The 72089-nt window shown below is 43.0% G+C and overlaps 4 long non-coding RNA genes across 5 annotated transcripts; all 4 read left to right on the top strand.

Annotated features, from left to right (window-relative positions):
• Nucleotides 1-3003: 3003 nt before the first annotated feature.
• Nucleotides 3004-8041, top strand: LOC142486588 (uncharacterized). Its single transcript, XR_012799047.1, has 4 exons — nt 3004-3101; nt 4337-4447; nt 6839-6960; nt 7979-8041. It is a non-coding gene; the product is annotated as an uncharacterized LOC142486588 (long non-coding RNA).
• Nucleotides 8042-9524: 1483 nt separating this feature from the next.
• On the top strand, nt 9525-21085 carry LOC142486586 (uncharacterized). Of its 2 annotated transcripts, XR_012799044.1 has the most exons (7): nt 9525-9622; nt 10864-10974; nt 13366-13487; nt 14506-14601; nt 16046-16139; nt 19856-19975; nt 20996-21085. It is a non-coding gene; the product is annotated as an uncharacterized LOC142486586 (long non-coding RNA). The 2 variants fall into 2 exon arrangements; XR_012799045.1 differs by lacking the exons at nt 19856-19975; nt 20996-21085 and adding an exon at nt 17368-17478.
• Nucleotides 21086-22534: 1449 nt separating this feature from the next.
• LOC142486587 (uncharacterized) lies at nt 22535-27591 on the top strand. The gene is made up of 4 exons (XR_012799046.1): nt 22535-22632; nt 23860-23970; nt 26362-26483; nt 27502-27591. It is a non-coding gene; the product is annotated as an uncharacterized LOC142486587 (long non-coding RNA).
• A 1446-nt stretch (nt 27592-29037) lies between these two features.
• LOC142486589 (uncharacterized) lies at nt 29038-34067 on the top strand. Its single transcript, XR_012799048.1, has 4 exons — nt 29038-29135; nt 30363-30473; nt 32865-32986; nt 34005-34067. It is a non-coding gene; the product is annotated as an uncharacterized LOC142486589 (long non-coding RNA).
• The last annotated feature ends 38022 nt before the right edge of the window (nt 34068-72089 follow it).

Consider the following 72089-nt stretch of genomic DNA (forward strand, 5'->3'; position numbering starts at 1 on the left):
TCATTGATTCAGTAGATTGTGTGCAGACCAGGACTGCAGTACAGTGTCACTCACATGGATGACTTGCGTGGTAGAAGCTCAAGAACAAGGATGTCAAACTCCAGTCCTCGAGGGCAGCAAACAGGCCAGGTTTTCAGGATATCCCTACTGAAAACCTGGCCTGTTTGGGACCCTCGAGGACTGGAGTTTGACATGCATGCTCTAGAAGGAGCACAGCTGTGGGTGGGAGGTGGATTTGCTTTGCATCAAATGGTTTGGAGCAAGGTTTATTGTATGTATTATCATAATAACAATGCAATGCTTAACTTTTATTTCAGGAGGGATGACTGCAGAACAGAAGTGAATATTGAAGCCATGTGTTCCTTTTCTTGCAAAAGAGAAAATTTGAAGGACAGTTGAAGAGAAGGAAAATTACTACACAGAGACAGATAAGCAATGTGTATATTTCTCATTTACCATTTAGTATTTGTCGTTTTATTGACTCCACACAATCCGGCTGCTACGGGTTTCACATTGAATATTTTCATCTCTACTCTACCCCTTCCTGTGATCTGAACCATGCAAGTTTTCGTTGATTCAATACATCATGAGTAGAGTGTGGCTACAGTATGAAGTAAAGACCCAAGGACCACATCTACTACCATTCATAACAAGAACATGTGCAGTAGCGCACAGCTGCAGTTCTATGTGATTGTTATGAAAGGTTGAGGTGGTTCAATTCTATGAATCTGGAGTGGGATGGATCCTGTTTGCATCATATGGTTTCATCTAGGCCAGTAGATTATATAACTCTCAGTACAGGTTACACATGGCATCAGTATTAGTGATTTAAAGAGGAGGAAAGCTTCAATGTGGAGAACAAAGCCAAGTAATGTTGAAGTTACTCCTTTTACCATTTACTTGGTCAGTCTGTACTGTCTACTCTCCACACAGCTGCTAAGGATCTTCCATTTTAAATACTTTCACCTCCTATTCTGCACTGCTTTGCTGCCCATTATTCAGAGATGCGTTCCAGTCATGTTTAGCACTCTGAATCTCTCTGCAGTCATTGGTTCAGCACATCATGGGTAGAGCATGGCTACAGATACAGCAAGCTATTATTATTTTACCGGCTGATCACCCATAATATTGCATTAAAACATAGAATATCACTTAATTTCCAAAAGATTCAGTGATGCTGATAATGCAGAATCTCACAACATTTCCCATCATAATGCCATAATGCACAAGTGGGAGAAATAATCCTTGCTATATCTGTACATTGTGTGACATATTACCTCAATGACCAATGAGAGCAAGTACATCTTCTGTATAGAGCGGCTGTGTTATGATGCAGTTATTGATCATCATTGACATAATCACAAGAATCTTATGCAAAGGGAAATTGTCCGCAGCGAAGTGAGATTTCAGCCCCCAAACGTCTGTAATATTAATGCAATGTCTTACTTTTGTTGCAGTGAACACTGAAGAGACGGATCTACTACAACACTGTACAGGATGAGCATACGCTACAAGCAGCAAAATGATCTTGCAGTTGACAGTATGTTGTTCTGGTAATGTGCACAATTATTATTTATGGGCTACACACCACAGTGCTGGACATATTCTGTTAACTTCAACTCTACTCCTAACATGGAGATGTCTTCCTGGTGTTACTGATTCAGTACATCATATGCACAGTGTGGTTATGATATGATGGATTGATTTAATGAACCCACCAACCAATGATGACATCTGCATCATCTTCTGTAAAGTGCAGCTACAGCATGATATTATCAGCATTTGGTGCGGTATAATCAGAGGTATCTATGTGCTTTTGTGCCTGTTTTAAGTCCTCCAGCTTAACGCCCCTACACCTCCCACTACACAGGCATACTTACTTATGCATACACTGACATCTGGCATACCTACACACACCCCAGGGCCACTTCCTTCCCCTGATGTCAGGGAGAGGATGGGCATGCAGAGTGCAGTAAGTCTCCACGTTACTCTGGCCAACAGTCTTGGCCTACCTCCAGCATCTGTCACCCACAACATCTGTTCCCTCCTTGTAAAGTGCTGAACTATCTCACCTGGGTCAGTGCTATAGCTGATCACAGTGCCCGATCAGGATGTCACTGTGACAGGCAGCAGTGCAGATTGACCGGTCAATCAATGCAGTGCCGCAACATATGCACTAAATGAGATTTCCGTGCCCCCAGTCAGGTTACTCCCTGGGCAGTGACCCTGCTCACACCCTCCCCTAGTTCCACCTCTGATCACAATTATCTCTCTTGGAGAGTGTAGCAAATTGGAGTTGGGGGAATCTCACCTCTGCCATGCATGGTCACAATCTGGGCACAGGACCCAAATAGTGGGCAATGTGGCACTTCTTACAGTAGAGAATAAGTAACTTTATTCTTTACTTGTGTATTAAGGACCTTATTTGCATTAAATTCAGTCCACATGGGACCAAGACTTTCTGGCTTACTGAACAAAGTGGAATTGTTTCGTAGAGGGTGGAGAATTGTATTTTATCTGAAATTACCCCCTCTGCACAAAATACAAACAATTATACCCATACAAGTACCTTGTGGAAGTTGTTGCCCTCTATCTTCCTGTGGTCTCTCCCTGTTTCTCACCGTGCCTCCTCCCATTTCCTTGCACCTCTGCGTCTCCGCATATATCCCTATACTCAGAGCCGGCTCCGGTCAGTGACATGGGATGCCCAAATATGAGCATACCCATATATGGGCATCCATGCCACTGACCGGAGCCCGCTCTGTTGCGGATATGGAGAGAGACTGGGAGATTTACATCCCCTTATAATTCATATGGTGCATAGTACCGGCACGTATTGTTTTACCGGTACTGTGTACCTTCCTACTTTCACACTGGTACAGTATATGCTGCAGTGGGACTGAGAGGGATATATTGGTAACACATAGTCATTGTTGGGGGAATTCAATCCATTTTGAAAATAGTAATGAAATGTTTTTTACTTTTCTTTTTTTTCAGTAATGAAGAATGAAACATTTCTGTTAAAATTGAATTGGAGGTGAACTGGATTCATCATCAACTCTGCACCAGTGTGAATTGATGTTCTTTAATGTTCTGATAAGGTACATGCAACATCTCTTCCTCAACCCCTGCACCACTCTCTGCCTCTTGCCTCTCTCTCTCCACCTCCCTGCTAAGCGTATTAACCCATCTAATGTAATCCACATTCCATGTCTCACTTTACTCTTCACTTCTCACGTGCCCTCTGGAATGACTGCTCTCTGACTAACAAGGTCTATTTGTACATGACCTCTTCTGCTCTCATCCACCACCTCTCATTCCCCTCACCCCTGTCCTACTCGATACCTCAGCTTAATTGAACTCTCTCCTCTGACATCTACCCTTATCTCTAACCTCTCCTCACTTTCTGCTTAAACTAACTATCTTGTTAACTTTTACAATGCTATCATCTCCTCCTCCTCCCTCCTCCTCCTTCCTCCTCCCTCCTCCATCATATATATGCCCCTTCTAGGCTCTGACACACTCATCCCTCTAAGGCCATGATTATCATGGGCACATGCTTGGTCATCCACAGTGTGTGCGAGCGATGCAGAGCCGCCTCGGACCTCAGTGCAGGGATTGCTGCATACCCCCAGCATCTGTCACCCACAAACAATACACACACTAATACTCCCCACAATACACACTATAATACCTCCTCAATACTAATCTCCCCAATAATATTATAGCTCCAAACACAATATACACAACACCCTTACACAAGATACACAATCTAGTACTCTCCTCTGCACCTCTACACACAATATAATACTCCCACACACACAATATACACACTACCCTCCTACCCCCATAAAATACAACCAATAATACACACACACTTTGTGGATGTTGGGACCAGCTCCCGGCATGCACCAGTGAAAGAGAGAGGCCGGCAGAAGCTCGGAAGAACTCCCTCCATCCGTGCCTTCCTCCGTTTCACATCTTCTCCCTGTCTCTCTCCCTCCCTTTCCTTGCATCTCCCTGCGTCTTTACGTATACCCAGTCAGTGACGGCTCTGGTCACGTGATGCCTTAATATGGGCTTATCCATATATGTTCATCCACGTCACTAATGTGATGCCCGCACTGTTGCGGAGCTGGTACTTACGACGGGCACTTATTGTTTTATCAGTACTGCGTACCTGACTCTACCGGCCTACTTTCAACACTAGTACAATATGTGCTTCACTACGAGTGAGTGGGGAATATTGGCATCACACAGTCACTGTTGAATATGCCATTCAATCCATTTTGAAAATAGTAATGCAATGTGGTTTTGTTTTGTTTGCTTTTTGCAGTAATGAAGAATGGAAAAGTTATATTAAAATTAAATTGGAGGGGGACTAGATTCAGCATTTCATCATGAACTCTGCACTTGTGAGAATTTAACTTCTTGAATACCCTGACAGGTACACGCAACATTAAGACTATAATCTGCTGTGCAAGCTTTCGTGCTATACCTCCCCCTCAGGTTTTGATTTATACATTTGCTCCCTCAATTCATGTCCTCTAATATTTGAAAGCTCTCTCCTAGCATTTTCTCTTTACCACAGAACGTCATCCCAATGTAACCTCTCTCTTGTTCTTTCTGCTTGCTGTTTCCTCACTCCTCTGTTAAACTTTTCTAATTTCTCTAACTTCCACACTCCTGCTTTTATCCACATGTTCTCCTCTTTCCTTCCCCTACCTTTGCATGTGTCTACACACTGCACCATTTGTACAGACCTCTATTGCAGCTATTTCTGCACTGCTCAATGAAAAGCACTCTTTAATATCCTATTCTCTGTGCCCCCTCTCTCTGCGCCCCCTCTTTTGGCGCCTCCTCTCTCTGCGCCCCCTCTCTCTGCGCCTATCTGTCTCATTCTCTCTACGTCCCTCTCTCTCTACATAGAGCTATCTCTGTCTCTCTCTACACCTATCTCTGTGTCTCCTTCTATGTTTGCTGATGTGTGGGATATCTCTTATAATCTTGAACCTGCTCATATACACATCGGGCCTCCCTGCCTCTGCCTCCCTGCTAAGAGTGTTAACCTATCTAATGTAATCCACATTCCTTTCCTTACTTTTCTCTTCCCTTCTCCTATGCCATCTGGAATGCCCGTTCTCTGACTAACAAGGCTCTAGTTGTACATGACCTCTTCTGCTCTCATCATTCACAATCAGTCATTCCCCTCACCCCATCTTACCTGTCCCACTGATTTGCCTCTGCTTAATTAAACTCTCCTCTGACATCTACTCTAACCTCTCTCTCTCTTTCCGCTTAAACTAACAATCTTATTAACTCTTACAATGCTATCCTCCTATCTATATGCCCCCTCTAGGCTCTGACACACTTGTCCCTCTAGCCCACACCCTTGGCTAAATTCCCAAACATGTTCATCACACTTCCACTCGCTGTTCTTAATGCCTATGAAGGAAATCACACAATTGATATTTGATTTTTCTACAGTAAAAATGTCTCCAGTCCTGTATAAAGCTGCTCTCTGGGGCCAAACCACACTACTTTTTTTTCACATTCATCAACACTCAAATTTAATTTACGCTGTCTTTTTTTCCCTGTATTTGACTCCCTCCACTAACCTTCTCCTCACACTTGCCATCCTTCCTTCACTTCTCCTCAAGCATTTGACTACTTCAGAGGCAAGGTGGATGCCACCCACAAGGAGATTCCTTCTGTCCCTTCCCCCTTCTCTCCTTCTACCTAATTCTCCTTCTGCATTTGACTCCTTTTCTTCTCTTACAGAGCTGGAAGCTAATCATCTTCTCTTCTCCCTCTACCACATGCCCTCTAGATCGTATCCCCTCACACCTTACTGCATCTCTTAGTCCCCACTCTCACCCACATCTTCAATTCCTCCCTATTCTCTGGCTCTTTACCCTCTTACTTTAAGCCTGTAGTGGTCACCCTTTTCTCAGAAACAACCTACACCCTATGTGCCTTACTAACTACCGCCCTGTATCCCTCCTGCTGTTTGTCTCCTAATTGCTAGAATGTCAACATTCTTAAATCACATTCCCTCCTGGATCCTTTACAACCTGCCTTTCGTACAGCTCGTTCTACAGACTGTGCTTAAAGCAAATTCCCAAGGTCACTTTTCCCTACTAATCCTACTTGATCTATCTGCTGCGTTTGATGCTCTCAATCACTCTCCTCCTTCATATTCTAAACTCTCTCTTGGTATCCGTAACACAGTTCTATCCTGGTTTTCATCATAACTTTCCTGTCACACATTCTCCATCTCTGTTGCTAACATGTCTTCGTCTTCTATTGATCTGTCTGTGGGTATACATCAGGGCTCTGTTCTGAGATCTCTCTTTCTCTCTACATACTATCATTTGGTGACCTCATCAACTCTTTGTGACAATCCTATAAATAACAAATACAAATATCAGGTCATGGGAATAAGTGATTTGGACATAAAAGTAACATTTCGGAAGTGTGGACAACTAATACATCTTGTAGATTGCCTTTACAGTGTAATGTCATTGATTCAGTAGATTGTGTGCAGACCAGGACTGCAGTACAGTGTCACTCACATGGATGACTTGCGTGGTAGAAGCTCAAGAACAAGGATGTCAAACTCCAGTCCTCGAGGGCAGCAAACAGGCCAGGTTTTCAGGATATCCCTACTGAAAACCTGGCCTGTTTGGGACCCTCGAGGACTGGAGTTTGACATGCATGCTCTAGAAGGAGCACCGCTGTGGGTGGGAGGTGGATTTGCTTTGCATCAAATGGTTTGGAGCAAGGTTTATTGTATGTATTATCATAATAACAATGCAATGCTTAACTTTTATTTCAGGAGGGATGACTGCAGAACAGAAGTGAATATTGAAGCCATGTGTTCCTTTTCTTGCAAAAGAGAAAATTTGAAGGACAGTTGAAGAGAAGGAAAATTACTACACAGAGACAGATAAGCAATGTGTATATTTCTCATTTACCATTTAGTATTTGTCGTTTTATTGACTCCACACAATCCGGCTGCTACGGGTTTCACATTGAATATTTTCATCTCTACTCTACCCCTTCCTGTGATCTGAACCATGCAAGTTTTCGTTGATTCAATACATCATGAGTAGAGTGTGGCTACAGTATGAAGTAAAGACCCAAGGACCACATCTACTACCATTCATAACAAGAACATGTGCAGTAGCGCACAGCTGCAGTTCTATGTGATTGTTATGAAAGGTTGAGGTGGTTCAATTCTATGAATCTGGAGTGGGATGGATCCTGTTTGCATCATATGGTTTCATCTAGGCCAGTAGATTATATAACTCTCAGTACAGGTTACACATGGCATCAGTATTAGTGATTTAAAGAGGAGGAAAGCTTCAATGTGGAGAACAAAGCCAAGTAATGTTGAAGTTACTCCTTTTACCATTTACTTGGTCAGTCTGTACTGTCTACTCTCCACACAGCTGCTAAGGATCTTCCATTTTAAATACTTTCACCTCCTATTCTGCACTGCTTTGCTGCCCATTATTCAGAGATGCGTTCCAGTCATGTTTAGCACTCTGAATCTCTCTGCAGTCATTGGTTCAGCACATCATGGGTAGAGCATGGCTACAGATGCAGCAAGCTATTATTATTTTACCGGCTGATCATCCATAATATTGCATTAAAACATAGAATATCACTTAATTTCCAAAAGATTCAGTGATGCTGATAATGCAGAATCTCACAACATTTCCCATCATAATGCCATAATGCACAAGTGGGAGAAATAATCCTTGCTATATCTGTACATTGTGTGACGTATTACCTCCATGACCAATGAGAGCAAGTACATCTTCTGTATAGAGCGGCTGTGTTATGATGCAGTTATTGATCATCATTGACATAATCACAAGAATCTTATGCAAAGGGAAATTGTCCGCAGCGAAGTGAGATTTCAGCCCCCAAACGTCTGTAATATTAATGCAATGTCTTACTTTTGTTGCAGTGAACACTGAAGAGACGGATCTACTACAACACTGTACAGGATGAGCATACGCTACAAGCAGCAAAATGATCTTGCAGTTGACAGTATGTTGTTCTGGTAATGTGCACAATTATTATTTATGGGCTACACACCACAGTGCTGGACATATTCTGTTAACTTCAACTCTACTCCTAACATGGAGATGTCTTCCTGGTGTTACTGATTCAGTACATCATATGCACAGTGTGGTTATGATATGATGGATTGATTTAATGAACCCACCAACCAATGATGACATCTGCATCATCTTCTGTAAAGTGCAGCTACAGCATGATATTATCAGCATTTGGTGCGGTATAATCAGAGGTATCTATGTGCTTTTGTGCCTGTTTTAAGTCCTCCAGCTTAACGCCCCTACACCTCCCACTACACAGGCATACTTACTTATGCATACACTGACATCTGGCATACCTACACACACCCCAGGGCCACTTCCTTCCCCTGATGTCAGGGAGAGGATGGGCATGCAGAGTGCAGTAAGTCTCCACGTTACTCTGGCCAACAGTCTTGGCCTACCTCCAGCATCTGTCACCCACAACATCTGTTCCCTCCTTGTAAAGTGCTGAACTATCTCACCTGGGTCAGTGCTATAGCTGATCACAGTGCCCGATCAGGATGTCACTGTGACAGGCAGCAGTGCAGATTGACCGGTCAATCAATGCAGTGCCGCAACATATGCACTAAATGAGATTTCCGTGCCCCCAGTCAGGTTACTCCCTGGGCAGTGACCCTGCTCACACCCTCCCCTAGTTCCACCTCTGATCACAATTATCTCTCTTGGAGAGTGTAGCAAATTGGAGTTGGGGGAATCTCACCTCTGCCATGCATGGTCACAATCTGGGCACAGGACCCAAATAGTGGGCAATGTGGCACTTCTTACAGTAGAGAATAAGTAACTTTATTCTTTACTTGTGTATTAAGGACCTTATTTGCATTAAATTCAGTCCACATGGGACCAAGACTTTCTGGCTTACTGAACAAAGTGGAATTGTTTCGTAGAGGGTGGAGAATTGTATTTTATCTGAAATTACCCCCTCTGCACAAAATACAAACAATTATACCCATACAAGTACCTTGTGGAAGTTGTTGCCCTCTATCTTCCTGTGGTCTCTCCCTGTTTCTCACCGTGCCTCCTCCCATTTCCTTGCACCTGTGCGTCTCCGCATATATCCCTATACTCAGAGCCGGCTCCGGTCAGTGACATGGGATGCCCAAATATGAGCATACCCATATATGGGCATCCATGCCACTGACCGGAGCCCGCTCTGTTGCGGATATGGAGAGAGACTGGGAGATTTACATCCCCTTATAATTCATATGGTGCATAGTACCGGCACGTATTGTTTTACCGGTACTGTGTACCTTCCTACTTTCACACTGGTACAGTATATGCTGCAGTGGGACTGAGAGGGATATATTGGTAACACATAGTCATTGTTGGGGGAATTCAATCCATTTTGAAAATAGTAATGAAATGTTTTTTACTTTTCTTTTTTTTCAGTAATGAAGAATGAAACATTTCTGTTAAAATTGAATTGGAGGTGAACTGGATTCATCATCAACTCTGCACCAGTGTGAATTGATGTTCTTTAATGTTCTGATAAGGTACATGCAACATCTCTTCCTCAACCCCTGCACCACTCTCTGCCTCTTGCCTCTCTCTCTCCACCTCCCTGCTAAGCGTATTAACCCATCTAATGTAATCCACATTCCATGTCTCACTTTACTCTTCACTTCTCACGTGCCCTCTGGAATGACTGCTCTCTGACTAACAAGGTCTATTTGTACATGACCTCTTCTGCTCTCATCCACCACCTCTCATTCCCCTCACCCCTGTCCTACTCGATACCTCAGCTTAATTGAACTCTCTCCTCTGACATCTACCCTTATCTCTAACCTCTCCTCACTTTCTGCTTAAACTAACTATCTTGTTAACTTTTACAATGCTATCATCTCCTCCTCCTCCCTCCTCCTCCTCCCTCCTCCTCCTCCCTCCTCCATCATATATATGCCCCTTCTAGGCTCTGACACACTCATCCCTCTAAGGCCATGATTATCATGGGCACATGCTTGGTCATCCACAGTGTGTGCGAGCGATGCAGAGCCGCCTCGGACCTCAGTGCAGGGATTGCTGCATACCCCCAGCATCTGTCACCCACAAACAATACACACACTAATACTCCCCACAATACACACTATAATACCTCCTCAATACTAATCTCCCCAATAATATTATAGCTCCAAACACAATATACACAACACCCTTACACAAGATACACAATCTAGTACTCTCCTCTGCACCTCTACACACAATATAATACTCCCACACACACAATATACACACTACCCTCCTACCCCCATAAAATACAACCAATAATACACACACACTTTGTGGATGTTGGGACCAGCTCCCGGCATGCACCAGTGAAAGAGAGAGGCCCGCAGAAGCTCGGAAGAACTCCCTCCATCCGTGCCTTCCTCCGTTTCACATCTTCTCCCTGTCTCTCTCCCTCCCTTTCCTTGCATCTCCCTGCGTCTTTACGTATACCCAGTCAGTGACGGCTCTGGTCACGTGATGCCTTAATATGGGCTTATCCATATATGTTCATCCACGTCACTAATGTGATGCCCGCACTGTTGCGGAGCTGGTACTTACGACGGGCACTTATTGTTTTATCAGTACTGCGTACCTGACTCTACCGGCCTACTTTCAACACTAGTACAATATGTGCTTCACTACGAGTGAGTGGGGAATATTGGCATCACACAGTCACTGTTGAATATGCCATTCAATCCATTTTGAAAATAGTAATGCAATGTGGTTTTGTTTTGTTTGCTTTTTGCAGTAATGAAGAATGGAAAAGTTATATTAAAATTAAATTGGAGGGGGACTAGATTCAGCATTTCATCATGAACTCTGCACTTGTGAGAATTTAACTTCTTGAATACCCTGACAGGTACACGCAACATTAAGACTATAATCTGCTGTGCAAGCTTTCGTGCTATACCTCCCCCTCAGGTTTTGATTTATACATTTGCTCCCTCAATTCATGTCCTCTAATATTTGAAAGCTCTCTCCTAGCATTTTCTCTTTACCACAGAACGTCATCCCAATGTAACCTCTCTCTTGTTCTTTCTGCTTGCTGTTTCCTCACTCCTCTGTTAAACTTTTCTAATTTCTCTAACTTCCACACTCCTGCTTTTATCCACATGTTCTCCTCTTTCCTTCCCCTACCTTTGCATGTGTCTACACACTGCACCATTTGTACAGACCTCTATTGCAGCTATTTCTGCACTGCTCAATGAAAAGCACTCTTTAATATCCTATTCTCTGTGCCCCCTCTCTCTGCGCCCCCTCTTTTGGCGCCTCCTCTCTCTGCGCCCCCTCTCTCTGCGCCTATCTGTCTCATTCTCTCTACGTCCCTCTCTCTCTACATAGAGCTATCTCTGTCTCTCTCTACACCTATCTCTGTGTCTCCTTCTATGTTTGCTGATGTGTGGGATATCTCTTATAATCTTGAACCTGCTCATATACACATCGGGCCTCCCTGCCTCTGCCTCCCTGCTAAGAGTGTTAACCTATCTAATGTAATCCACATTCCTTTCCTTACTTTTCTCTTCCCTTCTCCTATGCCATCTGGAATGCCCGTTCTCTGACTAACAAGGCTCTAGTTGTACATGACCTCTTCTGCTCTCATCATTCACAATCAGTCATTCCCCTCACCCCATCTTACCTGTCCCACTGATTTTCCTCTGCTTAATTAAACTCTCCTCTGACATCTACTCTAACCTCTCTCTCTCTTTCCGCTTAAACTAACAATCTTATTAACTCTTACAATGCTATCCTCCTATCTATATGCCCCCTCTAGGCTCTGACACACTTGTCCCTCTAGCCCACACCCTTGGCTAAATTCCCAAACATGTTCATCACACTTCCACTCGCTGTTCTTAATGCCTATGAAGGAAATCACACAATTGATATTTGATTTTTCTACAGTAAAAATGTCTCCAGTCCTGTATAAAGCTGCTCTCTGGGGCCAAACCACACTACTTTTTTTTCACATTCATCAACACTCAAATTTAATTTACGCTGTCTTTTTTTCCCTGTATTTGACTCCCTCCACTAACCTTCTCCTCACACTTGCCATCCTTCCTTCACTTCTCCTCAAGCATTTGACTACTTCAGAGGCAAGGTGGATGCCACCCACAAGGAGATTCCTTCTGTCCCTTCCCCCTTCTCTCCTTCTACCTAATTCTCCTTCTGCATTTGACTCCTTTTCTTCTCTTACAGAGCTGGAAGCTAATCATCTTCTCTTCTCCCTCTACCACATGCCCTCTAGATCGTATCCCCTCACACCTTACTGCATCTCTTAGTCCCCACTCTCACCCACATCTTCAATTCCTCCCTATTCTCTGGCTCTTTACCCTCTTACTTTAAGCCTGTAGTGGTCACCCTTTTCTCAGAAACAACCTACACCCTATGTGCCTTACTAACTACCGCCCTGTATCCCTCCTGCTGTTTGTCTCCTAATTGCTAGAATGTCAACATTCTTAAATCACATTCCCTCCTGGATCCTTTACAACCTGCCTTTCGTACAGCTCGTTCTACAGACTGTGCTTAAAGCAAATTCCCAAGGTCACTTTTCCCTACTAATCCTACTTGATCTATCTGCTGCGTTTGATGCTCTCAATCACTCTCCTCCTTCATATTCTAAACTCTCTCTTGGTATCCGTAACACAGTTCTATCCTGGTTTTCATCATAACTTTCCTGTCACACATTCTCCATCTCTGTTGCTAACATGTCTTCGTCTTCTATTGATCTGTCTGTGGGTATACATCAGGGCTCTGTTCTGAGATCTCTCTTTCTCTCTACATACTATCATTTGGTGACCTCATCAACTCTTTGTGACAATCCTATAAATAACAAATACAAATATCAGGTCATGGGAATAAGTGATTTGGACATAAAAGTAACATTTCGGAAGTGTGGACAACTAATACATCTTGTAGATTGCCTTTACAGTGTGATGTCATTGATTCAGTAGATTGTGTGCAGACCAGGACTGCAGTACAGTGTCACTCACATGGATGACTAGCGTGGTAGAAGCTCAAGAACAAGGATGTCAAACTCCAATCCTCGAGGGCAGCAAACAGGCCAGGTTTTCAGGATATCCCTACTGAAAACCTGGCCTGTTTGGGACCCTCGAGGACTGGAGTTTGACATGCATGCTCTAGAAGGAGCACCGCTGTGGGTGGGAGGTGGATTTGCTTTGCATCAAATGGTTTGGAGCAAGGTTTATTGTATGTATTATCATAATAACAATGCAATGCTTAACTTTTATTTCAGGAGGGATGACTGCAGAACAGAAGTGAATATTGAAGCCATGTGTTCCTTTTCTTGCAAAAGAGAAAATTTGAAGGACAGTTGAAGAGAAGGAAAATTACTACACAGAGACAGATAAGCAATGTGTATATTTCTCATTTACCATTTAGTATTTGTCGTTTTATTGACTCCACACAATCCGGCTGCTACGGGTTTCACATTGAATATTTTCATCTCTACTCTACCCCTTCCTGTGATCTGAACCATGCAAGTTTTCGTTGATTCAATACATCATGAGTAGAGGGTGGCTACAGTATGAAGTAAAGACCCAAGGACCACATCTACTACCATTCATAACAAGAACATGTGCAGTAGCGCACAGCTGCAGTTCTATGTGATTGTTATGAAAGGTTGAGGTGGTTCAATTCTATGAATCTGGAGTGGGATGGATCCTGTTTGCATCATATGGTTTCATCTAGGCCAGTAGATTATATAACTCTCAGTACAGGTTACACATGGCATCAGTATTAGTGATTTAAAGAGGAGGAAAGCTTCAATGTGGAGAACAAAGCCAAGTAATGTTGAAGTTACTCCTTTTACCATTTACTTGGTCAGTCTGTACTGTCTACTCTCCACACAGCTGCTAAGGATCTTCCATTTTAAATACTTTCACCTCCTATTCTGCACTGCTTTGCTGCCCATTATTCAGAGATGCGTTCCAGTCATGTTTACCACTCTGAATCTCTCTGCAGTCATTGGTTCAGCACATCATGGGTAGAGCATGGCTACAGATACAGCAAGCTATTATTATTTTACCGGCTGATCATCCATAATATTGCATTAAAACATAGAATATCACTTAATTTCCAAAAGATTCAGTGATGCTGATAATGCAGAATCTCACAACATTTCCCATCATAATGCCATAATGCACCAGTGGGAGAAATAATCCTTGCTATATCTGTACATTGTGTGACGTATTACCTCCATGACCATTGAGAGCAAGTACATCTTCTGTATAGAGCGGCTGTGTTATGATGCAGTTATTGATCATCATTGACATAATCACAAGAATCTTATGCAAAGTGAAATTGTCCGCAGCGAAGTGAGATTTCAGCCCCCAAACGTCTGTAATATTAATGCAATGTCTTACTTTTGTTGCAGTGAACACTGAAGAGACGGATCTACTACAACACTGTACAGGATGAGCATACGCTACAAGCAGCAAAATGATCTTGCAGTTGACAGTATGTTGTTCTGGTAATGTGCACAATTATTATTTATGGGCTACACACCACAGTGCTGGACATATTCTGTTAACTTCAACTCTACTCCTAACATGGAGATGTCTTCCTGGTGTTACTGATTCAGTACATCATATGCACAGTGTGGTTATGATATGATGGATTGATTTAATGAACCCACCAACCAATGATGACATCTGCATCATCTTCTGTAAAGTGCAGCTACAGCATGATATTATCAGCATTTGGTGCGGTATAATCAGAGGTATCTATGTGCTTTTGTGCCTGTTTTAAGTCCTCCAGCTTAACGCCCCTACACCTCCCACTACACAGGCATACTTGCTTATGCATACACTGACATCTGGCATACCTACACACACCCCAGGGCCACTTCCTTCCCCTGATGTCAGGGAGAGGATGGGCATGCAGAGTGCAGTAAGTCTCCACGTTACTCTGGCCAACAGTCTTGGCCTACCTCCAGCATCTGTCACCCACAACATCTGTTCCCTCCTTGTAAAGTGCTGAACTATCTCACCTGGGTCAGTGCTATAGCTGATCACAGTGCCCGATCAGGATGTCACTGTGACAGGCAGCAGTGCAGATTGACCGGTCAATCAATGCAGTGCCGCAACATATGCACTAAATGAGATTTCCGTGCCCCCAGTCAGGTTACTCCCTGGGCAGTGACCCTGCTCACACCCTCCCCTAGTTCCACCTCTGATCACAATTATCTCTCTTGGAGAGTGTAGCAAATTGGAGTTGGGGGAATCTCACCTCTGCCATGCATGGTCACAATCTGGGCACAGGACCCAAATAGTGGGCAATGTGGCACTTCTTACAGTAGAGAATAAGTAACTTTATTCTTTACTTGTGTATTAAGGACCTTATTTGCATTAAATTCAGTCCACATGGGACCAAGACTTTCTGGCTTACTGAACAAAGTGGAATTGTTTCGTAGAGGGTGGAGAATTGTATTTTATCTGAAATTACCCCCTCTGCACAAAATACAAACAATTATACCCATACAAGTACCTTGTGGAAGTTGTTGCCCTCTATCTTCCTGTGGTCTCTCCCTGTTTCTCACCGTGCCTCCTCCCATTTCCTTGCACCTCTGCGTCTCCGCATATATCCCTATACTCAGAGCCGGCTCCGGTCAGTGACATGGGATGCCCAAATATGAGCATACCCATATATGGGCATCCATGCCACTGACCGGAGCCCGCTCTGTTGCGGATATGGAGAGAGACTGGGAGATTTACATCCCCTTATAATTCATATGGTGCATAGTACCGGCACGTATTGTTTTACCGGTACTGTGTACCTTCCTACTTTCACACTGGTACAGTATATGCTGCAGTGGGACTGAGAGGGATATATTGGTAACACATAGTCATTGTTGGGGGAATTCAATCCATTTTGAAAATAGTAATGAAATGTTTTTTACTTTTCTTTTTTTTCAGTAATGAAGAATGAAACATTTCTGTTAAAATTGAATTGGAGGTGAACTGGATTCATCATCAACTCTGCACCAGTGTGAATTGATGTTCTGATAAGGTACATGCAACATCTCTTCCTCAACCCCTGCACCACTCTCTGCCTCTTGCCTCTCTCTCTCCACCTCCCTGCTAAGCGTATTAACCCATCTAATGTAATCCACATTCCATGTCTCACTTTACTCTTCACTTCTCACGTGCCCTCTGGAATGACTGCTCTCTGACTAACAAGGTCTATTTGTACATGACCTCTTCTGCTCTCATCCACCACCTCTCATTCCCCTCACCCCTGTCCTACTCGATACCTCAGCTTAATTGAACTCTCTCCTCTGACATCTACCCTTATCTCTAACCTCTCCTCACTTTCTGCTTAAACTAACTATCTTGTTAACTTTTACAATGCTATCATCTCCTCCTCCTCCCTCCTCCTCCTCCCTCCTCCATCATATATATGCCCCTTCTAGGCTCTGACACACTCATCCCTCTAAGGCCATGATTATCATGGGCACATGCTTGGTCATCCACAGTGTGTGCGAGCGATGCAGAGCCGCCTCGGACCTCAGTGCAGGGATTGCTGCATACCCCCAGCATCTGTCACCCACAAACAATACACACACTAATACTCCCCACAATACACACTATAATACCTCCTCAATACTAATCTCCCCAATAATATTATAGCTCCAAACACAATATACACAACACCCTTACACAAGATACACAATCTAGTACTCTCCTCTGCACCTCTACACACAATATAATACTCCCACACACACAATATACACACTACCCTCCTACCCCCATAAAATACAACCAATAATACACACACACTTTGTGGATGTTGGGACCAGCTCCCGGCATGCACCAGTGAAAGAGAGAGGCCCGCAGAAGCTCGGAAGAACTCCCTCCATCCGTGCCTTCCTCCGTTTCACATCTTCTCCCTGTCTCTCTCCCTCCCTTTCCTTGCATCTCCCTGCGTCTTTACGTATACCCAGTCAGTGACGGCTCTGGTCACGTGATGCCTTAATATGGGCTTATCCATATATGTTCATCCACGTCACTAATGTGATGCCCGCACTGTTGCGGAGCTGGTACTTACGACGGGCACTTATTGTTTTATCAGTACTGCGTACCTGACTCTACCGGCCTACTTTCAACACTAGTACAATATGTGCTTCACTACGAGTGAGTGGGGAATATTGGCATCACACAGTCACTGTTGAATATGCCATTCAATCCATTTTGAAAATAGTAATGCAATGTGGTTTTGTTTTGTTTGCTTTTTGCAGTAATGAAGAATGGAAAAGTTATATTAAAATTAAATTGGAGGGGGACTAGATTCAGCATTTCATCATGAACTCTGCACTTGTGAGAATTTAACTTCTTGAATACCCTGACAGGTACACGCAACATTAAGACTATAATCTGCTGTGCAAGCTTTCGTGCTATACCTCCCCCTCAGGTTTTGATTTATACATTTGCTCCCTCAATTCATGTCCTCTAATATTTGAAAGCTCTCTCCTAGCATTTTCTCTTTACCACAGAACGTCATCCCAATGTAACCTCTCTCTTGTTCTTTCTGCTTGCTGTTTCCTCACTCCTCTGTTAAACTTTTCTAATTTCTCTAACTTCCACACTCCTGCTTTTATCCACATGTTCTCCTCTTTCCTTCCCCTACCTTTGCATGTGTCTACACACTGCACCATTTGTACAGACCTCTATTGCAGCTATTTCTGCACTGCTCAATGAAAAGCACTCTTTAATATCCTATTCTCTGTGCCCCCTCTCTCTGCGCCCCCTCTTTTGGCGCCTCCTCTCTCTGCGCCCCCTCTCTCTGCGCCTATCTGTCTCATTCTCTCTACGTCCCTCTCTCTCTACATAGAGCTATCTCTGTCTCTCTCTACACCTATCTCTGTGTCTCCTTCTATGTTTGCTGATGTGTGGGATATCTCTTATAATCTTGAACCTGCTCATATACACATCGGGCCTCCCTGCCTCTGCCTCCCTGCTAAGAGTGTTAACCTATCTAATGTAATCCACATTCCTTTCCTTACTTTTCTCTTCCCTTCTCCTATGCCATCTGGAATGCCCGTTCTCTGACTAACAAGGCTCTAGTTGTACATGACCTCTTCTGCTCTCATCATTCCCCTCACCCCATCTTACCTGTCCCACTGATTTTCCTCTGCTTAATTAAACTCTCCTCTGACATCTACTCTAACCTCTCTCTCTCTTTCCGCTTAAACTAACAATCTTATTAACTCTTACAATGCTATCCTCCTATCTATATGCCCCCTCTAGGCTCTGACACACTTGTCCCTCTAGCCCACACCCTTGGCTAAATTCCCAAACATGTTCATCACACTTCCACTCGCTGTTCTTAATGCCTATGAAGGAAATCACACAATTGATATTTGATTTTTCTACAGTAAAAATGTCTCCAGTCCTGTATAAAGCTGCTCTCTGGGGCCAAACCACACTACTTTTTTTTCACATTCATCAACACTCAAATTTAATTTACGCTGTCTTTTTTTCCCTGTATTTGACTCCCTCCACTAACCTTCTCCTCACACTTGCCATCCTTCCTTCACTTCTCCTCAAGCATTTGACTACTTCAGAGGCAAGGTGGATGCCACCCACAAGGAGATTCCTTCTGTCCCTTCCCCCTTCTCTCCTTCTACCTAATTCTCCTTCTGCATTTGACTCCTTTTCTTCTCTTACAGAGCTGGAAGCTAATCATCTTCTCTTCTCCCTCTACCACATGCCCTCTAGATCGTATCCCCTCACACCTTACTGCATCTCTTAGTCCCCACTCTCACCCACATCTTCAATTCCTCCCTATTCTCTGGCTCTTTACCCTCTTACTTTAAGCCTGTAGTGGTCACCCTTTTCTCAGAAACAACCTACACCCTATGTGCCTTACTAACTACCGCCCTGTATCCCTCCTGCTGTTTGTCTCCTAATTGCTAGAATGTCAACATTCTTAAATCACATTCCCTCCTGGATCCTTTACAACCTGCCTTTCGTACAGCTCGTTCTACAGACTGTGCTTAAAGCAAATTCCCAAGGTCACTTTTCCCTACTAATCCTACTTGATCTATCTGCTGCGTTTGATGCTCTCAATCACTCTCCTCCTTCATATTCTAAACTCTCTCTTGGTATCCGTAACACAGTTCTATCCTGGTTTTCATCATAACTTTCCTGTCACACATTCTCCATCTCTGTTGCTAACATGTCTTCGTCTTCTATTGATCTGTCTGTGGGTATACATCAGGGCTCTGTTCTGAGATCTCTCTTTCTCTCTACATACTATCATTTGGTGACCTCATCAACTCTTTGTGACAATCCTATAAATAACAAATACAAATATCAGGTCATGGGAATAAGTGATTTGGACATAAAAGTAACATTTCGGAAGTGTGGACAACTAATACATCTTGTAGATTGCCTTTACAGTGTAATGTCATTGATTCAGTAGATTGTGTGCAGACCAGGACTGCAGTACAGTGTCACTCACATGGATGACTTGCGTGGTAGAAGCTCAAGAACAAGGATGTCAAACTCCAGTCCTCGAGGGCAGCAAACAGGCCAGGTTTTCAGGATATCCCTACTGAAAACCTGGCCTGTTTGGGACCCTCGAGGACTGGAGTTTGACATGCATGCTCTAGAAGGAGCACCGCTGTGGGTGGGAGGTGGATTTGCTTTGCATCAAATGGTTTGGAGCAAGGTTTATTGTATGTATTATCATAATAACAATGCAATGCTTAACTTTTATTTCAGGAGGGATGACTGCAGAACAGAAGTGAATATTGAAGCCATGTGTTCCTTTTCTTGCAAAAGAGAAAATTTGAAGGACAGTTGAAGAGAAGGAAAATTACTACACAGAGACAGATAAGCAATGTGTATATTTCTCATTTACCATTTAGTATTTGTCGTTTTATTGACTCCACACAATCCGGCTGCTACGGGTTTCACATTGAATATTTTCATCTCTACTCTACCCCTTCCTGTGATCTGAACCATGCAAGTTTTCGTTGATTCAATACATCATGAGTAGAGGGTGGCTACAGTATGAAGTAAAGACCCAAGGACCACATCTACTACCATTCATAACAAGAACATGTGCAGTAGCGCACAGCTGCAGTTCTATGTGATTGTTATGAAAGGTTGAGGTGGTTCAATTCTATGAATCTGGAGTGGGATGGATCCTGTTTGCATCATATGGTTTCATCTAGGCCAGTAGATTATATAACTCTCAGTACAGGTTACACATGGCATCAGTATTAGTGATTTAAAGAGGAGGAAAGCTTCAATGTGGAGAACAAAGCCAAGTAATGTTGAAGTTACTCCTTTTACCATTTACTTGGTCAGTCTGTACTGTCTACTCTCCACACAGCTGCTAAGGATCTTCCATTTTAAATACTTTCACCTCCTATTCTGCACTGCTTTGCTGCCCATTATTCAGAGATGCGTTCCAGTCATGTTTACCACTCTGAATCTCTCTGCAGTCATTGGTTCAGCACATCATGGGTAGAGCATGGCTACAGATACAGCAAGCTATTATTATTTTACCGGCTGATCATCCATAATATTGCATTAAAACATAGAATATCACTTAATTTCCAAAAGATTCAGTGATGCTGATAATGCAGAATCTCACAACATTTCCCATCATAATGCCATAATGCACCAGTGGGAGAAATAATCCTTGCTATATCTGTACATTGTGTGACGTATTACCTCCATGACCATTGAGAGCAAGTACATCTTCTGTATAGAGCGGCTGTGTTATGATGCAGTTATTGATCATCATTGACATAATCACAAGAATCTTATGCAAAGTGAAATTGTCCGCAGCGAAGTGAGATTTCAGCCCCCAAACGTCTGTAATATTAATGCAATGTCTTACTTTTGTTGCAGTGAACACTGAAGAGACGGATCTACTACAACACTGTACAGGATGAGCATACGCTACAAGCAGCAAAATGATCTTGCAGTTGACAGTATGTTGTTCTGGTAATGTGCACAATTATTATTTATGGGCTACACACCACAGTGCTGGACATATTCTGTTAACTTCAACTCTACTCCTAACATGGAGATGTCTTCCTGGTGTTACTGATTCAGTACATCATATGCACAGTGTGGTTATGATATGATGGATTGATTTAATGAACCCACCAACCAATGATGACATCTGCATCATCTTCTGTAAAGTGCAGCTACAGCATGATATTATCAGCATTTGGTGCGGTATAATCAGAGGTATCTATGTGCTTTTGTGCCTGTTTTAAGTCCTCCAGCTTAACGCCCCTACACCTCCCACTACACAGGCATACTTGCTTATGCATACACTGACATCTGGCATACCTACACACACCCCAGGGCCACTTCCTTCCCCTGATGTCAGGGAGAGGATGGGCATGCAGAGTGCAGTAAGTCTCCACGTTACTCTGGCCAACAGTCTTGGCCTACCTCCAGCATCTGTCACCCACAACATCTGTTCCCTCCTTGTAAAGTGCTGAACTATCTCACCTGGGTCAGTGCTATAGCTGATCACAGTGCCCGATCAGGATGTCACTGTGACAGGCAGCAGTGCAGATTGACCGGTCAATCAATGCAGTGCCGCAACATATGCACTAAATGAGATTTCCGTGCCCCCAGTCAGGTTACTCCCTGGGCAGTGACCCTGCTCACACCCTCCCCTAGTTCCACCTCTGATCACAATTATCTCTCTTGGAGAGTGTAGCAAATTGGAGTTGGGGGAATCTCACCTCTGCCATGCATGGTCACAATCTGGGCACAGGACCCAAATAGTGGGCAATGTGGCACTTCTTACAGTAGAGAATAAGTAACTTTATTCTTTACTTGTGTATTAAGGACCTTATTTGCATTAAATTCAGTCCACATGGGACCAAGACTTTCTGGCTTACTGAACAAAGTGGAATTGTTTCGTAGAGGGTGGAGAATTGTATTTTATCTGAAATTACCCCCTCTGCACAAAATACAAACAATTATACCCATACAAGTACCTTGTGGAAGTTGTTGCCCTCTATCTTCCTGTGGTCTCTCCCTGTTTCTCACCGTGCCTCCTCCCATTTCCTTGCACCTCTGCGTCTCCGCATATATCCCTATACTCAGAGCCGGCTCCGGTCAGTGACATGGGATGCCCAAATATGAGCATACCCATATATGGGCATCCATGCCACTGACCGGAGCCCGCTCTGTTGCGGATATGGAGAGAGACTGGGAGATTTACATCCCCTTATAATTCATATGGTGCATAGTACCGGCACGTATTGTTTTACCGGTACCTTCCTACTTTCACACTGGTACAGTATATGCTGCAGTGGGACTGAGAGGGATATATTGGTAACACATAGTCATTGTTGGGGGAATTCAATCCATTTTGAAAATAGTAATGAAATGTTTTTTACTTTTCTTTTTTTTCAGTAATGAAGAATGAAACATTTCTGTTAAAATTGAATTGGAGGTGAACTGGATTCATCATCAACTCTGCACCAGTGTGAATTGATGTTCTTTAATGTTCTGATAAGGTACATGCAACATCTCTTCCTCAACCCCTGCACCACTCTCTGCCTCTTGCCTCTCTCTCTCCACCTCCCTGCTAAGCGTATTAACCCATCTAATGTAATCCACATTCCATGTCTCACTTTACTCTTCACTTCTCACGTGCCCTCTGGAATGACTGCTCTCTGACTAACAAGGTCTATTTGTACATGACCTCTTCTGCTCTCATCCACCACCTCTCATTCCCCTCACCCCTGTCCTACTCGATACCTCAGCTTAATTGAACTCTCTCCTCTGACATCTACCCTTATCTCTAACCTCTCCTCACTTTCTGCTTAAACTAACTATCTTGTTAACTTTTACAATGCTATCATCTCCTCCTCCTCCCTCCTCCTCCTCCCTCCTCCATCATATATATGCCCCTTCTAGGCTCTGACACACTCATCCCTTAAGGCCATGATTATCATGGGCACATGCTTGGTCATCCACAGTGTGTGCGAGCGATGCAGAGCCGCCTCGGACCTCAGTGCAGGGATTGCTGCATACCCCCAGCATCTGTCACCCACAAACAATACACACACTAATACTCCCCACAATACACACTATAATACCTCCTCAATACTAATCTCCCCAATAATATTATAGCTCCAAACACAATATACACAACACCCTTACACAAGATACACAATCTAGTACTCTCCTCTGCACCTCTACACACAATATAATACTCCCACACACACAATATACACACTACCCTCCTACCCCCATAAAATACAACCAATAATACACACACACTTTGTGGATGTTGGGACCAGCTCCCGGCATGCACCAGTGAAAGAGAGAGGCCCGCAGAAGCTCGGAAGAACTCCCTCCATCCGTGCCTTCCTCCGTTTCACATCTTCTCCCTGTCTCTCTCCCTCCCTTTCCTTGCATCTCCCTGCGTCTTTACGTATACCCAGTCAGTGACGGCTCTGGTCACGTGATGCCTTAATATGGGCTTATCCATATATGTTCATCCACGTCACTAATGTGATGCCCGCACTGTTGCGGAGCTGGTACTTACGACGGGCACTTATTGTTTTATCAGTACTGCGTACCTGACTCTACCGGCCTACTTTCAACACTAGTACAATATGTGCTTCACTACGAGTGAGTGGGGAATATTGGCATCACACAGTCACTGTTGAATATGCCATTCAATCCATTTTGAAAATAGTAATGCAATGTGGTTTTGTTTTGTTTGCTTTTTGCAGTAATGAAGAATGGAAAAGTTATATTAAAATTAAATTGGAGGGGGACTAGATTCAGCATTTCATCATGAACTCTGCACTTGTGAGAATTTAACTTCTTGAATACCCTGACAGGTACACGCAACATTAAGACTATAATCTGCTGTGCAAGCTTTCGTGCTATACCTCCCCCTCAGGTTTTGATTTATACATTTGCTCCCTCAATTCATGTCCTCTAATATTTGAAAGCTCTCTCCTAGCATTTTCTCTTTACCACAGAACGTCATCCCAATGTAACCTCTCTCTTGTTCTTTCTGCTTGCTGTTTCCTCACTCCTCTGTTAAACTTTTCTAATTTCTCTAACTTCCACACTCCTGCTTTTATCCACATGTTCTCCTCTTTCCTTCCCCTACCTTTGCATGTGTCTACACACTGCACCATTTGTACAGACCTCTATTGCAGCTATTTCTGCACTGCTCAATGAAAAGCACTCTTTAATATCCTATTCTCTGTGCCCCCTCTCTCTGCGCCCCCTCTTTTGGCGCCTCCTCTCTCTGCGCCCCCTCTCTCTGCGCCTATCTGTCTCATTCTCTCTACGTCCCTCTCTCTCTACATAGAGCTATCTCTGTCTCTCTCTACACCTATCTCTGTGTCTCCTTCTATGTTTGCTGATGTGTGGGATATCTCTTATAATCTTGAACCTGCTCATATACACATCGGGCCTCCCTGCCTCTGCCTCCCTGCTAAGAGTGTTAACCTATCTAATGTAATCCACATTCCTTTCCTTACTTTTCTCTTCCCTTCTCCTATGCCATCTGGAATGCCCGTTCTCTGACTAACAAGGCTCTAGTTGTACATGACCTCTTCTGCTCTCATCATTCACAATCAGTCATTCCCCTCACCCCATCTTACCTGTCCCACTGATTTTCCTCTGCTTAATTAAACTCTCCTCTGACATCTACTCTAACCTCTCTCTCTCTTTCCGCTTAAACTAACAATCTTATTAACTCTTACAATGCTATCCTCCTATCTATATGCCCCCTCTAGGCTCTGACACACTTGTCCCTCTAGCCCACACCCTTGGCTAAATTCCCAAACATGTTCATCACACTTCCACTCGCTGTTCTTAATGCCTATGAAGGAAATCACACAATTGATATTTGATTTTTCTACAGTAAAAATGTCTCCAGTCCTGTATAAAGCTGCTCTCTGGGGCCAAACCACACTACTTTTTTTTCACATTCATCAACACTCAAATTTAATTTACGCTGTCTTTTTTTCCCTGTATTTGACTCCCTCCACTAACCTTCTCCTCACACTTGCCATCCTTCCTTCACTTCTCCTCAAGCATTTGACTACTTCAGAGGCAAGGTGGATGCCACCCACAAGGAGATTCCTTCTGTCCCTTCCCCCTTCTCTCCTTCTACCTAATTCTCCTTCTGCATTTGACTCCTTTTCTTCTCTTACAGAGCTGGAAGCTAATCATCTTCTCTTCTCCCTCTACCACATGCCCTCTAGATCGTATCCCCTCACACCTTACTGCATCTCTTAGTCCCCACTCTCACCCACATCTTCAATTCCTCCCTATTCTCTGGCTCTTTACCCTCTTACTTTAAGCCTGTAGTGGTCACCCTTTTCTCAGAAACAACCTACACCCTATGTGCCTTACTAACTACCGCCCTGTATCCCTCCTGCTGTTTGTCTCCTAATTGCTAGAATGTCAACATTCTTAAATCACATTCCCTCCTGGATCCTTTACAACCTGCCTTTCGTACAGCTCGTTCTACAGACTGTGCTTAAAGCAAATTCCCAAGGTCACTTTTCCCTACTAATCCTACTTGATCTATCTGCTGCGTTTGATGCTCTCAATCACTCTCCTCCTTCATATTCTAAACTCTCTCTTGGTATCCGTAACACAGTTCTATCCTGGTTTTCATCATAACTTTCCTGTCACACATTCTCCATCTCTGTTGCTAACATGTCTTCGTCTTCTATTGATCTGTCTGTGGGTATACATCAGGGCTCTGTTCTGAGATCTCTCTTTCTCTCTACATACTATCATTTGGTGACCTCATCAACTCTTTGTGACAATCCTATAAATAACAAATACAAATATCAGGTCATGGGAATAAGTGATTTGGACATAAAAGTAACATTTCGGAAGTGTGGACAACTAATACATCTTGTAGATTGCCTTTACAGTGTGATGTCATTGATTCAGTAGATTGTGTGCAGACCAGGACTGCAGTACAGTGTCACTCACATGGATGACTAGCGTGGTAGAAGCTCAAGAACAAGGATGTCAAACTCCAATCCTCGAGGGCAGCAAACAGGCCAGGTTTTCAGGATATCCCTACTGAAAACCTGGCCTGTTTGGGACCCTCGAGGACTGGAGTTTGACATGCATGCTCTAGAAGGAGCACCGCTGTGGGTGGGAGGTGGATTTGCTTTGCATCAAATGGTTTGGAGCAAGGTTTATTGTATGTATTATCATAATAACAATGCAATGCTTAACTTTTATTTCAGGAGGGATGACTGCAGAACAGAAGTGAATATTGAAGCCATGTGTTCCTTTTCTTGCAAAAGAGAAAATTTGAAGGACAGTTGAAGAGAAGGAAAATTACTACACAGAGACAGATAAGCAATGTGTATATTTCTCATTTACCATTTAGTATTTGTCGTTTTATTGACTCCACACAATCCGGCTGCTACGGGTTTCACATTGAATATTTTCATCTCTACTCTACCCCTTCCTGTGATCTGAACCATGCAAGTTTTCGTTGATTCAATACATCATGAGTAGAGGGTGGCTACAGTATGAAGTAAAGACCCAAGGACCACATCTACTACCATTCATAACAAGAACATGTGCAGTAGCGCACAGCTGCAGTTCTATGTGATTGTTATGAAAGGTTGAGGTGGTTCAATTCTATGAATCTGGAGTGGGATGGATCCTGTTTGCATCATATGGTTTCATCTAGGCCAGTAGATTATATAACTCTCAGTACAGGTTACACATGGCATCAGTATTAGTGATTTAAAGAGGAGGAAAGCTTCAATGTGGAGAACAAAGCCAAGTAATGTTGAAGTTACTCCTTTTACCATTTACTTGGTCAGTCTGTACTGTCTACTCTCCACACAGCTGCTAAGGATCTTCCATTTTAAATACTTTCACCTCCTATTCTGCACTGCTTTGCTGCCCATTATTCAGAGATGCGTTCCAGTCATGTTTACCACTCTGAATCTCTCTGCAGTCATTGGTTCAGCACATCATGGGTAGAGCATGGCTACAGATACAGCAAGCTATTATTATTTTACCGGCTGATCATCCATAATATTGCATTAAAACATAGAATATCACTTAATTTCCAAAAGATTCAGTGATGCTGATAATGCAGAATCTCACAACATTTCCCATCATAATGCCATAATGCACCAGTGGGAGAAATAATCCTTGCTATATCTGTACATTGTGTGACGTATTACCTCCATGACCATTGAGAGCAAGTACATCTTCTGTATAGAGCGGCTGTGTTATGATGCAGTTATTGATCATCATTGACATAATCACAAGAATCTTATGCAAAGTGAAATTGTCCGCAGCGAAGTGAGATTTCAGCCCCCAAACGTCTGTAATATTAATGCAATGTCTTACTTTTGTTGCAGTGAACACTGAAGAGACGGATCTACTACAACACTGTACAGGATGAGCATACGCTACAAGCAGCAAAATGATCTTGCAGTTGACAGTATGTTGTTCTGGTAATGTGCACAATTATTATTTATGGGCTACACACCACAGTGCTGGACATATTCTGTTAACTTCAACTCTACTCCTAACATGGAGATGTCTTCCTGGTGTTACTGATTCAGTACATCATATGCACAGTGTGGTTATGATATGATGGATTGATTTAATGAACCCACCAACCAATGATGACATCTGCATCATCTTCTGTAAAGTGCAGCTACAGCATGATATCAGCATTTGGTGCGGTATAATCAGAGGTATCTATGTGCTTTTGTGCCTGTTTTAAGTCCTCCAGCTTAACGCCCCTACACCTCCCACTACACAGGCATACTTGCTTATGCATACACTGACATCTGGCATACCTACACACACCCCAGGGCCACTTCCTTCCCCTGATGTCAGGGAGAGGATGGGCATGCAGAGTGCAGTAAGTCTCCACGTTACTCTGGCCAACAGTCTTGGCCTACCTCCAGCATCTGTCACCCACAACATCTGTTCCCTCCTTGTAAAGTGCTGAACTATCTCACCTGGGTCAGTGCTATAGCTGATCACAGTGCCCGATCAGGATGTCACTGTGACAGGCAGCAGTGCAGATTGACCGGTCAATCAATGCAGTGCCGCAACATATGCACTAAATGAGATTTCCGTGCCCCCAGTCAGGTTACTCCCTGGGCAGTGACCCTGCTCACACCCTCCCCTAGTTCCACCTCTGATCACAATTATCTCTCTTGGAGAGTGTAGCAAATTGGAGTTGGGGGAATCTCACCTCTGCCATGCATGGTCACAATCTGGGCACAGGACCCAAATAGTGGGCAATGTGGCACTTCTTACAGTAGAGAATAAGTAACTTTATTCTTTACTTGTGTATTAAGGACCTTATTTGCATTAAATTCAGTCCACATGGGACCAAGACTTTCTGGCTTACTGAACAAAGTGGAATTGTTTCGTAGAGGGTGGAGAATTGTATTTTATCTGAAATTACCCCCTCTGCACAAAATACAAACAATTATACCCATACAAGTACCTTGTGGAAGTTGTTGCCCTCTATCTTCCTGTGGTCTCTCCCTGTTTCTCACCGTGCCTCCTCCCATTTCCTTGCACCTCTGCGTCTCCGCATATATCCCTATACTCAGAGCCGGCTCCGGTCAGTGACATGGGATGCCCAAATATGAGCATACCCATATATGGGCATCCATGCCACTGACCGGAGCCCGCTCTGTTGCGGATATGGAGAGAGACTGGGAGATTTACATCCCCTTATAATTCATATGGTGCATAGTACCGGCACGTATTGTTTTACCGGTACCTTCCTACTTTCACACTGGTACAGTATATGCTGCAGTGGGACTGAGAGGGATATATTGGTAACACATAGTCATTGTTGGGGGAATTCAATCCATTTTGAAAATAGTAATGAAATGTTTTTTACTTTTCTTTTTTTTCAGTAATGAAGAATGAAACATTTCTGTTAAAATTGAATTGGAGGTGAACTGGATTCATCATCAACTCTGCACCAGTGTGAATTGATGTTCTTTAATGTTCTGATAAGGTACATGCAACATCTCTTCCTCAACCCCTGCACCACTCTCTGCCTCTTGCCTCTCTCTCTCCACCTCCCTGCTAAGCGTATTAACCCATCTAATGTAATCCACATTCCATGTCTCACTTTACTCTTCACTTCTCACGTGCCCTCTGGAATGACTGCTCTCTGACTAACAAGGTCTATTTGTACATGACCTCTTCTGCTCTCATCCACCACCTCTCATTCCCCTCACCCCTGTCCTACTCGATACCTCAGCTTAATTGAACTCTCTCCTCTGACATCTACCCTTATCTCTAACCTCTCCTCACTTTCTGCTTAAACTAACTATCTTGTTAACTTTTACAATGCTATCATCTCCTCCTCCTCCCTCCTCCTCCTCCCTCCTCCATCATATATATGCCCCTTCTAGGCTCTGACACACTCATCCCTTAAGGCCATGATTATCATGGGCACATGCTTGGTCATCCACAGTGTGTGCGAGCGATGCAGAGCCGCCTCGGACCTCAGTGCAGGGATTGCTGCATACCCCCAGCATCTGTCACCCACAAACAATACACACACTAATACTCCCCACAATACACACTATAATACCTCCTCAATACTAATCTCCCCAATAATATTATAGCTCCAAACACAATATACACAACACCCTTACACAAGATACACAATCTAGTACTCTCCTCTGCACCTCTACACACAATATAATACTCCCACACACACAATATACACACTACCCTCCTACCCCCATAAAATACAACCAATAATACACACACACTTTGTGGATGTTGGGACCAGCTCCCGGCATGCACCAGTGAAAGAGAGAGGCCCGCAGAAGCTCGGAAGAACTCCCTCCATCCGTGCCTTCCTCCGTTTCACATCTTCTCCCTGTCTCTCTCCCTCCCTTTCCTTGCATCTCCCTGCGTCTTTACGTATACCCAGTCAGTGACGGCTCTGGTCACGTGATGCCTTAATATGGGCTTATCCATATATGTTCATCCACGTCACTAATGTGATGCCCGCACTGTTGCGGAGCTGGTACTTACGACGGGCACTTATTGTTTTATCAGTACTGCGTACCTGACTCTACCGGCCTACTTTCAACACTAGTACAATATGTGCTTCACTACGAGTGAGTGGGGAATATTGGCATCACACAGTCACTGTTGAATATGCCATTCAATCCATTTTGAAAATAGTAATGCAATGTGGTTTTGTTTTGTTTGCTTTTTGCAGTAATGAAGAATGGAAAAGTTATATTAAAATTAAATTGGAGGGGGACTAGATTCAGCATTTCATCATGAACTCTGCACTTGTGAGAATTTAACTTCTTGAATACCCTGACAGGTACACGCAACATTAAGACTATAATCTGCTGTGCAAGCTTTCGTGCTATACCTCCCCCTCAGGTTTTGATTTATACATTTGCTCCCTCAATTCATGTCCTCTAATATTTGAAAGCTCTCTCCTAGCATTTTCTCTTTACCACAGAACGTCATCCCAATGTAACCTCTCTCTTGTTCTTTCTGCTTGCTGTTTCCTCACTCCTCTGTTAAACTTTTCTAATTTCTCTAACTTCCACACTCCTGCTTTTATCCACATGTTCTCCTCTTTCCTTCCCCTACCTTTGCATGTGTCTACACACTGCACCATTTGTACAGACCTCTATTGCAGCTATTTCTGCACTGCTCAATGAAAAGCACTCTTTAATATCCTATTCTCTGTGCCCCCTCTCTCTGCGCCCCCTCTTTTGGCGCCTCCTCTCTCTGCGCCCCCTCTCTCTGCGCCTATCTGTCTCATTCTCTCTACGTCCCTCTCTCTCTACATAGAGCTATCTCTGTCTCTCTCTACACCTATCTCTGTGTCTCCTTCTATGTTTGCTGATGTGTGGGATATCTCTTATAATCTTGAACCTGCTCATATACACATCGGGCCTCCCTGCCTCTGCCTCCCTGCTAAGAGTGTTAACCTATCTAATGTAATCCACATTCCTTTCCTTACTTTTCTCTTCCCTTCTCCTATGCCATCTGGAATGCCCGTTCTCTGACTAACAAGGCTCTAGTTGTACATGACCTCTTCTGCTCTCATCATTCACAATCAGTCATTCCCCTCACCCCATCTTACCTGTCCCACTGATTTTCCTCTGCTTAATTAAACTCTCCTCTGACATCTACTCTAACCTCTCTCTCTCTTTCCGCTTAAACTAACAATCTTATTAACTCTTACAATGCTATCCTCCTATCTATATGCCCCCTCTAGGCTCTGACACACTTGTCCCTCTAGCCCACACCCTTGGCTAAATTCCCAAACATGTTCATCACACTTCCACTCGCTGTTCTTAATGCCTATGAAGGAAATCACACAATTGATATTTGATTTTTCTACAGTAAAAATGTCTCCAGTCCTGTATAAAGCTGCTCTCTGGGGCCAAACCACACTACTTTTTTTTCACATTCATCAACACTCAAATTTAATTTACGCTGTCTTTTTTTCCCTGTATTTGACTCCCTCCACTAACCTTCTCCTCACACTTGCCATCCTTCCTTCACTTCTCCTCAAGCATTTGACTACTTCAGAGGCAAGGTGGATGCCACCCACAAGGAGATTCCTTCTGTCCCTTCCCCCTTCTCTCCTTCTACCTAATTCTCCTTCTGCATTTGACTCCTTTTCTTCTCTTACAGAGCTGGAAGCTAATCATCTTCTCTTCTCCCTCTACCACATGCCCTCTAGATCGTATCCCCTCACACCTTACTGCATCTCTTAGTCCCCACTCTCACCCACATCTTCAATTCCTCCCTATTCTCTGGCTCTTTACCCTCTTACTTTAAGCCTGTAGTGGTCACCCTTTTCTCAGAAACAACCTACACCCTATGTGCCTTACTAACTACCGCCCTGTATCCCTCCTGCTGTTTGTCTCCTAATTGCTAGAATGTCAACATTCTTAAATCACATTCCCTCCTGGATCCTTTACAACCGGCCTTTCGTACAGCTCGTTCTACAGACTGTGCTTAAAGCAAATTCCCAAGGTCACTTTTCCCTACTAATCCTACTTGATCTATCTGCTGCGTTTGATGCTCTCAATCACTCTCCTCCTTCATATTCTAAACTCTCTCTTGGTATCCGTAACACAGTTCTATCCTGGTTTTCATCATAACTTTCCTGTCACACATTCTCCATCTCTGTTGCTAACATGTCTTCGTCTTCTATTGATCTGTCTGTGGGTATACATCAGGGCTCTGTTCTGAGATCTCTCTTTCTCTCTACATACTATCATTTGGTGACCTCATCAACTCTTTGTGACAATCCTATAAATAACAAATACAAATATCAGGTCATGGGAATAAGTGATTTGGACATAAAAGTAACATTTCGGAAGTGTGGACAACTAATACATCTTGTAGATTGCCTTTACAGTGTGATGTCATTGATTCAGTAGATTGTGTGCAGACCAGGACTGCAGTACAGTGTCACTCACATGGATGACTTGCGTGGTAGAAGCTCAAGAACAAGGATGTCAAACTCCAGTCCTCGAGGGCAGCAAACAGGCCAGGTTTTCAGGATATCCCTACTGAAAACCTGGCCTGTTTGGGACCCTCGAGGACTGGAGTTTGACATGCATGCTCTAGAAGGAGCACCGCTGTGGGTGGGAGGTGGATTTGCTTTGCATCAAATGGTTTGGAGCAAGGTTTATTGTATGTATTATCATAATAACAATGCAATGCTTAACTTTTATTTCAGGAGGGATGACTGCAGAACAGAAGTGAATATTGAAGCCATGTGTTCCTTTTCTTGCAAAAGAGAAAATTTGAAGGACAGTTGAAGAGAAGGAAAATTACTACACAGAGACAGATAAGCAATGTGTATATTTCTCATTTACCATTTAGTATTTGTCGTTTTATTGACTCCACACAATCCGGCTGCTACGGGTTTCACATTGAATATTTTCATCTCTACTCTACCCCTTCCTGTGATCTGAACCATGCAGGTTTTCGTTGATTCAATACATCATGAGTAGAGGGTGGCTACAGTATGAATTAAAGACCCAAGGACCACATCTACTACCATTCATAACAAGAACATGTGCAGTAGCGCACAGCTGCAGTTCTATGTGATTGTTATGAAAGGTTGAGGTGGTTCAATTCTATGAATCTGGAGTGGGATGGATCCTGTTTGCATCATATGGTTTCATCTAGGCCAGTAGATTATATAACTTTCAGTACAGGTTACACATGGCATCAGTATTAGTGATTTAAAGAGGAGGAAAGCTTCAATGTGGAGAACAAAGCCAAGTAATGTTGAAGTTACTCCTTTTACCATTTACTTGGTCAGTCTGTACTGTCTACTCCCCACACAGCTGCTAAGGATCTTCCATTTTAAATACTTTCACCTCCTATTCTGCACTGCTTTGCTGCCCATTATTCAGAGATGCGTTCCAGTCATGTTTAGCACTCTGAATCTCTCTGCAGTCATTGGTTCAGCACATCATGGGTAGAGCATGGCTACAGATGCAGCAAGCTATTATTATTTTACCGGCTGATCATCCATAATATTGCATTAAAACATAGAATATCACTTAATTTCCAAAAGATTCAGTGATGCTGATAATGCAGAATCTCACAACATTTCCCATCATAATGCCATAATGCACCAGTGGGAGAAATAATCCTTGCTATATCTGTACATTGTGTGACGTATTACCTCCATGACCATTGAGAGCAAGTACATCTTCTGTATAGAGCGGCTGTGTTATGATGCAGTTATTGATCATCATTGACATAATCACAAGAATCTTATGCAAAGGGAAATTGTCCGCAGCGAAGTGAGATTTCAGCCCCCAAACGTCTGTAATATTAATGCAATGTCTTACTTTTGTTGCAGTGAACACTGAAGAGACGGATCTACTACAACACTGTACAGGATGAGCATACGCTACAAGCAGCAAAATGATCTTGCAGTTGACAGTATGTTGTTCTGGTAATGTGCACAATTATTATTTATGGGCTACACACCACAGTGCTGGACATATTCTGTTAACTTCAACTCTACTCCTAACATGGAGATGTCTTCCTGGTGTTACTGATTCAGTACATCATATGCACAGTGTGGTTATGATATGATGGATTGATTTAATGAACCCACCAACCAATGATGACATCTGCATCATCTTCTGTAAAGTGCAGCTACAGCATGATATTATCAGCATTTGGTGCGGTATAATCAGAGGTATCTATGTGCTTTTGTGCCTGTTTTAAGTCCTCCAGCTTAACGCCCCTACACCTCCCACTACACAGGCATACTTGCTTATGCATACACTGACATCTGGCATACCTACACACACCCCAGGGCCACTTCCTTCCCCTGATGTCAGGGAGAGGATGGGCATGCAGAGTGCAGTAAGTCTCCACGTTACTCTGGCCAACAGTCTTGGCCTACCTCCAGCATCTGTCACCCACAACATCTGTTCCCTCCTTGTAAAGTGCTGAACTATCTCACCTGGGTCAGTGCTATAGCTGATCACAGTGCCCGATCAGGATGTCACTGTGACAGGCAGCAGTGCAGATTGACCGGTCAATCAATGCAGTGCCGCAACATATGCACTAAATGAGATTTCCGTGCCCCCAGTCAGGTTACTCCCTGGGCAGTGACCCTGCTCACACCCTCCCCTAGTTCCACCTCTGATCACAATTATCTCTCTTGGAGAGTGTAGCAAATTGGAGTTGGGGGAATCTCACCTCTGCCATGCATGGTCACAATCTGGGCACAGGACCCAAATAGTGGGCAATGTGGCACTTCTTACAGTAGAGAATAAGTAACTTTATTCTTTACTTGTGTATTAAGGACCTTATTTGCATTAAATTCAGTCCACATGGGACCAAGACTTTCTGGCTTACTGAACAAAGTGGAATTGTTTCGTAGAGGGTGGAGAATTGTATTTTATCTGAAATTACCCCCTCTGCACAAAATACAAACAATTATACCCATACAAGTACCTTGTGGAAGTTGTTGCCCTCTATCTTCCTGTGGTCTCTCCCTGTTTCTCACCGTGCCTCCTCCCATTTCCTTGCACCTCTGCGTCTCCGCATATATCCCTATACTCAGAGCCGGCTCCGGTCAGTGACATGGGATGCCCAAATATGAGCATACCCATATATGGGCATCCATGCCACTGACCGGAGCCCGCTCTGTTGCGGATATGGAGAGAGACTGGGAGATTTACATCCCCTTATAATTCATATGGTGCATAGTACCGGCACGTATTGTTTTACCGGTACTGTGTACCTTCTTACTTTCACACTGGTACAGTATGTGCTGCAGTGGGACTGAGAGGGATATATTGGTAACACATAGTCATTGGTGGGGGAATTCAATCCATTTTGAAAATAGTAATGCATTGTTTTTTACTTTTTTTTTTTGCAGTAATGAAGAATGAAAAAGTTCTGTTAAAATTGAATTGGACGTGAACTGGATTCAGCATTTCATCATCAACTCTGCACCAGTGTGAATTGACGTTCTTTAATGTTCTGACAAGGTACATGCAACATCTCTTCCTCTACCCCTACACCACCCTCTGCCTCTTGCCTCTCTCTCCACCTCCCTGCTAAGCGTATTAACCCATCTAATGTAATCCACATTCCTTGTCTCACTTTACTCTTCCCTTCTCACGTGCCCTCTGGAATGTCCACCACTTCTCATTCCCCTCACCCCTGTCCAACTCGATACCTCAGCTTAATTGAACTCTCTCCTCTGACATCTACCCTTATCTCTAACCTCTCCTCACTTTCTGCTTAAACTAACTATCTTGTTAACTCTTACAATGCTATCATCTCCTCCTCCCTCCTCCTCCATCATCTATATGCCCCTTCTAGGCTCTGACACACTCATCCCTCTAAGGCCGTGATTATCATGGGCACACGCTTGGTCGTCCACAGTGCGTGCGAGCGATGCAGGGCCTCCCCGTCGCCTCGGACCTCAGTGCAGGGATTGCTGGAGCGACAGGCATGCGCTAACTTTGCCTTCTGTTGCGTGCTTACTATAGACGCAGCCTAACCCATGCATTGGTTTAATTCACAAGCACGCTCTCATCACACTTCATCACATCACACTGCTGCTCTTAACACCTATGGAGGAAATCTCACAGTCTGATTTTCTACACTAAACCTTTGTCCTGTTCTGTAAAACTCTGCTCCTTTTTTTAAGGTCAAACACTACTTTTTCCTCACTCATCAACACTCCAATTTCATTCACACTGTCTTCTATGTATTTGAGTCCCACCACTGACTTTCTCCTCCCACTTAAAGGATGGATGTTATTTCTCCTCAAGCCTTTGCTCACTTGAGGCAAGGTGGATGCCATCCACAAGTAGATTCGTTCTCTCCCTTCCCCCTCTCTCTTTTTCTATCTAGATCTCATTGCACTCTTGACTCCTTTTCTCCTGTCACAAAGCTGGAACCTGATCTTCTCTTCTCCCTCTACCACATGCCCTCTCAATCCTATATTCTCACTCTCACCCACATCTTCAATTCCTCCATATCCTTTGGCTCTTTCAACTCTTCCTTTTAAGCATGCAGTGGTCACCCCTATTCTCAAAAATAACCTTGACCTTGTGTGAATTTCTAACTATCGCCCTGTATCCGTCCTACCATTTGCCTCCTAATTGCTAGAACGTCTTGTGATCTCCCGTTTCATCAACATTCTTAAATCACATGCTCCTCTGGGCCCTTCACAATCTGCCTTTCCCAATGTAACCAATTATGTACATAAAGAAAATTCCCAAGGTCCATTTTACTTACTAATCCTGCTTGATCTCTCTTCTGCTTTTGATACTGTCAATCACTCTTCTCATTCATATTCTAAACTCTTTCTTCGTATCCGCAGCAAACTTATATCCTGGTTTTCATCATACTTCTCCATCACACATTCTCCATCTCTGTTGCTAACGTGTCTTTGTCTCCTGTTGTTTTGTCTGTTGGTATACCTCAGGACTCTGTTCTGGGACCTCTCTCACTACATACTATCACTAGTTGACCTTATCAACTATTTTGGCCCTTGATATCATCTCTATGCAGATGATACACACACCTATCCACCCTACCGTCACTCCTGCAATTTAGTTCCTAGTTTCGGGTCGCCTCCTGGCTATATCCTCCATGGATGACACTCTTCTGCCTTAAACCTAATGTCTAAAACTGAGCTCCTCATATTTCCCCCTAAATCTTGCCTAATATCACCTTTCTCCATCGCAGTAAACAGTACTACCATCATCCTGTCATGAAAGCACATTGCCTAGGAGTAACATTTGACTCTTCCCTTTCCATCTTCATTCACGACACTGGCTAAAGTTTGTCGATTCTTTCTCTGTAATATTTCCAAGATTTGCCCTTTTCTCTGTCAATCTATTGCTAAAACGCCAATGCATGCCCTTATCGTATGGGTTAACATACTGCTAACAGGGCTCCCTGCTTCACAACTTTCTCATTTGCAATCTATCCAAAACTCTGCTGCTTGAATAATTTCCCTTTCTCCCACAACAGTATCTGCTCATCTCCTCCTCCTCCTTAAATCCCTCTCCTTGCTTCCCATCAAGTTTCAGATCACCTACAAAGTTCTCCTCCTTACCTTTTTGTTAAGGTTCTCTATTAGTGGTGTACCGAGTACCCGGCGTTACCCAACACATTTCCAGCTACCCGGACATTACTCGAAACCGGCCACTGAGAAGTGGACTTGGCCGGGTAATACCCGGCGTCGGGTAATGTCAGGGCAGCTGGAAATAATCTTTTATACTTACCTTTCCTAAGACATCTAGGATCAGCAGCAGCAGTCCTCTGATGTTGGCAGCATCAGAGGTGTCTTCACCTGGCGGGGGGAGCTGCAGGAATCACTTCCACAGCACCGAAGCAGGTAAGCTGTGTCTGTGAGCCTGCAGCTCCCCCGCCGGCTGAAGACACCACAGATGCTGCCACCGTCACAGGACTGCTGCTGATCCTAGATGTCACCGCCACCCGGAAGGTAAGTGCCAAACCGTGTACCCGACCGGGTAGAACCTTTCATTTTGGCCGGGTACCCGTTACCCATTTTTTTATAGTTGAGGACCCAGTCCAACACTATTCTCTATTCATCTGCTCCTTCCTACATATCATCTTTGGTCTCGTTATGCCCTTCCTCGTCTCCTAAGCTCTACTAATAACTGTCTCCATTATACTTCTTACACCTCTACTGCGCACTCGCTCTCTTGCCTGAAACCCTTTCCTATCAATTTACCTGTGAAACTCACACACACTCAGTATATGCCAACATACCCTCTTCCACCCACATTTAAGATCAACCTTAAAATTCACAACTTAAATGAAGCATTTCAATAGCTTTTACTCGTTGCTACTGTCACTCATTCAGTCACTAACTATTGTTCCCAAGAAGTGCTTTATACTACAAGTACCCACCATTAAGGACAAGCATTGTCATCTACTGCACTTGTTCCCCCACCTGTTGTCTCTCTGTAAGTCTCCTTACATTTCTCTTAGATTGTAAACTACCCAGGACAGGGATTTACTTTCCTATTGTCTGTTTTTGTTTGTTGAACTTATTGTATAATAATTTCCTGTACTTTTTGGTCTCTCTTGTAAAGCGCTGAGTACACAATGGGTGGTATATAAATAGAGATATTTGCAGAGTCTAGAGACAAGGCACACGTGTATAGGTAGCTACAGTTTATCCGGGACCGTATGCATCCTTGAAGTGCCTGTCCCAGTTATTTTCTATTGATTGCAATGTAGGAGTGTCTGTCCTGTCTTATTTTTTTTATTATTATTATTATTATTATTATTATTATATATACAAAGATATATACAAAGATTGTTTCCTGTCGTTAGCATGACATTGTGTGACACAGTGTGATGTCATTGATTCAGTAGATTGTGTGCAGACCGGGACTGCAGTACAGTTTCACTGACATGAATAACTTGTGTGGTAGAAGCTCTAGAAGGAGCACAGCTGTGGGAGGGAGGTGGATTTGCTTTGTATCACATGGTTTGGAGCAAGGTTCATTGTATGTATCGTCAATAATAATTATAATAATAATAATGCAATGCTTAACTTTTTTATTTCAAGAGGAAAGACTGCAGAACAGAAGTGAATATTGAAGCCATGTGTTCATTTTCTTGCAAAATAGAAAATTGAAGGACAGTTGAAGAGGAGGAAAATGACTACACAGAGACAGATAAGCAATGTGTATATTTCTCATTTAGTATTTGTCGTTTTATTGACTCCAAAAAATCCGGCTGCTAAGGGTTTCGCATTGGACATATTCACCTCTACTCCACCCCTTCCTGTGATCTGTACCATGCAGATTTTTGTTGATTCAATACATCATGAATAGAGTGTGGCTACAGTATGAAGTACTGACCCAAGGACCACATCTACTACCATTCATAACAAGAACATGTGCAGTAGCGCACTGCTGCAGTTCTATGTTATTGCTATGAAAGGTTGAGGTGGTGCAATCATATGAATCTTGAGTGGGAGGGATCCTGTTTGCATCATTTAATTTGATCTAGGCCAGTAGAGTATATAACTCTCAGTACAGGTTACATATGGCATCAGTATTAGTGATTTAAAGAACAGAAAAACAGGAGTGGAGAACAAAACCAAGTAATGTTGAAGTTACTACTTTTTACTATTTACTTGGTCAGTCTGTACTGTCTACTCCCCACACAGCTGCTAAGGGTTTCCATTTGAGATACATTCACCTTCTACTCTGCACTACTGTGCTACCCTCTATTCAGAGATGAGTTCAAGTCATGTTTACCACTCTAAATCGCTCTGCAGTCATTGATTCAGCACATCATGGGTAGAGCATGGCTATAGATACAGCAAGCTTTATTTTACCCTAATATTGCATTAAAAAATAGAATATCACTCAGTTTCCTACAGATTTACTGATGCTGATAATGCAGAATCTCACCCTCCCATCATAATACACCAGAGGAAGAAATAATCCTTGCTATATATGTACATTGTGTGACATATTGCCTCCATGACCATTGATGGCAAATACATATTCTGTATAGAGCAGCTGTGTTATGATGTAGTTGTTATTGATCATCATTGAGATATAATCACAAGAATCTTATGCAAAGGGAAACTGTCATTAGCATAGTGGGATTTCAGCCCCCAAACTTCTGTAATATTAATGCAATGTCTTACTTTTATTGCAGTGAACACCGAAGAGACGGATCTACTACAACACTGCACAGGACAAGAGTATACACTACAAGCAGCAAAATGATCATGCAGTTGACAATATGTTGTTCTGGTAATGTGCACAATTATTATTTATGGGCTCCACACCACAGTGCTGGACATATTTTGTTAACTTCAACACTACCCCTACCATGGAGATGTCTTCCTGTGATTGGTGTTACTGATTCAGTACATCATATGCACAGTGTGGCTATTATATGATGGATTGATTTAATGAACCCACCAAACACTGATGACATCTGTATCATCTTCTGTAAAGGGCATCTACAGCAGGATATTATCAGCATTTGGGGTGATATAATCAGAGGCATCTATGTGCTTTTGTGCTGGGTAAAGCCCTCCAGCTGAACCGCCCCCCGCCCCCCACCCCCCTACACCTCCTGCACACAGGCAAACTTACTTACACACACAGCACACTTACTTATGCACACTGACACTTGGCATACCTACACACACACACCCCACAGCCACTGGCATGCATGCAGAGTCCTGGGCATGCAGGATGGGCATGCAGAGTACAGAATATCTCCACCTTGCTCTGGCCCGTACTCTTGGCCTACCCCCAGCATCTGTCACCCACAACCTCTGTTCCCTCCCTGTAAATTGCTGCACTAACACACCTTGGTCAGCGCTGCAACCGATCACAGCACCGGATCATGTCACTGTGATAGGAAGCAGTGCTAATTGACCGGTCAATCAATGCCACGTGGCAACATACGCACCAAAAGAGATTTCCATGCCCCCTGACAGGCTACTCCCTGGGCAGTGACCCTGCTCATCTTCCACCTCTGATCACAATATTCTCTCTTGGAGAGTGTAGCAAATTGGAGTTGGGGGAATTTCACCTCTGCAGTACATGTAGAGTCCTGTATGCAGAGTACAGAAAGTCTCCACCTTAGTCTGGCCCGTACTCTTGGCCTACCCACAGCATCTGTCACCCACAAATAATACATACACTAATACTCCCCACAATACACACTTTAATACCTCCTCAATAATAATCTCCCCAATAATATTATAGTCTTAAACACAATATACACAATACCCCCTAACACAAGATACCCAATCTAACACTCTCCTCTGCACCTCAACATAATATACACACTATAATACCCTACACACAATATAATACTCCCACACACACACAATATACACACTATCCTCCTACCGCCATAAAACACAACCAATAATACACACACACTTTGTGGATGTTGGGACCAGCTCCTTGCATGCACCAGTGAAAGAGAGAGGCCTGCCATCCGTGCCTCCCTCCGTTTCCCATCTTCTCCCTGTCTCTCTCCCTCCCTTTCTTTGCATCTCCCTGCATCTTTGCGTATACCCAGTCAGTGACGGCTCCGGTCACGTGATGCCTTAATATGGGCTTATCCATATATCTGTTGCAGAGATGGAGAGAGACCTGGAGATTTTACATTTCCTTATAATTCATATTGGTACTTAGTACGGGCACTTATTGTTTTATCAGTACTGGGTACCTGACCGTACTGGCCTACGAGTGAGAAGGCAATATTGGCATCACACAGTTACTGTTGAATATGTCATTCAATCCATTTTGAAAATAGTAATGCAATGTGGTTTTGTTTTGTTTGCTTTTTGCAGTAATGAAGAATGAAAAAGTTATATTAAAATTAAATTGGAGGGGAACTGGATTCAGCATTTCTTCATGAACTCTGCACTTGTGAGCATTGACCTTCTTGAGTGCCCTGACAGGTACACGCAACTTTAAGACTATAATCTTCATCAACTGCTGTGCAAGCTTTCGTGCTATACCTCCCCCTCCGGTTTTGATTTATACATTTGCTCTCTCAATTCATGTCCTCTAATATCTGGAGGCTCTCTCCTAGCATTTCTCTCTACCACAGCACGTCATCCCAATGTAACCTCTCTCTTGTTCTTTCTGTTTACTGTTTCCTCACTCCTCTGTAAAACTTTTCTAATTTCTCTAACTTCCACACTCCTGCTTTTATCCACATGTTCTATACACTTTCCTTCCCCTACCTTTGCATGTGTCTACACAAAGCACCATTTGTACAGACCTCTATTGCAGCTATTTCTGCACTGCTCAATGAAATGCACTCCTGCACATCCTATTCTCTTCCACCTTCCCTCATTCTCTACGCCCCCCTCTCAAAGCCCCCTCTCTCTATGTCTCCTCTCTCTACGCCTATCTGTCTCATTCTCTTGACGCCCTTCTCTCTCTACATATCCCTATCTCTGTCTCTCTCTACACCTATCTCTGTGTCTCCTTCTATGCTCGCTGATGTTGGGGGATATCTCTTATAATCTTGGACCGGCTCATATACACATCAGGCCTCCCTACTAAGAGTGTTAACCTATCTAATGTAATCCACATTCCTTTCCTTACTTTTCTCTTCCCTTCTCCTGTGCCCTCTGGAATGTCCACTCTTACTAACAAGGCTCTAGTTGTACATAACCTCTTCTGCTCTCATCAGTCACAATCAGTCATTCCCCTCACCGCATCTTACCTGTACCACTGATTTGCCTCTGCTTAATTAAACTCTCCTCTGACATCTACTCTAACCTCTCTTCTCTCTTCTCTCTCTTTCTTTCTGCTTAAACTAACAATCTTATTAACTCTTACAATGCTATCCTCCTATCTATATGCCCCCTATAGGCTCTGACACACTCATCCCTCTAACCCACACCTTTGGCTAAATTCCCAAACACACTCATCACACTTCCACTCGCTGTTCTTAATACCTACGGAGGAAATCTCACACTTTGTTTGATTTTTCTACAGTAAAAATGTCTCCTGTCCTGTATAAAGCTGCTCTCCAGGGCTAAATACACTACTTTTTTCCACACTCATCAACACTCAAATTTAATTTACGCTGTTTTTTTTCTCTGTATTTGACTCCCTCCACTGACCTTCTCCTCCCACTTGCCATCCTTCCTTCACTTCTCCTCAAGCATTTGACTACTTCAGAGGCAAGGTGGATGCCACCCAAAAGGAGATTCCTTCTGTCCCTTCCCCCTTCTCTCCTTCTACCCAAATCTCCTTCTGCACTTGACTCCTTTTCTTCTCTTACAGAGCTGGAAGCTAATCATCTTCTATTCTCCCTCTACCACATGCCCTCTAGATCGTATCCCCTCACACCTTACTGCATCTCTTAGTCCCCACTCTCACCCACATCTTCAATTTCTCCCTATTCTCTGGATTTTTGCCCTCTTACTTTAAGCCTGTAGCGGTCACCCTTTTGTCAGAAACAAACTACACCCTATGTGCCTTACTAACTACCGCTCTGTATCCCTCATGCTGTTTGCCTTCTAATTGCTAGTGTCAACATTCTTAAATCACATGCCCTCCTGGATCCTTTACAACCTGCCTTTCGTACAGCACGTTCTACAGACTGTGCTTAAAGCTAATTCCCAAGGTTTTTCCCTACTAATCCTACTTGATCTATCGGCTGCGTTTGATGCTCTCAATCACTCTCCTCCTTCATATTCTAAACTCTCTCTTGGTATCAGTAACAAAGTTCTATCCTGGTTTTCATCATAACTTTCCTGTCACACATTCTCCATCTCTGTTGCTAACATGTCTTCGTCTTCTATTGATCTGTCTGTGGGTATACATCAGGGCTCTGTTCTGAGATCTCTCTTTCTCTCTACATACTATCATTTGGTGACTTCATCAATGCTTTTGGCCTTAGATATAATCTCTATGCGGATGATACACACACAAATCTATCCACCCCTGTTCTCACTCCTGCAATCCAGTCCCTACTCTTGGGTTGTCTCCTGGCTATATGCTCATGGATGGCACTCCACTGCCTTAAACTTAATGTCTAACACTGGGCTCATATTATCCCCTTTCTCCATCACAGTAAACAGTACTACCATCTATCTTGTCATCAAACATGTTGCATAGGAGTAACATTTGGCTCTTCAATTCCATCTCCATTCACATGCACGGCTATGGGTAAAATGTGTTGCCTCTTTCTCTGTAATATTGCCAAGATCTTCCCTTTCCCCTCTCAACCTACTGCTAAAACTCCAATGTATACTGTTATCCTATAGGTTATTTTAACATACTACTAACAGGCCTCCATGCTTCACAACTTTCTCCTATGCAAAACTCTGCTGCTTGAATTATCTCACTTTCTCCCACAACAGTCTCTGCTCATCTCCTTAAATCCCTGTCCTGGCATCCCATCAAGTTTTTGTATCACCTACAAAGTTCTCCTCCTTACCTTTTTGTTAAGGCTCTCCATTAATCTGCTCCTTCTTGCATATCATCTTTGATCTCTCGTTATGCCCTTGCTTGTCTCTTGCACTATAACCATAACTGTCTCCTGTAAACTTCTTTCACCTCTACTGTTCTCTCACTTGCCTGAAACCATTTTCCATCACTGCACCGTACATGTGAAACTTCCTCACACTCAGTATATGCCAACATAACCTCTTCCACCCACATGTAAGACCAATCTTAAAATTCACGACTTAAATCAAGCATTTAAAAAACTTTGACTCGTGGCTACTGTCCCACACCCACAGTCACTGCTAACAACTATTGTTCCCAAGATGTGCTTTCTACTAATTGTACCCACCATTAAGGACAAGCATTGTCATCTACTGCACTTCTTCCCCCAACTGCTGCCTCTCTTTAAGTCTTCTAACATTTCTATTAGATTGTAAAGTTCCCAGGGCAAGGATTTACTTTCCTATAATCTGTTTTTATTTGTCGCACTTATTTTTTAATTATTTTTCCCCTCTCCCCTAATGATATACATATAGGTTTTCCTGTCATTTGCATGACAGAGTTATTATGGTTAACTATTGCATCATGTAGACTGCCTTTTCAGTGTGATGTAATTGATTCAGTACTTTGTGTGCAGACTGTGACTGCAGTACAGTGTCACGAACATTAATGACTTGTGTGGTAGAAGCTCTAGAAGGAACACAGCTATGGGAGGGAGGTGGATTTACTTTGGATCACATGGTTTGGCGCAAGGTTCATTGTATGTATGATCATAACCATGCAATGCTTAACTTTTATTTCAGGAGGGAAGAACAGTGAATATTGAAGCCATGTGTTTCTTTTCTGTCAGAAGAGAAATTTTGAAAGACAGTTGAAGAGGAGGAAAATGACTACACAGAGACAGATAAGCAATGTGTATATTTCTCATTTAGTATTTGTCGTTTTGTTGACTCCACACAATCCAGCTGCTAAGGGTTTCGCATTGGACATATTCCCCTCTACTCTACCCTTCCTGTGATCTGTACCATGCAGGTTTTTGTTGATTCAATACATCATGAGTAGAGTGTGGCTGCTGTATGAAGTATTGACCCAAGGACCACATCTACTACCATTCATAACAAGAACATGTGCAGTAGCGCACTGCTGTAGTTCTATGTGTTTTATTAAAGGTTGAAGTGGTGCAATCATATGAATCTGGAGTGGGATGAATCCTGTTTGCATCATATGGTTTCATCTAGGCCAGTAGAGTATATCTCTCAGTACAGGTTACACATGGCATCAGTAGTAGTGATTTAAAGAACAGAAAAAACAAGAGAAACTTCAATGTTGATAACAAAGCCAAGTAATGTTGAAGATACTCCTTTAACTATTTATTTGATCAGTCTGTACTGTCTACTCCCCACACAGCTACTAAGTCTTCCATTTGAGATACATTCACCTCCTACTCTGCACTGCTGTTCTGTCCTCTATTCAGAGATGAGTTCCAGTCATGTTTACCACTCTGAATCACTCTGCAGTCATTGATTCAGCACATCATGGGTAGAGCATGGCTACAGATACAGTAAGCTTTATTTTACCGGCTGATCATCCATAATATTGCATTAAAACATAGAATATTACTCAGTTTCCAAAAGATTCAGTGATGCTAATAATGCAGAATCTTACAACACATCCCATCATAATGCACCAGAGGAAGAAATAATCCTTGCTACACTACCGACACGTTTTATTGAAGCACGGCTAGCACCGCAAGCCGGGGGATGCCCCGGCGTGCTAGCCGCACTCCCTCAGCGTGCCGCGCATCACCGATGCACGGTCACGCGTCATCGGGTGCCTGCGCCCCCTGCACGCGCGTCCAGGGCTCCCCGAGGGAGCACTGGTGTCCCGCGATGTGGGGGACAGCGGCAGGGGGTTCCGGGGGACCCGACGGACCCGGCAGCGGAAGGGAGAAAGCCCCGATCGGAGGGCGCTCCTCCGCTGCTTCGGCGTGCGCCCGGCACCCTCCGGCGCGCGCCAGGTTACTGCTGCGGCCAAGAACGGGCAAATGCTCGAATAAACTCGGCCGCAGCAGTATATCTGTACATTGTGTGACGTTTGGCCTCCATGACCATTGATGGCAAATACATATTTTGTATTGAGCGGCTGTGTTATGATGTAGTTGTTATTGATCATCATTGAGATATAATCACAAGAATCTTATGCAAAGGGAAAATGTCTGCAGCATAGTGGGATTTCAGCTCCCAAACTTCTGTAATATTAATGCAATGTCTTACTTTTATTGCAGTGAACACTGAAGAGACGGATCTACGACAACACTGCACAGGACAAGAGCAAACACTACAAGCAGCAAAATGATCTTGCAGTTGCAAGTATGTTCTGTAATGTGCACAATTATTATTTATGGGCTACACACCACAGTGCTGGACATATTCTGTTAACTTCTACCCCTACCATGGAGATGTCTTCCTGTGATTGATTCAGTACATCATATGCACAGTGTGGCTATGATATGATGGATGGATTTAATGAACCCACCACCCACTGACATCTGCATCATCTTCTGTAAAGTGCAGCAGGATATTATCAGCATTTGGGGTGGTATAATCTGGGGCATCTATGTGCTTTTGTGCCTGGATAAGTTCCTCCAGCTGAACCACCCCCCTATACCTGCCACACAGGCATACTTACAGAGCACACTTACTTATGCACACTGACACTTGGAATACACACACACACACACACACAGACACTGTCATGCATGCAGTGTCCTGTATGCAGAGTACAGAAAGTCTCCACCTTACTCTGGCCCGTACTCATGGCCTATCCCCAGCATCTGTCATCCACAACCTCTGTTCCCTCCCTGTAAAGTGCTGCACTAACACACCTGGGTCAGCGCTGCAGCTGATCACAGTGCCGGATCATGATGTCAATGGGATAGGCAGCAGAGCTGATTGACAAGTCAATCAATGCAGCTCCGCAATATATGCACCAAAAGAGATTTCTGTACCCCCTGTCAGGCTACTCCCTGGGCAGCGACCCTTCTCACCCCTCTCATTCCACCTCTGATCACAATAATCTCTCTTGGAGTGTGTAGCAAATTGGAGTTGGGGGAATCTCACCTCTGTAGTGCATGGTCACAATCTGGGCACTGTACCCAAATATTGGGCAATGTGGCACGTCTTACAGTAGAGAATAGAATAAGTAACTATATTCTTTACTTGTGTATTAAGGAACTTATTTGCAATAAAAATTCAGTCCACCTGGGACCAAGACTTTCTGGTTTTCTGAACAAAGTGGAATTGTTTTCCTATAATTTTATATTCTCTGAAATGTAACATCACAATAAAGTACTCCTATTTTTTTCCTTTGTGCTTTTTTATGGACTATTCCTTTATGTATTTCACTTAATGGGACTAATTACCTTACGATTAGATTTCACTTGTATTTTCTTGGGTTACTCTTTGGAATTTCTCTCTGTGTTCATTTATACTATCTTATTTAGAGCAGTCTTTGCCATTGGACCCCATTTCTTGCCAGAGAGATCTGTAACACAGAGTATTGAAGAGAGTACAGAACAGTGGTGAAGTAGATTTTTATGCTTCTAGGCAGCCTCCCTTCTCACCATGTATTCTGCCCCCGACGGTCTCTTGCACTGCTCCCTCCTACACCCACTCTCCTCACTCTTCCCTCCCCTCCCCGCTATCACTCAATGACCCCCTCTCATTCAATCCTGCTCCCTTACTCCCCCCTCACTCATTCTTCCTTCTGCACACACAATCCTCCCGAATATCACTCCCAAACAACACACACACTAATTCTCCCCACAATACACACTATAATACCTCCTTGTGACGATAGCTTCCACAGGCTTATTAATATTACACAAAAATAATTGGGTTTGAACTGAACGAGGCTTAAGATATAATAAATTGTATTTATTCCTTAGAATATAGGTGAACACAACAGATAATACAGTAACGAACAAGAAGTACACTTACTTAAGGGTTGGGGAATGAGAAGTATGATGTAGCATTTCTTTCAGCAGTGAGGAAATCATTCAGGTGATATCAGGTAACCATATCAGCAAACGAAGACAAAGGATATATGGGTGGACAGCAGTTTATAAACCATTCTCCTTCTATTCTTAACCTTAAGCACAGGGGATTGGTTTACAATTACCTCCAGCCACTCACTAACGTGGGAAAGCATTCTGACCCATGCCCCCCTGCTAGTTGGCACATGCGCAGTAGAACTCTGGGGGTCTCATTTCTGAAGCCCCACATTTACGTCAGGAATGCCAGACAGTCTACCATTTGGAGTTCTGGCAGGAAAACCTTTGTTGAAAGGTGTTAACTGGAACACTTAAGACCTGCCCTGGTTTGGGCTTCGGATAAACAGTGAGGGTGATAAAACTCTTCGAACAGCACTTAAATCCTAGACATAGCGGCGTCCCCAGGGCCATCTGCTACCTTATGGCCCAAAAGAATCTCTTCTGGGTCTTTGTCCATACCTTAAGATACACTATTAAGCATAAAACATAAACGTATTAAAATATCCGGTTCCGTTAGGGTTAGCAGGTCCAAACTTCCCAGTTCGCATTGCCAGAACTGGGACACCATATGGTCCAAAAAGCGACTTGCTACGACCTAAGAAACCGAAGTTACACCAATGCACATTAAATCATTTTAATACAAAAATCTCCATTGAAAAAGAAATCTCAGCTTTTCACTAAATCCCCATTGAAAACAACGGGCAGCTCCGCCATAGACTTTCAATGGTAAATCGCCGCCATTGAAGTCAATGGGGGTTTTCTGCCATTGAAGTTTATGGGAAAAGTCCCGAACTTCAAGGGGGTCCATACTCCGTCGGGTTGGTCCAAGCGGGTCAAGGATGGTTCTGCAGCGATGCCGGAGCAGTGGCTACAGATACCCCAAACCCTGATCCGCTGAACCCTCCGGAACCGGAGATATGGATTCCTAAAATTCAGCATTTCTCACTTAGTCATTTTTCTGAGCCGTTTCTTCCGCCGCCGGCAAAGCCTATGGCGCGACCCGCTCTATCTGGTTCGACCCTTATCGGGGGTCCAGGATTCGGGGACCCGGTGGTGGTCGAGTGGGGGGACGCTTAGGAACTAGGGGCAAAAAGAATTTTATCCCTAGGTGCCCTAAAACAGTTTATTTCCCCGCTAATTGACGTTGAACTTGACCCAGTGATTTTAGCTCTTTTGAAGGACATTGTATCCGCTTTGCGGTTTGCGGTCTGGACGGCAGCCAACTAGGTTACCTCGAGGCATCTCCATTGAAGTCAATGAGCCCATTGACTTTCAATGGGAAACCGCCGCTCTCCCTCTCGGACGCCACCTGCTGGTCACTACAGGAAACAGGACGAAAACAGCACAAATTCCTATTGAAATGCATTGAGCCCTAATGGCGGCCAATGGGGACCTGCAAAATGGTGCCCGAAAAGGCGGGAAACTTACACAAAGAGCTATAATCATTAAAGAATTATTAACCCTTGTGCTCCCGGATGGATTCTAGTGTGTGTGTGATGCAAACACTGAGTAACCAGACATTACAATGGAACAGGGGAAAATACATTTACATGTCATAACAAGGGTTACATCACATTTCTGGACCTCAGCCCAGTTAACCCCTTGTCTCCCTGGTGCGGTCAGGGGTGGCCAAATGGGGTGCAACCCCTTTAATACCGGGCCACCCCCTCTCTCCCTCTACACCTCCCCTTCTTAATGCGTGTCCTGTGGCCCACTGGCCCTGACGGGGAGTGGGGCACTGCTGGCACCATTAATGAATTCAGTCTCAGAGGGATAGTCCTGGCGTGAAAGTCCATCAGCATTGCTGTTTTCACTACCCTTTTTGTGCTGAATGGTGAATTCAAATTCTTGCAAAGCCAAGCTCCATCTCAGCAGTTTGGCATTTTCCCCTGATACCCTCTGTAGCCAGCTCAGGGGATTGTGGTCGGTAATGACCGTGAAAGCGCTCCCATAGACATAGGGCTGGAGCTTTTTGAGTGCCCACACAATGGCCAAGCACTCCTTTTCAATGGTGGCATATGCCACCTCCCTGGGGAGCAGTTTGCGACTGAGATACACCACAGGGTGCTCTTTGCCGTCGTCCCCCACCTGGATCAACAGCCCCCACACCAAAGTCTGAGGCATCAGTCTGAATAAGAAAATGCTTGGTATAATCTGGGGCAGCCAGGATGGGGGCCTCAGCAAGCGCAGCTTTCAGTGCCTGGAAAGCAGTTTCACAGCAGGAGACCAGGTAATAAGCACAGGCAGTTGCTTCTTAGTCAGATCAGTCAGGGGTTTGGCCACGGCGCTGTACTGTGGGACAAATTTCCTGTAGTACCCTGCGGTGCCCAAAAAGGCCATGACCTGTTTCTTGGTTTTTGGAACAGGCCACTGAACTATGGCTTCTACCTTGGCTGGCTCTGGCTTGAAATGCCCTCCACCCACCCTGTGCCCTAAGTACAGGACTTCTGCCATACCTACCATACACTTAGTGGGTTTTAAGGTAAGCCCAGCCTCCCTGATTCTATCCAGCACCGCAGCTACATGTCCTATGTGGGATTCCCAGGAATTACTAAAGACAACAATGTCATCTAAGTAAGCCCTGGCATAGCTCTGCATCCCTTCCAGTAACCTATTGACCAGGCGTTGGAAGGTAGCCGGGGCATTCTTCATCCCAAATGGCATCACCAAAAACTCATAGAGGCCACTTGGAGTGAAGAATGCTGACTTCTCCCTAGCCTCCAGGGTCAGGGGAATCTGCCAGTAGCCTTTGCTCAGATCCATGGTGGTCAGATACTTTGCCCCCGCGAGTTCATCTAGTAACTCATCCATGCGGGGCATGGGGTAAGCATCTGACACCGTCCCAGCGTTGAGCAACCGGTAGTCCACACAAAACCGGGTGGTTTTGTCCTTCTTAGGCACTAGGACTACTGGACTTGCCCAAGGGCTCTGGGACGGAGTAATTACCCCTAGGGTCAGCATCTCAATCTCTCTCTCCATACTTGTCTTGACCTCTGCTGACACTCTATAAGCGTGCTTATGCAGAGGCTGCAGGTCCCCTGTGTGTACTGGGTGTTTGGTGAGATGTGTGGTCCCTGGCATGTCAGTGAAGAGGGCGCTATACTGAGCTAGCATGTCCCTGGCTTCTCCCTTCTGCCTAGCACTCAACTGTGCCCCGATCTCTACCTGCTCAACAGTGTTTCCTTGCTTTGCCTCCCCTAGGAGATCAGGCAGAGCATTGCTCGCCGGATCCTCCAGCAGTGGGCTACAAATGGCCATTACTGCTCCCATACTCGGTGCTCTGTATTCCTTTAACATATTAATGTGATATGTCTTGTGCCTCTCAGGCGCTACCTGTACAACATAGTTGCACTCATTCACCTTTCGGATAACCGGGTACGGTCCCGACCAGGCAGCCATCAGCTTGTTCTCCCGAGTGGGTTTGAGAACAAGCACCTGCTGTCCTGGGATGAATTCTCTGCTACGGCCTGCTGGTCATACCATTGCTTCTGCTTGGTCTGAGCAGCCCTGAGGTGGTCCTGGGCCACCCCCATAAGCATCTCTAACCGGTCTCTGAGATCTACTACATACTGGATCACTGAAGCATCAGTAGCAGTAGTCTCCCCCTCCCATCCCTCACGGAAGAGGTCCAGAGGTCCACGTACCCTGCGGCCATATAGTAGCTCGAAGGGGGAGAAGCCTGTAGATTCTTGCGGTACCTCTCGGTATGCAAACAGCAAGTGCTGCAGGTGAATCTCCCAGTCTTTCCCCTCCGCCTCTATAAAGGTCCGAAGCATCTGCTTCAGGGTACCATTAAACCTCTCACATAATCCGTTTGTTTGGGGATGGTAAGGGGTAGTGCGCTGGTGCTGTACACCGCAGGCATCCCAGAGACAATGTAACAGTTCACTCATGAACTGCGACCCCTGATCAGTTAGGATCTCACTAGGGAAACCTACCCTAGCAAAAATGTTCAGCAAAGCTGCTGCCACTGTCTTGGCACTTATGGTGCCCAGCGCTACCGCCTCAGGGTACCGGGTGGCAAAATCCACCACCGTGAGGATGTAGCACTTCCCTGACCTGCTAGGAATCATGAGGGGTCCTATCAGGTCCATCGCTACCTTCTGGAAGGGTTCCCCTATTATCGGTAGGGGTCTCAGGGGTGCCTTCACACGGTCGCCCGCCTTACCTACTCGCTGGCAGGCATCACAGGAGCGGCAGAAATCAGCCGCATCCCTGGATGCCCCCGGCCAGAAATAACGCTGCAATAACCGGGCTCGCGTTCTGGTGACCCCCTGATGTCCCGCTAACGGAATAGAGTGAGCTACCCGTAACAATTGCTGTCGGTACCCCTGGGGTACTACTAGCTGTCGCTTACCGGTCAATCCCTTCTCTATTCTCGGGTTCCCTTCTTCTCTGTATAGGAGTCCCTTATGCCATAGGCAGCGCTCAGTGCCCTCCCCTGCCTGAGATTCGGACGCCCGAAGTCTCACGCCGGCCAGGGTAGGGTCTGCCTTCACTGCCTCCCTAAACTGGGCTCCTAAATCTGCCCCCCCCCCCAGTCATGTCATTGTCAGGGGAAGGGGACACGGTAAGGGGGAACAGTAAGTCAGCCTGTGGTTGCAACTGATCCTGGCTTACCTCCCTGGGCTCCTCTGTGCCCTCCGCTAACGTTGGTCCCAAAGGCTGGGGGACTGGGGTGGCCACCGCCGACATTGCCGCGGTCTGGCTCCGGGTAACCGCCGCCACTGCAGCGGGCTGGGGCACACGGTCGTAGGTGCAGGTCATCGGTCCCAGGTCATTGCCCAAAAGAATTTCAGCATCCAAACCTGGTAAAACCCCCACCTCCCGCACACCCTTGCCCACCCCCCAATCCAAAAAAATGCGGGCCACCTGCAGGAAACGTGGCTCTCCGTCAGCCACAGTGATCTGTATCCCAGGGCCTGGGATCAATTCCTCTGGCCGGACCATATCAGGTCGGACCAGGGTCACTGCAGCTACTGAATCAAGTAAGCCAACTGCTTGCCGGTCACCGACTGTGACCGGGGTGAGATGCTTGCTCCTGCCGTCCGTCTGCTGCAGGTCTGCGCTGTGATGTCCTCCGCTCCTGGCTGTAGGCACTGAAGAAACCGGGGTAGGGGTGACATGGGACGTCTCGCTGGGAGTTGTTTCCATGACCGGTCCTGGTTCTTTGGTGGAAGCCACCCGCACGCGGGCTACCGGCTTTGCAGCTGGGGTGCTTTGCCCTCGATAGGGTCCGTTGGAACGCAGGGGTTCCGGGCAATCTGGTCTGATGTGACCAGTGCTGTTGCAATTGTATCACCGGCGCTCATGCCGGAGCTCTCCCGCCTTCTGTGACCCGCTGCCCGCAGGCGGCTTTTGGGTCCACTGGGGGGTACTCACAGCTTTCTTGGCCGGCGCCGGTGGGGTTACCGCTTTGGCTGGTACCTTGGCGGTCATCTGGGACCGGCTGACCACATAGTCATCTGCCATCCTCGCCGCCTCGGTGTAGGTCTTGGGCTTTTTATCATACACAAAAGCCCTCACCGCCGGCGGGCACTGCTGCATGAGCTGCTCCTGAAAGATGAGGTCCAGCAGGCGTTGGTAAGTCTTGGCCTCAGAGCCCTCCACCCAGTGTAACCCATACAAAGCCATGCGGGTCACATAAGTGACATAGGTCTCCTGAGGGTGCCTCTCCTCCAGCCGGAACTTACCCCGGTAAGCTTCAGGGGTAAAACCATGCTGAAACAGCAAAAGTTCTTTCAGGTGGTCATAGTCATCAGCAAACTCCTCTGTAAGCGCCATCAAAGTCTGTTTAGCCAAGCTGGAGAGTAGCGGGTCCAGGCGTGCAACCCTATGCTGGGGAAGCACCCCGTACCGCCGGCACTGCGTTTCAAAGTTCCTTAGAAACATGTCAATCCGATCAGTGCCCTCCACATACTTGGTGAGACTGTGCTTGTCCAGTTGGAGTCCATCTCTGGGGGGTCGGACCGGGGGGCAATAAGCGGGTCTGTTCATTGCCATAGAGATAAACGTTAGGGTTAGGGTTAGGGTTAGGGTTATAGGGGAATACGAAAATTTAGGTATGTGACTCATTTGGGTACTAACCAATCAGAGAAGAGTTAGGGTTGAAAGTTAGGGTTGAAAGTTAGGGTTGAAAGTTAGGGTTGACACTTAGGATTATTTTTCTATTTTTGTTTGGCCCAGGGTTATAGGGGAATACGAAAATTTAGGTATGTGACTCATTTGGGTACTAACCAATCAGAGAAGAGTTAGGGTTGAAAGTTAGGGTTGAAAGTTAGGGTTGAAAGTTAGGGTTGAAAGTTAGGGTTGACACTTAGGATTATTTTTCTATTTTTGTTTGGCCCAGGGTTATAGGGGAATACGAAAATTTAGGTATGTGACTCATTTGGGTACTAACCAATCAGAGAAGAGTTAGGGTTGAAAGTTAGGGTTGAAAGTTAGGGTTGAAAGTTAGGGTTGACAGTTAGGATTATTTTTCTATTTTTGTTTGGCCCAGGGTTATAGGGGAATACGAAAATTTAGGTATGTGACTCATTTGGGTACTAACCAATCAGAGAAGAGTTAGGGTTGAAAGTTAGGGTTGAAAGTTAGGGTTGAAAGTTAGGGTTGAAAGTTAGGGTTGACACTTAGGATTATTTTTCTATTTTTGTTTGGCCCAGGGTTATAGGGGAATACGAAAATTTAGGTATGTGACTCATTTGGGTACTAACCAATCAGAGAAGAGTTAGGGTTGAAAGTTAGGGTTGAAAGTTAGGGTTGAAAGTTAGGGTTGAAAGTTAGGGTTGACACTTAGGATTATTTTTCTATTTTTGTTTGGCCCAGGGTTATAGGGGAATACGAAAATTTAGGTATGTGACTCATTTGGGTACTAACCAATCAGAGAAGAGTTAGGGTTGAAAGTTAGGGTTGAAAGTTAGGGTTGAAAGTTAGGGTTGAAAGTTAGGGTTGACACTTAGGATTATTTTTCTATTTTTGTTTGGCCCAGGGTTATAGGGGAATATGAAAATTTAGGTATGTGACTCATTTGGGTACTAACCAATCAGAGAAGAGTTAGGGTTGAAAGTTAGGGTTGAAAGTTAGGGTTGAAAGTTAGGGTTAGGGTTAGGGTTAGGGTTATAGGGGAATACGAAAATTTAGGTATGTGACTCATTTGGGTGCTAACCAATCAGAGAAGAGTTAGGGTTGAAAGTTAGGGTTGAAAGTTAGGGTTGACACTTAGGATTATTTTTCTATTTTTGTTTGGCCCAGGGTTATAGGGGAATACGAAAATTTAGGTATGTGACTCATTTGGGTACTAACCAATCAGAGAAGAGTTAGGGTTGAAAGTTAGGGTTGAAAGTTAGGGTTGAAAGTTAGGGTTGAAAGTTAGGGTTGACACTTAGGATTATTTTTCTATTTTTGTTTGGCCCAGGGTTATAGGGGAATACGAAAATTTAGGTATGTGACTCATTTGGGTACTAACCAATCAGAGAAGAGTTAGGGTTGAAAGTTAGGGTTGAAAGTTAGGGTTGAAAGTTAGGGTTGAAAGTTAGGGTTGACACTTAGGATTATTTTTCTATTTTTGTTTGGCCCAGGGTTATAGGGGAATACGAAAATTTAGGTATGTGACTCATTTGGGTACTAACCAATCAGAGAAGAGTTAGGGTTGAAAGTTAGGGTTGAAAGTTAGGGTTGAAAGTTAGGGTTGAAAGTTAGGGTTGACACTTAGTATTATTTTTCTATTTTTGTTTGGCCCAGGGTTATAGGGGAATACGAAAATTTAGGTATGTGACTCATTTGGGTACTAACCAATCAGAGAAGAGTTAGGGTTGAAAGTTAGGGTTGAAAGTTAGGGTTGAAAGTTAGGGTTGAAAGTTAGGGTTGACACTTAGGATTATTTTTCTATTTTTGTTTGGCCCAGGGTTATAGGGGAATACGAAAATTTAGGTATGTGACTCATTTGGGTACTAACCAATCAGAGAAGAGTTAGGGTTGAAAGTTAGGGTTGAAAGTTAGGGTTGAAAGTTAGGGTTGACACTTAGGATTATTTTTCTATTTTTGTTTGGCCCAGGGTTATAGGGGAATACGAAAATTTAGGTATGTGACTCATTTGGGTACTAACCAATCAGAGAAGAGTTAGGGTTGAAAGTTAGGGTTGAAAGTTAGGGTTGAAAGTTAGGGTTGAAAGTTAGGGTTGAAAGTTAGGGTTGAAAGTTAGGGTTGACACTTAGGATTATTTTTCTATTTTTGTTTGGCCCAGGGTTATAGGGGAATACGAAAATTTAGGTATGTGACTCATTTGGGTACTAACCAATCAGAGAAGAGTTAGGGTTGAAAGTTAGGGTTGAAAGTTAGGGTTGAAAGTTAGGGTTGACACTTAGGATTATTTTTCTATTTTTGTTTGGCCCAGGGTTATAGGGGAATACGAAAATTTAGGTATGTGACTCATTTGGGTACTAACCAATCAGAGAAGAGTTAGGGTTGAAAGTTAGGGTTGAAAGTTAGGGTTGAAAGTTAGGGTTGAAAGTTAGGGTTGAAAGTTAGGGTTGAAAGCTAGGGTTGACACTTAGGATTATTTTTCTATTTTTGTTTGGCCCAGGGTTATAGGGGAATACGAAAATTTAGGTATGTGACTCATTTGGGTACTAACCAATCAGAGAAGAGTTAGGGTTGAAAGTTAGGGTTGAAAGTTAGGGTTGAAAGTTAGGGTTGACACTTAGGATTATTTTTCTATTTTTGTTTGGCCCAGGGTAATAGGGGAATACGAAAATTTAGGTATGTGACTCATTTGGGTACTAACCAATCAGAGAAGAGTTAGGGTTGAAAGTTAGGGTTGAAAGTTAGGGTTGAAAGTTAGGGTTGAAAGTTAGGGTTGAAAGTTAGGGTTGAAAGTTAGGGTTGACACTTAGGATTATTTTTCTATTTTTGTTTGGCCCAGGGTTATAGGGGAATACGAAAATTTAGGTATGTGACTCATTTGGGTACTAACCAATCAGAGAAGAGTTAGGGTTGAAAGTTAGGGTTGAAAGTTAGGGTTGAAAGTTAGGGTTGAAAGTTAGGGTTGACACTTAGGATTATTTTTCTATTTTTGTTTGGCCCAGGGTTATAGGGGAATACGAAAATTTAGGTATGTGACTCATTTGGGTACTAACCAATCAGAGAAGAGTTAGGGTTGAAAGTTAGGGTTGAAAGTTAGGGTTGAAAGTTAGGGTTGAAAGTTAGGGTTGAAAGTTAGGGTTGAAAGCTAGGGTTGACACTTAGGATTATTTTTCTATTTTTGTTTGGCCCAGGGTTATAGGGGAATACGAAAATTTAGGTATGTGACTCATTTGGGTACTAACCAATCAGAGAAGAGTTAGGGTTGAAAGTTAGGGTTGAAAGTTAGGGTTGAAAGTTAGGGTTGACACTTAGGATTATTTTTCTATTTTTGTTTGGCCCAGGGTAATAGGGGAATACGAAAATTTAGGTATGTGACTCATTTGGGTACTAACCAATCAGAGAAGAGTTAGGGTTGAAAGTTAGGGTTGAAAGTTAGGGTTGAAAGTTAGGGTTGAAAGTTAGGGTTGAAAGTTAGGGTTGACACTTAGGATTATTTTTCTATTTTTGTTTGGCACAGGGTTATAGGGGAATACGAAAATTTAGGTATGTGACTCATTTGGGTACTAACCAATCAGAGAAGAGTTAGGGTTGAAAGTTAAGGTTGAACGTTAGGGTTGAAAGTTAGGGTTGAAAGTTAGGGTTGAAAGTTAGGGTTGAAAGTTAGGGTTGACACTTAGGATTATTTTTCTATTTTTGTTTGGCCCAGGGTTATAGGGGAATACGAAAATTTAGGTATGTGACTCATTTGGGTACTAACCAATCAGAGAAGAGTTAGGGTTGAAAGTTAGGGTTTAAAGTTAGGGTTGAAAGTTAGGGTTGACACTTAGGATTATTTTTCTATTTTTGTTTGGCCCAGGGTTATAGGGGAATACGAAAATTTAGGTATGTGACTCATTTGGGTACTAACCAATCAGAGAAGAGTTAGGGTTGAAAGTTAGGGTTGAAAGTTAGGGTTGAAAGTTAGGGTTGAAAGTTAGGGTTGACACTTAGGATTATTTTTCGATTTTTGTTTGGCCCAGGGTTATAGGGGAATACGAAAATTTAGGTATGTGACTCATTTGGGTACTAACCAATCAGAGAAGAGTTAGGGTTGAAAGTTAGGGTTGAAAGTTAGGGTTGAAAGTTAGGGTTGAAAGTTAGGGTTGAAAGTTAGGGTTGACACTTAGGATTATTTTTCTATTTTTGTTTGGCCCAGGGTTATAGGGGAATACGAAAATTTAGGTATGTGACTCATTTGGGTACTAACCAATCAGAGAAGAGTTAGGGTTGAAAGTTAGGGTTAGGGTTAGGGTTAGGGTTAGGGTTATAGGGGAATACGAAAATTTAGGTATGTGACTCATTTGGGTACTAACCAATCAGAGAAGAGTTAGGGTTGAAAGTTAGGGTTGAAAGTTAGGGTTGAAAGTTAGGGTTGAAAGTTAGGGTTGACACTTAGGATTATTTTTCTATTTTTGTTTTTCCCAGGGTTATAGGGGAATACGAAAATTTAGGTATGTGACTCATTTGGGTACTAACCAATCAGAGAAGAGTTAGGGTTGAAAGTTAGGGTTGAAAGTTAGGGTTGAAAGTTAGGGTTGACACTTAGGATTATTTTTCTATTTTTGTTTGGCCCAGGGTTATAGGGGAATACGAAAATTTAGGTATGTGACTCATTTGGGTACTAACCAATCAGAGAAGAGTTAGGGTTGAAAGTTAGGGTTGAAAGTTAGGGTTAGGGTTAGGGTTAGGGTTAGGGTTAGGGTTATAGGGGAATACGAAAATTTAGGTATGTGACTCATTTGGGTACTAACCAATCAGAGAAGAGTTAGGGTTGAAAGTTAGGGTTGAAAGTTAGGGTTGAAAGTTAGGGTTGAAAGTTAGGGTTGAAAGTTAGGGTTGACACTTAGGATTATTTTTCTATTTTTGTTTGGCCCAGGGTTATAGGGGAATACGAAAATTTAGGTATGTGACTCATTTGGGTACTAACCAATCAGAGAAGAGTTAGGGTTGAAAGTTAGGGTTGAAAGTTAGGGTTGAAAGTTAGGGTTGACACTTAGGATTATTTTTCTATTTTTGTTTGGCCCAGGGTTATAGGGGAATACGAAAATTTAGGTATGTGACTCATTTGGGTACTAACCAATCAGAGAAGAGTTAGGGTTGAAAGTTAAGGTTGAAAGTTAGGGTTGAAAGTTAGGGTTGAAAGTTAGGGTTGAAAGTTAGGGTTGACACTTAGGATTATTTTTCTATTTTTGTTTGGCCCAGGGTTATAGGGGAATACGAAAATTTAGGTATGTGACTCATTTGGGTACTAACCAATCAGAGAAGAGTTAGGGTTGAAAGTTAGGGTTTAAAGTTAGGGTTGAAAGTTAGGGTTGAAAGTTAGGGTTGACACTTAGGATTATTTTTCTATTTTTGTTTGGCCCAGGGTTATAGGGGAATACGAAAATTTAGGTATGTGACTCATTTGGGTACTAACCAATCAGAGAAGAGTTAGGGTTGAAAGTTAGGGTTGAAAGTTAGGGTTGAAAGTTAGGGTTGAAAGTTAGGATTATTTTTCTATTTTTGTTTGGCCCAGGGTTATAGGGGAATACGAAAATTTAGGTATGTGACTCATTTGGGTACTAACCAATCAGAGAAGAGTTAGGGTTGAAAGTTAGGGTTGAAAGTTAGGGTTGAAAGTTAGGGTTGAAAGTTAGGGTTGACACTTAGGATTATTTTTCTATTTTTGTTTGGCCCAGGGTTATAGGGGAATACGAACATTTAGGTATGTGACTCATTTGGGTACTAACCAATCAGAGAAGAGTTAGGGTTGAAAGTTAGGGTTGAAAGTTAGGGTTGAAAGTTAGGGTTAGGGTTAGGGTTAGGGTTAGGGTTAGGGTTAGGGTTATAGGGGAATACGAAAATTTAGGTATGTGACTCATTTGGGTACTAACCAATCAGAGAAGAGTTAGGGTTGAAAGTTAGGGTTGAAAGTTAGGGTTGAAAGTTAGGGTTGACACTTAGGATTATTTTTCTATTTTTGTTTGGCCCAGGGTTATAGGGGAATACGAAAATTTAGGTATGTGACTCATTTGGGTACTAACCAATCAGAGAAGAGTTAGGGTTGAAAGTTAGGGTTGAAAGTTAGGGTTGAAAGTTAGGGTTGAAAGTTAGGGTTGAAAGTTAGGGTTGAAAGTTAGGGTTGACACTTAGGATTATTTTTCTATTTTTGTTTGGCCCAGGGTTATAGGGGAATACGAAAATTTAGGTATGTGACTCATTTGGGTACTAACCAATCAGAGAAGAGTTAGGGTTGAAAGTTAGGGTTGAAAGTTAGGGTTGAAAGTTAGGGTTGAAAGTTAGGGTTGACACTTAGGATTATTTTTCTATTTTTGTTTGGCCCAGGGTTATAGGGGAATACGAACATTTAGGTATGTGACTCATTTGGGTACTAACCAATCAGAGAAGAGTTAGGGTTGAAAGTTAGGGTTGAAAGTTAGGGTTGAAAGTTAGGGTTAGGGTTAGGGTTAGGGTTAGGGTTAGGGTTATAGGGGAATACGAAAATTTAGGTATGTGACTCATTTGGGTGCTAACCAATCAGAGAAGAGTTAGGGTTGAAAGTTAGGGTTGAAAGTTAGGGTTGAAAGTTAGGGTTGACACTTAGGATTATTTTTCTATTTTTGTTTGGCCCAGGGTTATAGGGGAATACGAAAATTTAGGTATGTGACTCATTTGGGTACTAACCAATCAGAGAAGAGTTACGGTTGAAAGTTAGGGTTGAAAGTTAGGGTTGAAAGTTAGGGTTGAAAGTTAGGGTTGACACTTAGGATTATTTTTCTATTTTTGTTTGGCCCAGGATTATAGGGGAATACGAAAATTTAGGTATGTGACTCATTTGGGTACTAACCAATCAGAGAAGAGTTAGGGTTGAAAGTTAGGGTTGAAAGTTAGGGTTGACACTTAGGATTATTTTTCTATTTTTGTTTGGCCCAGGGTTATAGGGGTTAGGGTTAGGGTTAGGGTTAGGGTTAGGGTTAGGGTTAGGGTTATAGGGGAATACGAAAATTTAGGTATGTGACTCATTTGGGTACTAACCAATCAGAGAAGAGTTAGGGTTGAAAGTTAGGGTTGAAAGTTAGGGTTGACACTTAGGATTATTTTTCTATTTTTGTTTGGCCCAGGATTATAGGGGAATACGAAAATTTAGGTATGTGACTCATTTGGGTACTAACCAATCAGAGAAGAGTTAGGGTTGAAAGTTAGGGTTGAAAGTTAGGGTTGAAAGTTAGGGTTGAAAGTTAGGGTTGACACTTAGGATTATTTTTCTATTTTTGTTTGGCCCAGGGTTATAGGGGTTAGGGTTAGGGTTAGGGTTAGGGTTAGGGTTAGGGTTAGGGTTATAGGGGAATACGAAAATTTAGGTATGTGACTCATTTGGGTACTAACCAATCAGAGAAGAGTTAGGGTTGAAAGTTAGGGTTGAAAGTTAGGGTTGAAAGTTAGGGTTGAAAGTTAGGGTTGACACTTAGGATTATTTTTCTATTTTTGTTTGGCCCAGGGTTATAGGGGAATACGAAAATTTAGGTATGTGACTCATTTGGGTACTAACCAATCAGAGAAGAGTTAGGGTTGAAAGTTAGGGTTGAAAGTTAGGGTTGAAAGTTAGGGTTGACAGTTAGGATTATTTTTCTATTTTTGTTTGGCCCAGGGTTATAGGGGAATACGAAAATTTAGGTATGTGACTCATTTGGGTACTAACCAATCAGAGAAGAGTTAGGGTTGAAAGTTAGGGTTGAAAGTTAGGCTTGAAAGTTAGGGTTGAAAGTTAGGGTTGAAAGTTAGGGTTGAAAGTTAGGGTTGACACTTAGGATTATTTTTCTATTTTTGTTTGGCCCAGGGTTATAGGGGAATACGAAAATTTAGGTATGTGACTCATTTGGGTACTAACCAATCAGAGAAGAGTTAGGGTTGAAAGTTAGGGTTGAAAGTTAGGGTTGAAAGTTAGGGTTGAAAGTTAGGATTATTTTTCTATTTTTGTTTGGCCCAGGGTTATAGGGGAATACGAAAATTTAGGTATGTGACTCATTTGGGTACTAACCAATCAGAGAAGAGTTAGGGTTGAAAGTTAGGGTTGAAAGTTAGGGTTGAAAGTTAGGGTTGAAAGTTAGGGTTGACACTTAGGATTATTTTTCTATTTTTGTTTGGCCCAGGGTTACACTGGCGACACACTTTATTCGAGCTCGGCTAGTCCCACGAATTCGGGTATACCCGGGTGTATTGAGGTTTGTGACTGTTTTCTGCCCGAGTGCATTGAGGTATTTTCCAAGCAGGGATTGAAGCATTTTATTCCTGCTGGCTGCAATACTGCACAGTATATATATATATACTGCATTACAATTCATGAATTTATGCCATCTGGTAGACACGCGAAGCATTGCAGCCAATTAAATCCTAATCATTATCATTTAACAGATCAGCCGCCCGTCAGCCAGGCATGAACCCAGGCTGGAAAGGCAAACGCAACGGGGCTTGTCAGAGGTGAGGAGCGGCGCATTCCAGGTATCTGCCAGGTACATACTGGGTATTTGCTCGAATAAAGTGTGTCAGTGCAGTATAGGGGTTAGGGTTAGGGTTAGGGTTAGGGTTAGGGTTAGGGTTAGGGTTAGGGTTATAGGGGAATACGAAAATTTAGGTATGTGACTCATTTGGGTACTAACCAATCAGAGAAGAGTTAGGGTTGAAAGTTAGGGTTGAAAGTTAGGGTTGAAAGTTAGGGTTGAAAGTTAGGGTTGACACTTAGGATTATTTTTCTATTTTTGTTTGGCCCAGGGTTATAGGGGAATACGAAAATTTAGGTATGTGACTCATTTGGGTACTAACCAATCAGAGAAGAGTTAGGGTTGAAAGTTAGGGTTGAAAGTTAGGGTTGAAAGTTAGGGTTGACAGTTAGGATTATTTTTCTATTTTTGTTTGGCCCAGGGTTATAGGGGAATACGAAAATTTAGGTATGTGACTCATTTGGGTACTAACCAATCAGAGAAGAGTTAGGGTTGAAAGTTAGGGTTGAAAGTTAGGGTTGAAAGTTAGGGTTGAAACTTAGGATTATTTTTCTATTTTTGTTTGGCCCAGGGTTATAGGGGAATACGAAAATTTAGGTATGTGACTCATTTGGGTACTAACCAATCAGAGAAGAGTTAGGGTTGAAAGTTAGGGTTGAAAGTTAGGGTTGAAAGTTAGGTTTGAAAGTTAGGGTTGAAAGTTAGGGTTGACACTTAGGATTATTTTTCTATTTTTGTTTGGCCCAGGGTTATAGGGGAATACGAAAATTTAGGTATGTGACTCATTTGGGTACTAACCAATCAGAGAAGAGTTAGGGTTGAAAGTTAGGGTTGAAAGTTAGGGTTGAAAGTTAGGGTTGAAAGTTAGGGTTGACACTTAGGATTATTTTTCTATTTTTGTTTGGCCCAGGGTTATAGGGGAATACGAACATTTAGGTATGTGACTCATTTGGGTACTAACCAATCAGAGAAGAGTTAGGGTTGAAAGTTAGGGTTGAAAGTTAGGGTTGAAAGTTAGGGTTAGGGTTAGGGTTAGGGTTAGGGTTATAGGGGAATACGAAAATTTAGGTATGTGACTCATTTGGGTACTAACCAATCAGAGAAGAGTTAGGGTTGAAAGTTAGGGTTGAAAGTTAGGGTTGAAAGTTAGGGTTGACACTTAGGATTATTTTTCTATTTTTGTTTGGCCCAGGGTTATAGGGGAATACGAAAATTTAGGTATGTGACTCATTTGGGTACTAACCAATCAGAGAAGAGTTAGGGTTGAAAGTTAGGGTTGAAAGTTAGGGTTGAAAGTTAGGGTTGAAAGTTAGGGTTGAAAGTTAGGGTTGACACTTAGGATTATTTTTCTATTTTTGTTTGGCCCAGGGTTATAGGGGAATACGAAAATTTAGGTATGTGACTCATTTGGGTACTAACCAATCAGAGAAGAGTTAGGGTTGAAAGTTAGGGTTGAAAGTTAGGGTTGAAAGTTAGGGTTGACACTTAGGATTATTTTTCTATTTTTGTTTGGCCCAGGGTTATAGGGGAATACGAAAATTTAGGTATGTGACTCATTTGGGTACTAACCAATCAGAGAAGAGTTAGGGTTGAAAGTTAGGGTTGAAAGTTAGGGTTGAAAGTTAGGGTTAGGGTTAGGGTTATAGGGGAATACGAAAATTTAGGTATGTGACTCATTTGGGTGCTAACCAATCAGAGAAGAGTTAGGGTTGAAAGTTAGGGTTGAAAGTTAGGGTTGAAAGTTAGGGTTGACACTTAGGATTATTTTTCTATTTTTGTTTGGCCCAGGGTTATAGGGGAATACGAAAATTTAGGTATGTGACTCATTTGGGTACTAACCAATCAGAGAAGAGTTACGGTTGAAAGTTAGGGTTGAAAGTTAGGGTTGAAAGTTAGGGTTGAAAGTTAGGGTTGAAAGTTAGGGTTGACACTTAGGATTATTTTTCTATTTTTGTTTGGCCCAGGATTATAGGGGAATACGAAAATTTAGGTATGTGACTCATTTGGGTACTAACCAATCAGAGAAGAGTTAGGGTTGAAAGTTAGGGTTGAAAGTTAGGGTTGAAAGTTAGGGTTGACACTTAGGATTATTTTTCTATTTTTGTTTGGCCCAGGGTTATAGGGGTTAGGGTTAGGGTTAGGGTTAGGGTTAGGGTTATAGGGGAATACGAAAATTTAGGTATGTGACTCATTTGGGTACTAACCAATCAGAGAAGAGTTAGGGTTGAAAGTTAGGGTTGAAAGTTAGGGTTGACACTTAGGATTATTTTTCTATTTTTGTTTGGCCCAGGATTATAGGGGAATACGAAAATTTAGGTATGTGACTCATTTGGGTACTAACCAATCAGAGAAGAGTTAGGGTTGAAAGTTAGGGTTGAAAGTTAGGGTTGAAAGTTAGGGTTGAAAGTTAGGGTTGACACTTAGGATTATTTTTCTATTTTTGTTTGGCCCAGGGTTATAGGGGTTAGGGTTAGGGTTAGGGTTAGGGTTAGGGTTAGGGTTAGGGTTAGGGTTATAGGGGAATACGAAAATTTAGGTATGTGACTCATTTGGGTACTAACCAATCAGAGAAGAGTTAGGGTTGAAAGTTAGGGTTGAAAGTTAGGGTTGAAAGTTAGGGTTGACAGTTAGGATTATTTTTCTATTTTTGTTTGGCCCAGGGTTATAGGGGAATACGAAAATTTAGGTATGTGACTCATTTGGGTACTAACCAATCAGAGAAGAGTTAGGGTTGAAAGTTAGGGTTGAAAGTTAGGGTTGAAAGTTAGGGTTGAAAGTTAGGGTTGAAAGTTAGGGTTGACACTTAGGATTATTTTTCTATTTTTGTTTGGCCCAGGGTTATAGGGGAATACGAAAATTTAGGTATGTGACTCATTTGGGTACTAACCAATCAGAGAAGAGTTAGGGTTGAAAGTTAGGGTTGAAAGTTAGGGTTGAAAGTTAGGGTTGAAAGTTAGGGTTGAAAGTTAGGGTTGACACTTAGGATTATTTTTCTATTTTTGTTTGGCCCAGGGTTATAGGGGAATACGAAAATTTAGGTATGTGACTCATTTGGGTACTAACCAATCAGAGAAGAGTTAGGGTTGAAAGTTAGGGTTGAAAGTTAGGGTTGAAAGTTAGGGTTGAAAGTTAGGGTTGACACTTAGGATTATTTTTCTATTTTTGTTTGGCCCAGGGTTATAGGGGAATATGAAAATTTAGGGTTAGGGTTAGGGTTAGGGTATTAGGGTTAGGGTTAGGGTTAGGGTTAGGGTTAGGGTATTAGGGTTAGGGTTAGGGTTAGGGTTAGGGTTAGGGTTAGGGTATTAGGGTTAGGGTTAGGGTTAGGGTTAGGGTTAGGGTTAGGGTTATAGGGGAATACGAAAATTTAGGTATGTGACTCATTTGGGTACTAACCAATCAGAGAAGAGTTAGGGTTGAAAGTTAGGGTTGAAAGTTAGGGTTGAAAGTTAGGGTTGACACTTAGGATTATTTTTCAGTTTTTGTTTGGCCCAGGGTTATAGGGGAATACGAAAATTTAGGTATGTGACTCATTTGGGTACTAACCAATCAGAGAAGAGTTAGGTTTGAAAGTTAGGGTTGAAAGTTAGGGTTGAAAGTTAGGGTTGAAAGTTAGGGTTGAAAGTTAGGGTTGACACTTAGGATTATTTTTCTATTTTTGTTTGGCCCAGGGTTATAGGGGAATACGAAAATTTAGGTATGTGACTCATTTGGGTACTAACCAATCAGAGAAGAGTTAGGGTTGAAAGTTAGGGTTGAAAGTTAGGGTTGAAAGTTAGGGTTGACACTTAGGATTATTTTTCTATTTTTGTTTGGCCCAGGGTTATAGGGGAATACGAAAATTTAGGTATGTGACTCATTTGGGTACTAACCAATCAGAGAAGAGTTAGGGTTGAAAGTTAGGGTTGAAAGTTAGGGTTGAAAGTTAGGGTTGAAAGTTAGGGTTGAAAGTTAGGGTTGAAAGGGTTAGGGTTAGGGTTAGGGTTATAGGGGAATACGAAAATTTAGGTATGTGACTCATTTGGGTACTAACCAATCAGAGAAGAGTTAGAGTTGAAAGTTAGGGTTGAAAGTTAGGGTTGAAAGTTAGGGTTGACACTTAGGATTATTTTTCTATTTTTGTTTGGCCCAGGGTTATAGGGGAATACGAAAATTTAGGTATGTGACTCATTTGGGTACTAACCAATCAGAGAAGAGTTAGGGTTGAAAGTTAGGGTTGAAAGTTAGGGTTGAAAGTTAGGGTTGAAAGGGTTAAGGTTAGGGTTAGGGTTAGGGTTATAGGGGAATACGAAAATTTAGGTATGTGACTCATTTGGGTACTAACCAATCAGAGAAGAGTTAGGGTTGAAAGTTAGGGTTGAAAGTTAGGGTTGAAAGTTAGGGTTGACACTGAGGATTATTTTTCTATTTTTGTTTGGCCCAGGGTTATAGGGGAATACGAAAATTTAGGTATGTGACTCATTTGGGTACTAACCAATCAGAGAAGAGTTAGGGTTGAAAGTTAGGGTTGAAAGTTAGGGTTGAAAGTTAGGGTTGAAAGTTAGGGTTGACACTTAGGATTATTTTTCTATTTTTGTTTGGCCCAGGGTTATAGGGGAATACGAAAATTTAGGTATGTGACTCATTTGGGTACTAACCAATCAGAGAAGAGTTAGGGTTGAAAGTTAGGGTTGAAAGTTAGGGTTAGGGTTAGGGTTAGGGTTAGGGTTAGGGTTAGGGTTAGGGTATTAGGGTTAGGGTTAGGGTTAGGGTTAGGGTTATAGGGGAATACGAAAATTTAGGTATGTGACTCATTTGGGTACTAACCAATCAGAGAAGAGTTAGGGTTGAAAGTTAGGGTTGAAAGTTAGGGTTGAAAGTTAGGGTTGAAAGTTAGGATTATTTTTCTATTTTTGTTTGGCCCAGGGTTATAGGGGAATACGAAAATTTAGGTATGTGACTCATTTGGGTACTAACCAATCAGAGAAGAGTTAGGGTTGAAAGTTAGGGTTGAAAGTTAGGGTTGAAAGTTAGGGTTGAAAGTTAGGGTTGAAAGTTAGGGTTGACACTTAGGATTATTTTTCGATTTTTGTTTGGCCCAGGGTTATAGGGGAATACGAAAATTTAGGTATGTGACTCATTTGGGTACTAACCAATCAGAGAAGAGTTAGGGTTGAAAGTTAGGGTTGAAAGTTAGGGTTGAAAGTTAGGGTTGAAAGTTAGGGTTGAAAGTTAGGGTTGACACTTAGGATTATTTTTCTATTTTTGTTTGGCCCAGGGTTATAGGGGAATACGAAAATTTAGGTATGTGACTCATTTGGGTACTAACCAATCAGAGAAGAGTTAGGGTTGAAAGTTAGGGTTGAAAGTTAGGGTTGAAAGTTAGGGTTGACACTTAGGATTATTTTTCTATTTTTGTTTGGCCCAGGGTTATAGGGGAATACGAAAATTTAGGTATGTGACTCATTTGGGTACTAACCAATCAGAGAAGAGTTAGGGTTGAAAGTTAGGGTTGAAAGTTAGGGTTGAAAGTTAGGGTTGAAAGTTAGGGTTGAAAGTTAGGGTTGACACTTAGGATTATTTTTCTATTTTTGTTTGGCCCAGGGTTATAGGGGAATACGAAAATTTAGGTATGTGACTCATTTGGGTACTAACCAATCAGAGAAGAGTTAGGGTTGAAAGTTAGGGTTGAAAGTTAGGGTTGAAAGTTAGGGTTGAAAGTTAGGATTATTTTTCTATTTTTGTTTGGCCCAGGGTTATAGGGGAATACGAAAATTTAGGTATGTGACTCATTTGGGTACTAACCAATCAGAGAAGAGTTAGGGTTGAAAGTTAGGGTTGAAAGTTAGGGTTGAAAGTTAGGGTTGACATTTAGGATTATTTTTCTATTTTTGTTTGGCCCAGGGTTATAGGGGAATACGAAAATTTAGGTATGTGACTCATTTGGGTACTAACCAATCAGAGAAGAGTTAGGGTTGAAAGTTAGGGTTGAAAGTTAGGGTTGAAAGTTAGGGTTGACACTTAGGATTATTTTTCTATTTTTGTTTGGCCCAGGGTTATAGGGGAATACGAAAATTTAGGTATGTGACTCATTTGGGTACTAACCAATCAGAGAAGAGTTAGGGTTGAAAGTTAGGGTTGAAAGTTAGGGTTGAAAGTTAGGGTTGAAAGTTAGGGTTAGGGTTAGGGTTAGGGTTATAGGGGAATACGAAAATTTAGGTATGTGACTCATTTGGGTACTAACCAATCAGAGAAGAGTTAGGGTTGAAAGTTAGGGTTGAAAGTTAGGGTTGAAAGTTAGGGTTGAAAGTTAGGGTTGAAAGTTAGGGTTGACACTTAGGATTATTTTTCTATTTTTGTTTGGCCCAGGGTTATAGGGGAATACGAAAATTTAGGTATGTGACTCATTTGGGTACTAACCAATCAGAGAAGAGTTAGGGTTGAAAGTTAGGGTTGAAAGTTAGGGTTGAAAGTTAGGGTTGAAAGTTAGGGTTGAAAGTTAGGGTTGACACTTAGGATTATTTTTCGGTTTTTGTTTGGCCCAGGGTTATAGGGGAATACGAAAATTTAGGTATGTGACTCATTTGGGTACTAACCAATCAGAGAAGAGTTAGGGTTGAAAGTTAGGGTTGAAAGTTAGGGTTGAAAGTTAGGGTTGACACTTAGGATTATTTTTCAGTTTTTGTTTGGCCCAGGGTTATAGGGGAATACGAAAATTTAGGTATGTGACTCATTTGGGTACTAACCAATCAGAGAAGAGTTAGGTTTGAAAGTTAGGGTTGAAAGTTAGGGTTGAAAGTTAGGGTTGAAAGTTAGGGTTGAAAGTTAGGGTTGACACTTAGGATTATTTTTCTATTTTTGTTTGGCCCAGGGTTATAGGGGAATACGAAAATTTAGGTATGTGACTCATTTGGGTACTAACCAATCAGAGAAGAGTTAGGGTTGAAAGTTAGGGTTGAAAGTTAGGGTTGAAAGTTAGGGTTGACACTTAGGATTATTTTTCTATTTTTGTTTGGCCCAGGGTTATAGGGGAATACGAAAATTTAGGTATGTGACTCATTTGGGTACTAACCAATCAGAGAAGAGTTAGGGTTGAAAGTTAGGGTTGAAAGTTAGGGTTGAAAGTTAGGGTTGAAAGTTAGGGTTGAAAGGGTTAGGGTTAGGGTTAGGGTTAGGGTTATAGGGGAATACGAAAATTTAGGTATGTGACTCATTTGGGTACTAACCAATCAGAGAAGAGTTAGAGTTGAAAGTTAGGGTTGAAAGTTAGGGTTGAAAGTTAGGGTTGACACTTAGGATTATTTTTCTATTTTTGTTTGGCCCAGGGTTATAGGGGAATACGAAAATTTAGGTATGTGACTCATTTGGGTACTAACCAATCAGAGAAGAGTTAGGGTTGAAAGTTAGGGTTGAAAGTTAGGGTTGAAAGTTAGGGTTGAAAGGGTTAGGGTTGAAAGGGTTAGGGTTAGGGTTATAGGGGAATACGAAAATTTAGGTATGTGACTCATTTGGGTACTAACCAATCAGAGAAGAGTTAGGGTTGAAAGTTAGGGTTGAAAGTTAGGGTTGAAAGTTAGGGTTGACACTGAGGATTATTTTTCTATTTTTGTTTGGCCCAGGGTTATAGGGGAATACGAAAATTTAGGTATGTGACTCATTTGGGTACTAACCAATCAGAGAAGAGTTAGGGTTGAAAGTTAGGGTTGAAAGTTAGGGTTGAAAGTTAGGGTTGAAAGTTAGGGTTGACAGTTAGGGTTGACAGTTAGGATTATTTTTCTATTTTTGTTTGGCCCAGGGTTATAGGGGAATACGAAAATTTAGGTATGTGACTCATTTGGGTACTAACCAATCAGAGAAGAGTTAGGGTTGAAAGTTAGGGTTGAAAGTTAGGGTTAGGGTTAGGGTTAGGGTTAGGGTTAGGGTTAGGGTTAGGGTTAGGGTATTAGGGTTAGGGTTAGGGTTAGGGTTAGGGTTAGGGTTAGGGTTATAGGGGAATACGAAAATTTAGGTATGTGACTCATTTGGGTACTAACCAATCAGAGAAGAGTTAGGGTTGAAAGTTAGGGTTGAAAGTTAGGGTTGAAAGTTAGGGTTGAAAGTTAGGGTTGACACTTAGGATTATTTTTCGATTTTTGTTTGGCCCAGGGTTATAGGGGAATACGAAAATTTAGGTATGTGACTCATTTGGGTACTAACCAATCAGAGAAGAGTTAGGGTTGAAAGTTAGGGTTGAAAGTTAGGGTTGAAAGTTAGGGTTGAAAGTTAGGGTTGAAAGTTAGGGTTGACACTTAGGATTATTTTTCTATTTTTGTTTGGCCCAGGGTTATAGGGGAATACGAAAATTTAGGTATGTGACTCATTTGGGTACTAACCAATCAGAGAAGAGTTAGGGTTGAAAGTTAGGGTTGAAAGTTAGGGTTGAAAGTTAGGGTTGAAAGTTAGGGTTGAAAGTTAGGGTTGAAAGTTAGGGTTGACACTTAGGATTATTTTTCTATTTTTGTTTGGCCCAGGGTTATAGGGGAATACGAAAATTTAGGTATGTGACTCATTTGGGTACTAACCAATCAGAGAAGAGTTAGGGTTGAAAGTTAGGGTTGACACTTAGGATTATTTTTCTATTTTTGTTTGGCCCAGGGTTATAGGGGAATACGAAAATTAGGGTTAGGGTTAGGGTTAGGGTTAGGGTTAGGGTTAGGGTTAGGGTTAGGGTTAGGGTTAGGGTTAGGGTTAGGGTTAGGGTTAGGGTTAGGGTTAGGGTTAGGGTTAGGGTTAGGGTTAGGGTTAGGGTTAGGGTTAGGGTTATAGGGGAATACGAACATTTAGGTATGTGACTCATTTGGGTA

This window comes from Ascaphus truei, unplaced genomic scaffold (genome assembly GCF_040206685.1).
Source record: "Ascaphus truei isolate aAscTru1 unplaced genomic scaffold, aAscTru1.hap1 HAP1_SCAFFOLD_966, whole genome shotgun sequence".
Classification (NCBI taxonomy): Eukaryota; Metazoa; Chordata; class Amphibia; order Anura; family Ascaphidae; genus Ascaphus; species Ascaphus truei.